The sequence below is a fragment of the Petromyzon marinus genome, chromosome 69 (assembly GCF_048934315.1).
Source record: "Petromyzon marinus isolate PM22_M1 ecotype Great Lakes invasive population chromosome 69, UKy_Petmar_22M1.pri1.0, whole genome shotgun sequence".
NCBI classification, from domain to species: Eukaryota; Metazoa; Chordata; class Hyperoartia; order Petromyzontiformes; family Petromyzontidae; genus Petromyzon; species Petromyzon marinus.
The window spans coordinates 6,976,392-7,037,931 of NC_133735.1; the positions used below are offsets into that span (position 1 = coordinate 6,976,392).

Genomic DNA, 61,540 nt, shown 5'->3' on the forward strand with positions numbered 1-61,540 from the left:
ACGTTGAAGGGAAACAATAAAATAATAATAAAATATATATAAAACAATTTAAAAAAATATCTCACAACGTTTCGACCTTAACACAAACGGTCGTCATCAGGTGTGGTGGTTCGCATTTATTTATTTATTTTTTGAACGGTGTATTTATTTTAAAAAACCGTCAGCGCCACGCGCAGCGATTTGGCAGTTTGTTTCGAAGGACGAGTCCATCTATGTTCTGAAAAGAGGAGGGGGGGAGACGAAACATTAATGCATGCTGTCTGAAAGCCACCGTAAGCGTGAACAATCATATTCTCAGCTTTTTCGGTAAAGTCACGTTGAAGGGAAACAATAAAATAATAAAATATATAAAACAATAAAAAATTCTCACGACGTTTCGACCATAACACAAACGGTCGTCATCAGGTGTGTCGGTTTGCATAAAGTTATTTATTTTTAAACGATGCATTTATTTATTTATTAAAAACCGTCAGCGCCACGCTCAGCGATTTGGCAATTTGTTTAGAAGGACTAGTCCATCTATGTTCTGAAAAGAGGAGGGGGGGAGACGAAAAATTAATGCATGCTGTCTGAAAGCCACCGTAAGCGTGAATAATCAATTAAGACCTGACATGGTTTATCAAATCCTTCCAATGATTACTAAGCCAGAATCCATCTTCTCGGTTGAAATTGTCTCTGTGCTTGTATACGTGGATCGCCTCATGAACGAATCTCTCATGGTAGCCAGATGGCTTACAAAGAACCTCTGTCTTGGAGAAGTCAATGTCATGTGAGCATACTGAATTATAACAGTGATCTGCCACGGCCGAGGTGTTGGTCCTACCCTGTTTAAGGTCTGCTTTGTGTTCACGAATGCGGTCCGAGACATGGCGTTTGGTTTCTCCAATGTAACTACTACCACAGAGGCAACTTAGTTTGTAGACGCCATTGGAGAAACCAAACGCCATGTCTCGGACCGCATTCGTGAACACAAAGCAGACCTTAAATACGGTAGGACCAACACCTCGGCCGTGGCAGATCATTGTTATAATTCAGTAGGCTCACATGACATTGACTTCTCCAAGACAGAGGTTCTTTGTAAGCCATCTGGCTACCATGAGAGATTCGTTCATGAGGCTATCCAAATATACAAGCACAGAGACAATTTCAACCGAGAAGATGGATTCTGGCTTAGCAATCATTGGAAGGATTTGATAAACCATTTCAGGTCTTAATTGATTGTTCACGCTTACGGTGGCTTTCAGACAGCATGCATTAATTTTTCGTCTCCCCCCCTCCTCTTTTCAGAACATAGATGGACTAGTCCTTCTAAACAAACTGCCAAATCGCTGCGCGTGGCGCTGACGTTTTAAAATAAATAACTAAATACACCGTTTAAAAATAAATAAATTAATGCAAACCGACACACCTGATGACGACCGTTTGTGTTATGGTCAAAACGTCGTGAGAATTTTTTTTATTGTTTTATATATTGTATTATTTTATTGTTTCCCTTCAACGTGGTGACTTTACCGAATGAGCTAAGAATATGAATTACTGCAGTCACGAAAGCTTTAAATCAAAATTTAAAAGTCCCCGTTTAGTTTGTTCCCATCGGCCAATCAGGCGCAGGGGGTGGGTATGTGGTGACGTCACGCGGCGAGTGCAGTGGGGGTGACGTCTGTGGACGCGAGGCCGCCATCTTACCTAGGGAGACTCACAGCCTATGGGCGTCTCTGTGTGTGAGCCTATGGGACTATGAGTCTCTGTGTGAGCCTATGAGTCTCTGTGTGAGCCTATGAGTCTCTGTGTGTGTATCTGTGGGACTATGGGTCTCTGTGTGAGCTTATGAGTCTCTGTGTGTGAGCCTGTGGGACTATGGGTCTTTGAGCCTGTTAGTCCCTGTGTGAGTCTATAGTCTCTGCGTGAGCCTATGAGTCTCTGTGTGAGTCTATAGGTCTCTGTGTGTGAGCCTGTGTGAGTCTAAAAGTCTCCGTGGGAGCCTGAGTCTGTGCGTGAGTCTGTAGGTCTCTGTGTGAGTCTATAGGTCTCTGTGTGAGTCTGTAGGTCTCTGTGTGAGTCTCTGTGTGAGTCTATATGTCTCTTTTTGAGTCTGTAGGTGTCTGTGTGAGTCTGTAGGTGTTTGTGTGAGTCTGTAGGTGTCTGTGTGAGTCTATGAGTCTCTGTGTGAGTCTACAGGTCTCTGTGTGAGCCTGTGTGAGTCTGTAGGTCTCTGTGTGAGTCTATGAGTCTCTGTGTGAGTCTATAGGTCTCTGTGAGACTCTGTGTGAGTCTGTAGGTCTCTGTGTGAGTCTACAGGTCTCTGTGTGAGTCTCTGTGTTAGGCTATAGGTCTCTGTGTGAGCCTGTTAGTCTTTGTGTGAGTCTATAGGTCTCTGTGTGAGTCTGAGTCTATAGGTCTCTGTGTGAGTCTATATGTCTCTGTGTGAGTCTATAGGTCTCTGTGTGTGCCAGTGAGTCTATGAGTATCTGAGTGAGTAGGCTATGAGTCTCTGTGTGAGTGAGTGGTCTATGAGTCTCTGTGTGAGTGAGTAGTCTATGAGTCTCTGTGTGAGTGAGTAGTCTATGAGTTTCTGAGTGAGTGATCACTCTATGAGTCTCTGAGTGAGTGAGTAGTCTATGAGTCTCTGAGTGAGTGAGTAGTCTATGAGTCTCTGTGTGAGTGAGTAGTCTGAGTCTCTGAGTGATTAGTCTATGAGTCTCTGAGTGAGTGAGTAGTCTATGAGTCTCTGAGTGAGTGAGTAGTTTATGAGTCTCTGTGTGAGTGAGTAGTCTGAGTCTCTGAGTGAGTAGTCTATGAATCTCTGAGTGAGTGAGTGGTCTATGAGTCTCTGAGTGAGTAGTCTATGAGTCTCTGAGTGAGTGAGTAGTCTATGAGTCTCTGTGTGAGTGAGTAGTCTATGAGTCTCTGAGTGAGTGAGTAGTCTGAGTCTCTGAGTGAGTAGTCTGAGTCTCTGAGTGAGTAGTATATAAGTCTCTGAGTGAGTAGTCTATGAGTCTCTGAGTGAGTGAGTAGTCTATGAGTCTCTGAGTGAGTAGTCTATGAGTCTCTGAGTGAGTGAGTGGTCTATGAGTCTCTGAGTGAGTAGTCTATGAGTCTCTGAGTGAGTGAGTAGTCTATGAGTCTCTGTGTGAGTGAGTAGACTATGAGACTCTGAGTGAGTGAGTAGTCTATGAGTCTCTGTGTGAGTGAGTAGTTTGAGTCTCTGAGTGAGTAGTATATAAGTCTCTGAGTGAGTAGTCTATGAGTCTCTGAGTGAGTGAGTAGTCTATGAGTCTCTGAGTGAGTAGTCTATGAGTCTCTGAGTGAGTTGTCTGAGTTTCTGAGTGAGTAGTCTATGAGTCTCTGAGTGAGTGAGTTGTCTATGAGTCTCTGAGTGAGTGAGTAGTCTATGAGTCTCTGAGTGAGTGAGTAGTCTATGAGTCTCTGAGTGAGTAGTCTATGAGTCTCTGAGTGAGTAGTCTATGAGTCTCTGAGTGAGTAGTCTGAGTCTCTGAGTGAATGAGTAGTCTTTGATTCTCTGAGTGAGTGAGTAGTCTATGATTCTCTGAGTGAGTGAGTAGTCTATGAGTCTCTGAGTGAGTACTCTATGAGTCTCTGAGTGAGTGAGTTGTCTATGAGTCTCTGAGTGAGTACTCTATGAGTCTCTGAGTGAGTGAGTTGTCTATGAGTCTCTGAGTGAGTAGTCTATGAGTCTCTGTGTGAGTGATCACTCTATGAGTCTCTGTGTGAGTGAGTGGTCTATGAGTCTCTGAGTGAGTGAGTAGTCTATGAGTCTCTGAGTGAGTAGTCTATGAGTCTCTGAGTGAATGAATAGTCTTTGATTCTCTGAGTGAGTAGTCTATGAGTCTCTGAGTGAGTGAGTAGTCTATGAGTCTCTGAGTAAGTAGTCTATGAGTCTCTGAGTGAGTGAGTTGTCTATGAGTCTCTGAGTGAGTGAGTAGTCTATGAGTCTCTGATTGAGTGAGTAGTCTATGAGTCTCTGAGTGAGTAGTCTATGAGTCTCTGAGTGAATGAGTAGTCTTTGATTCTCTGAGTGAGTGAGTAGTCTATGATTCTCTGAGTGAGTGAGTAGTCTATGAGTCTCTGAGTGAGTAGTCTATGAGTCTCCGAGTGAGTGAGTTGTCTATGAGTCTCTGAGTGAGTAATCTATGAGTCTCTGTGTGAGTGATCACTCTATGAGTCTCTGTGTGAGTGAGTAGTCTATGAGTCTCTGAGTGAGTAGTCTATGAGTCTCTGTGTGAGTGAGTAGTCTATGAGTCTCTGTGTGAGTGAGTAGTCTATGAGTCTCTGAGTGAGTGAGTGGTCTATGAGTCTCTGAGTGAGTAGTCTATGAGTCTCTGAGTGAGTGAGTAGTCTATGAGTCTCTGTGTGAGTGAGTAGTCTATGAGACTCTGAGTGAGTGAGTAGTCTATGAGTCTCTGTGTGAGTGAGTAGTCTGAGTCTCTGAGTGAGTAGTATATAAGTCTCTGAGTGAGTAGTCTATGAGTCTCTGAGTGAGTGAGTAGTCTATGAGTCTCTGAGTGAGTAGTCTATGAATCTCTGAGTGAGTTGTCTGAGTTTCTGAGTGAGTAGTCTATGAGTCTCTGAGTGAGTGAGTTGTCTATGAGTCTCTGAGTGAGTGAGTAGTCTATGAGTCTCTGAGTGAGTAGTCTATGGGTCTCTGAGTGAGTAGTCTATGAGTCTCTGAGTGAGTGAGTTCTCTATGAGTCTCTGAGTGAGTGAGTAGTCTATGAGTCTCTGAGTGAGTGAGTAGTCTATGAGTCTCTGAGTGAGTAGTCTGAGTCTCTGAGTGAATGAGTAGTCTTTGATTCTCTGAGTGAGTGAGTAGTCTATGATTCTCTGACTGAGTGAGTAGTCTATGAGTCTCTGAGTGAGTACTCTATGAGTCTCTGAGTGAGTGAGTTGTCTATGAGTCTCTGATTGAGTAGTCTATGAGTCTCTGTGTGAGTGATCACTCTATGAGTCTCTGTGTGAGTGAGTAGTCTATGAGTCTCTGAGTGAGTGAGTAGTCTATGAGTCTCTGAGTGAGTAGTCTATGAGTCTCTGAGTGAATGAATAGTCTTTGATTCTCTGAGTGAGTGAGTAGTCTATGAGTCTCTGAGTGAGTGAGTAGTCTATGAGTCTCTGAGTGAGTAGTCTATGAGTCTCTGAGTGAGTGAGTTGTCTATGAGTCTCTGAGTGAGTGAGTAGTCTATGAGTCTCTGATTGAGTGAGTAGTCTATGAGTCTCTGAGTGAGTAGTCTATGAGTCTCTGAGTGAATGAGTAGTCTTTGATTCTCTGAGTGAGTGAGTAGTCTATGATTCTCTGAGTGAGTGAGTAGTCTATGAGTCTCTGAGTGAGTAGTCTATGAGTCTCCGAGTGAGTGAGTTGTCTATGAGTCTCTGAGTGAGTAATGTATGAGTCTCTGTGTGAGTGATCACTCTATGAGTCTCTGTGTGAGTGAGTAGTCTATGAGTCTCTGAGTGAGTAGTCTATGAGTCTCTGTGTGAGTGAGTAGTCTATGAGTCTCTGTGTGAGTGAGTAGTCTATGAGTCTCTGAGTGAGTAGTCTATGAGTCTCTGAGTGAATGAATAGTCTTTGATTCTCTGAGTGAGTGAGTAGTCTATGAGTCTCTGAGTGAGTGAGTAGTCTATGAGTCTCTGAGTGAGTAGTCTATGAGTCTCTGAGTGAGTGAGTTGTCTATGAGTCTCTGAGTGAGTGAGTAGTCTATGAGTCTCTGATTGAGTGAGTAGTCTATGAGTCTCTGAGTGAGTAGTCTATGAGTCTCTGAGTGAATGAGTAGTCTTTGATTCTCTGAGTGAGTGAGTAGTCTATGATTCTCTGAGTGAGTAGTCTATGAGTCTCTGAGTGAGTAGTCTATGAGTCTCCGAGTGAGTGAGTTGTCTATGAGTCTCTGAGTGAGTAATCTATGAGTCTCTGTGTGAGTGATCACTCTATGAGTCTCTGTGTGAGTGAGTAGTCTATGAGTCTCTGAGTGAGTAGTCTATGAGTCTCTGTGTGAGTGAGTAGTCTATGAGTCTCTGTGTGAGTGAGTAGTCTATGAGTCTCTGAGTGAGTGATCACTCTATGAGTCTCTGAGTGAGTGAGTAGTCTATGAGTCTCTGTGTGAGTGAGTAGTCTATGAGTCTCCGTGTGAGTGATCACTCTATGAGTCTCTGTGTGAGTGAGTAGTCTATGAGTCTTTGAGTGAGTGAGTAGTCTATGAGTCTGTGTGGGTGAGTAGTCTATGAGTCTCTGTGTGAGTATTCTATGAGTCTCTGAGTGAGTGAGTAGTCTATGAGTCTCTGAGTGAGTGATCACTCTATGAGTCTCTGAGTGAGTGAGTAGTCTATGAGTAGGAATAGGTTTTACCCTTTTAACTGGCACAAAAACTGACACCTTTATTCAAGGCATCATGTTTGCAATAACCACAACACAAGCAATCCAAAAGCAAACAAAAAAGACAACTCTGATAATATTGGCACTGTCCTTGAATTTGATTGGTCCACACCCGAGACGGCTTTTCTTAGAGCCTAGTCTCCATTGGTGTTGGACCAAAAGACGCCAAAAGGCGTACAACTCAAAAACAGCGCACCATCAGAGTATTGAGGGCTCGGGTTGAGCATTTACATTATGAGACCTCCTTTGCCAGTAACAAGATCTTGTTACTTGATTAGGCTTGACTAGGCTCTAAGAAAAGCCGTCTCGGGTGTGGACCAATCAAATTCAAGGACAGTGCCAATATCATTATCAGAGTTGTCTTTTTTGTTTGCATTTTGACTGCTTGTGTTGTGGTTATTGCAAACATGATGCCTTGAATAAAGGTGTCAGTTTTTGTGCCAGTTAAAAGGGTAAAACCTATTCCTATATCTTGTTACTGCCAAAGGAGGTCTCATAATGTAAATAGTCTATGAGTCTCTGAGTGAGTGATCACTCTATGAGCCTCTGAGTGAGTGAGTAGTCTATGAGTCTCTGAGTGAGTGAGTAGTCTATGAGTCTCTGAGTGAGTGATCACTCTATGAGTCTCTGTGTGAGTGAGTAGTCTGAGTCTCTGAGTGAGTGAGTAGTCTATGAGGCTCTGAGTTAGTAGTCTATGAGTCTCTGAGTGATCACTCTATGAGTCTCTGTGTGAGTGAGTAGTCTATGAGTCTCTGTGTGAGTAGTCTATGCGTCTCTGAGTGAGTGAGTAGTCTATGAGTCTCTGTGTGAGTGAGTAGTCTATGAGTCTCTGAGTGAGTGATCACTCTATGAGTCTCTGAGTGAGTGAGTAGTCTATGAGTCTCTGAGTGAGTGAGTAGTCTATGAGACTCTGAGTGAGTGAGTAGTCTATGAGTCTCTGAGTGAGTGATCACTCTATGAGTCTCTGAGTGAGTGAGTAGTCTATGAGTCTCTGAGTGAGTGATCACTCTATGAGTCTCTGTGTGAGTGAGTAGTCTATGAGTCTCTGAGTGAGTAGTCTATGAGTCTGAGTGAGTGAGTAGTCTATGAGTCTCTGAGTGAGTGAGTAGTCTATGAGTCTGTGTGGGTGAGTAGTCTATGAGTCTCTGTGTGAGTATTCTATGAGTCTCTGAGTGAGTGAGTAGTCTATGAGTCTGTGTGAGTGAGTAGTCTATGAGTCTCTGAGTGAGTGAGTAGTCTATGAGTCTCTGATTGAGTGATCACTCTATGAGTCTCTGAGTGAGTGATCACTCTATGAGTCTCTGTGCCACGCAATGCAACTGAGACGTCAGACGCCACGGGACCGCTCCCTAGGGTTCTGTTTTTTTTCATTCCAGGCAAAGGCAAAGCACCCCCGTGTAGCCTGTTACACGCCATCGGGGAAGATGCCGCTGTCAGTAGCGAGTTAAGCACCAATCTACGTCTTTGTCTCCCCCACTGGCCTGCTTTATTATGCACCATGGCACCGGGTACTACTCATTTGAGGCTGAGTCGACCTAGGGGAGGCCCAGGACCGGTTCAAATAATCGTCACCGGTGGTGTTGGCCGTGAGCGGGAATCGAACTCGGATCGCCGGGTTCGTAGCGCGGCGTAGCGCCAACCACTACACCCACCGCTCCCTCTTAACACAACAGCCATTCGCCACTAAGTGGCGGTGACGTCACCACGACGCTTGTGCCAGGCTATGTGCACCCTGAGGCCACGTGAAGTGTCGAACGCCCGCTGGCAGGAGGTCACGGGGCAGACCCAGCAGGTGCTACGGGTCGACTGACTGAGATGACTGGCTGATGCACCACCTATGCCCCCTACTGTGCCAACCTGCTGTGCTTTAGCCACCCGGCGCTCCGCTCGTTGTTGTGAGCGTCGCTCCTCCGCCCTCCGTTGTTGTTGGGAGGGCGACTGCCTCCAACTGCCCAGTAGCGTCCTTCACGAGCCTCCTCCACAGAGGCCGTTCTTGACACCGCTGGTACCGGTCATCGGCAAGTCCACTCAGCTCCACGTCCTCCTGTAGTACCACGTCGCCCCATCTCTTCTCCAGCCCGTGCCGCGTGTTGTACAGGGGCCCCATTTCCCCACAATTAAACATCAACAATAATATTTGCCGATATAAATATTTTTAATAGTGCCCGAAATAAATAAGTAAAAGCCGCTGCGACAAGGGCCAACAAACAGCAGGTGGAGATCGTAAAAAGGCCTTTAAAAGATCAAATAATAAACTCAGGGCCAAAGGAAGGTTAGCGCGTATCGGCAGAATCTCCAGATTGCCAAAGGACGATTTCACAACCAAACTTCAAGGACCCCACCGCCCTCCATCAGCCCGCAGGCACAGTGACGCCGGTCATACAAGCGAATCCAAAACCGTTTGGCTCTTAAATTGCCACTAAAACAACGGCTCAAGTTCAAAATTCAACGACGAGAAATCCGCTAACGCTATCGATCCCCACACTCCGATTGAACACCAGGCCACAATCTACATCGGTGAATAATTGCCCATTTATTCATTCGATACTCAAATGCCGATTTCACCTTCGACGATATTCTCCACGGCCTGACCGACGGCGTCAAGAATAATCCTGGCAGCCCGAGTTATGTCCAAGCCAAGGCGAATTCTCTGACCTCAGGGACACCGGGGTAGAAAATAGATCGAACGATGACCCAGGCATGACAGCGCGGAAGCAAAAGTTCAAACAGCGTTAGCTCACAAACTCTTGGGGGAACATTAACGACAGTCAGTTTAACACGTAGGCTTTCGCGACCAATATTATTCATAATAAAGGGTTTTGGGTTAGATCGCGTTTATTTATAAATGTGTCGTAACCCTCCACCACCCGACACGGCCAATCAGCAAAAAAAAAAGTGTCACGTTGACAAAAGACAAATAATTCAACGTGACACTTTTTTTTGCTGATTGGCCGTGTCGGGTGGTGGAGGGTTACGACACATTCATAAATACACGCGATCTAACCGAAAAACCTTTATTATGAATTAACAACAGTAACGATGCAGTGTTCAGTCCAGGGTTATCCAGAAGGGATGTGGCGAATGGGACGGCCTTGCACAGCCAAGATAGACCGTGTTCAATAGCAAGGAGAGACCCCGGCCGCCTTTGTCTTCCCGCGGCAGGGAGAGCAAGGAGTTTAACACATTGAGGAGGGCACGGTGATCACAGGAAGGGGAAAAAAACGGATAGCTTAACAAACACAACAACAACAACAATCGCCATTCGCCACTAAAGTGGCGGTGACGTCGCCACGACGCTTGTGCCAGGCCACGTGCGCCTTGAGGCTACCACGTGGAGTGTCGAACGTTGTGGGTGCACCCGATTCAAGAGCCGGATGGCTCACAGGGGCTATACCCAAAATAAATAAATAAACTGGAAACGCGAAAAACTGAAATTCCGATTGATGATAACGACCCTCGTCAGCGAGGCGGGGCCTAATTATCATAACGGCTTGAATTAGCATAATCACACCCACTCGCATAAATTAATGCGATTATATCTCGAATTAGCATAATTTATGCGCATAATTTCAGATAATTACGCAATTTTCCAAAATTCATTTAATTTGTATTGTTTTCATCAAATTTTCATAACGGACATATACAACACGCGTCCGTTTAGCCCCCTCGATCCGGCCGAACAAAAGCTGTTTCGGCATGCGGTGGCTGGGCATGCGGGCTCAAAATTGCTCTAGAGCAGGGGTCGGGAACCTATGGCTCGCGAGCCAGATGTGGCTCTTTTGATGATTGCATATGGCTCGCAGATAAAACAAAATATTCTCACTTGTTTTAATCCATCCATCGATTTTTTTCACTGCGCATGTCCTGTTCAGGGCTGCAGGAGCAATTGTCCATTATTTTAATTGGATGATACTGGCCTACGTTTGCCGTTGCTGGGTAAAACAGGTAAACGCCCCCTTTTGAATCAGTCTGAGACTGCGTCTGCTCGGTCATTAGCTCAAAGCTAACCCTTCGACGAAGAAGATGGCGAAAAGAAAAAAAGACGACGAGTATCGTACATTTCAGGACGAATGGACCGAAGAATTCGCCTTTGTGGAGAGAGCGGGTTCTGCGGTGTGTCTAATTTGCAATGACAAAATTACATCGTTGAAACGGTCGAATGTAAAGCGGCACTTCGACACGCGCCACGCTACCTTTGCATCAAAATACCCTGCGGGAGACAGCAGAAAGAAAGCGTGCCAAGAGCTTCTGAGCAGGGTGCAAGCTAGCCAGCAGCAACTCCGCGTATGGACCCGGCAAGGTGACTATAATTCGGCTAGCTTTGCTGGTTCTTTAGCAATAGTGAGGAACGGAAAACCATTCACAGATGGCGAGTATGCTAAAACGTTCATGCTGGATGTAGCCAATGAACTTTTTGATGATCTTCCGAACAAAGACAAGATAATCAAACGGATACAAGACATGCCTCTGTCGGCAAGAACTGTTCATGATCGTACCATCGTGATGGCAAACAAAGTGGAGGAAACGCAAGTGAAGGACATAAATGCAGCGCCGTTCTTTTCTCTGGCTTTGAATGAGTCAACAGACGTGAGCCATTTGTCGCAGTTCAGCGTGATTGCAAGATATGCTGTTGGTGACACACTGCGCGAAGAAAGTCTTGCTGTTCTGCCATTAAAAGGGTCCACAAGAGGTGAGGATTTATTCAAGTCTTTCATGGAGTTTGCTCAAGAAAAAAGTCTACCTATGGATAAACTTCTCTCAGTGTGTACTGATGGTGCTCCGTGTATGGTGGGGAAAAACAAAGGATTTGTGGCGCTTCTCCGTGAACATGAAAATAGACCCATCCTAAGTTTCCATTGCATTATACACCAGGAGGCACTTTGTGCTCAGATGTGTGACAGGCAGTTTGGCGAAGTGATGTCGCTGGTCATTCGTGTGATCAACTTTATTGTTGCCCGAGCCTTAAATGATCGCCAGTTTAAAACACTGCTGGATGAAGTTGTAAATAACTATCCTGGTCTGCTTTTGCACAGCAATGTGCGTTGGTTGTCAAGAGGGAAGGTGCTTAGCCGTTTTGCGGCTTGCCTGAACGAAATCCGGACTTTCCTTGAAATGAAAGGCGTCGGGCATCCTGAGCTAGCCGACACCGAGTGGCTCCTCAAGTTTTACTATCTCGTAGATCTGACTGAACATCTGAACCAGCTCAACGTGAAAATGCAAGGCATTGGAAATACAGTGTTATCCCTTCAACAAGCTGTATTTGCTTTTGAAAACAAGCTGGAGCTTTTCATCACGGATCTTGAAACAGGTCGTTTACTACATTTTGAAAAACTGAGCCAATTTAAAGATGCATGCACAGCAAGTGAGCCCATTCAAAACCTTGATCTCCACCAGCTAGCTGGCTGCACATCCAGTCTCCTACAGTCCTTCAAAGCACGCTTTGGAGAATTTCGTGAGCACACTCGTCTTTTTAAGTTCATCACCCATCCAAACGAGTGTTCACTGAACACAGCCGACCTGAATTACATCCCTGGTGTCTCCGTCAGAGATTTTGAAGCAGAAGTGGCTGACCTGAAGGCCTCAGACATGTGGGTGAATAAGTTCAAGTCACTGAATGAAGATTTGGAAAGAATCACACGACAGAAAGCGGAGTTGGCGAGCAAGCACATGTGGACAGAAATGAAAAAACTCCAACCCGAAGACCAGCTGATTCTCAAAACTTGGAACGCGCTTCCTGTCACATACCACACACTGCAGCGTGTGAGTATTGCTGTATTGACCATGTTTGGATCTACGTATGCATGTGAGCAGTCATTCTCACATCTTAAAAACATCAAGTCCAACCTACGATCACGTTTAACGGATGAAAGCCTCAACGCTTGCATGAAGCTTAACCTCACCAAGTACCAACCCGACTACAAAGTACCAACCCGACTACAAAGACATCAGCAAATCCATGCAGCACCAGAAGTCGCATTAATGGTGAGTGTTATAACAACATTATTTAAAAGAATAAATTCAGAGGCTTATTATACTGACATTTAGTTGAATTCACTTTTAAAATATATTATATGGCTCTTACTGAAATAAATTTCCAAATTTTTTGCTTTCATGGCTCTCTTAGTCAAAAAGGTTCCCGACCCCTGCTCTAGAGGAGTTGTACAACCCTAGCTGCCACTGCTATTCAGTGGCCTAAAATATGGCTCTAGATTTTGGTGTAATAATTTATTTACGTAGTTTATTGTTAAAAATTCGGTCACAGTCCCTATGATCACTGTTACATTGGATTTATGGCTTTTATTTTGGTGATTTCGAAAAGTTTTTTGTTTTGTTTTGGCCATGTTTTTGTTTATTGTAGTACGGAGTTAGACTGATGGCCTTAATCTTAGTTGTCTTGTGGTTGTTGTTGTTATTTTGACTTGCATACCACTGGGATTTTTGCATACAGCGTTGGTGTACCGTGCTATTTCAGGAATATTTTGATATTTTTTTCCTGTATTTTCTGTTTGCACCCGATTCAAGAGCCGAATGGCTCACAGAGCTATACCAAATAAATGAACTATGAACTATGAACATGACCCAGCCATCGCAGCCTTCCCCGCCGGAGGAGCTCACCGATGGGACCTTGCCCAGATCTTTCAAGGATTTGTGAGCTCCTCACACAATCCAGTCTGTTGGTTAAACCCAGGATGGATCGTAGGCAGGCCAGCCTAAATGTTTCTAACCGGCGTAGATGTTCCATTAGGGGGGGTCCACGTTTCGCAAGCGTAGAGAAGGGAGGGAATGACCGTGGCCGAGAAGACCTGAAGCTTAGTGCGGAGCGACAGACCAGGTAGCTTCCACACAGCGTTACGCAACCGAAACACTCACACATAGACACATTCACACATAGACACACTCACACATAGACACACACATAGACACACACACATAGACACACTCACACATAGACACACACTCATAGACACACACACATAGTATCCACATCATCCTTCACTAGGCCCGGGTAAGACTGAAATGTGTTCCACACTCCCTGCTACAGCAAAGTGTGTGGATTAATCTCCATCTGTTCCTTCTCACTCCCTCCTACAGCAGAGTGTGTGGACTAATCTCCATCTGTTCCATCTAACTCCCTCCTACAGCAGAGTGTGTGGACTAATCTCCATCTGTTCCATCTCACTCCCTCCTACAGCAAAGAGTGTGGACTAATCTCCATCTGTTCCATCTCACTCCCTCCTACAGCAGAGTGTGTGGGATTAATCTCCATCTGTTCCATCTCACTCCCTCCTACAGCAGAGTGTGTGGACTAATCTCCATCTGTTCCATCTCACTCCCTCCTACAGCAGAGTGTGTGGACTAATCTCCATCTGTTCCATCTCACTCCCTCCTACAGCAGAGAGTGTGGACTAATCTCCATCTGTTCCATCTCACTCCCTCCTACAGCAGAGTGTGTGGACTAATCTCCATCTGTCGCATCACCGTCACTGCCATCATCATCACCACCATCACTAACCACCACCACCATCATCATCATCACCACCACCATCGTCACCATCACCACTGCTATCACCCACCACCACTATAATCACCACCGCGATTGTGGTGGTGGTTGTTGTGGTGGTTGTGGAGTGGGTGGGTGAGTGAGTGAATGGGTGGGTGAGTGAGTGAGTGGGTGAGTGAGTGAATGAGTGAGTGGGTGGGTGGGTGAATGGGTGTGTGAATGGGTGGGTGGGTGAGTGGGTGAATGAGTGGGTGGGTGAGTGAGTGAGTGGGTGAGTGTGTGGGTGAGTGGGTGGGTAGGTAGGTGAGTGAGTGGGTGGGTGAGTGAGTGAGTGGGTGAGTGGGTGAGTGAGTGAATGAGTGAGTAGGTGAGTGAGTGGGTGGGTGAGTGAGTGGGTGGGTGAGTGGGTGAGTGAGTGAGTGAATGAGTGAGTGGGTGAGTGAGTGGGTGGGTGAGTGGGTGAGTGGGTGAGTGAGTGAGTGGGTGAGTGAGTGAATGAGTGAGTGGGTGAGTGGGTGAGTGAATGAGTGAGTGAGAGGGTGGGTGAGTGAGTGGGTGAGTGGGTGAGTGGGTGGGCGAGTGAGTGAGTGAATGAGTGAGTGAATGAGTGAGTGAATGAGTGAGTGAGTGAGTGATGAGTGAGTGGGTGGGTGAGTGAATGAGTGAGTGAGTGAATGAGTGAGTGAGTGGATGAGTGAGTGAGTGAGTGAATGAGTGAGTGAGTGAATGAGTGAGTGAGTGAATGAGTGGGTGAACGTCTTCTCGTCTCCGTGTCTCCATTTCCCCCGGTTTCCGCTTCTCCGTGTCTCCACGTCTCAATGTCTCCGTGTCTCCTGCTCCCCGTGTCCCCGTTGTCCCGTTGTCCCCGTGTCTCCCGGGCTCTCCGTCTCTCCATGGGTGTCTCACTCGGGGAGACGCAGAGCCTCCTTGTCCCCGCAGCGTCCCCCATCGAAGTGTCTCGCGAGGGGGACACACGTGCTGGTGTCTCAGGGAGACACCAGCACGTCCGTCTCCCCGTGCACCTGGCTGAGCTGCGTGCAGTGCAGAGAGACGAGGAGCTTCCGCTGGCCGGGACGCTCAGGTAGCAGCGTCTCACGCAGGCGGACAACCCCCCCGCGGGACACGTTCCTGGGGACGCGGGGGTGAGACAAGGGGGGGTGAGACAAGGGGGGTGAGATGCGGGGGTGAGACACGGACGTGGGGGTGAGACGCGGGGGTGAGACGCGGGGGTGAGACACGGGGGTGAGACACGGGGTGAGATGCGGGGGTGAGACACGGACGTGGGGGTGAGACGCGGGGGTGAGACGCGGGGGTGAGACACGGGGGTGAGACACGGGGTGAGACGCGGGGAGAGACACGGGGTGAGACACGGGGTGAGACAAGGGGGTGAGACACGGGGAGAGACGCGGACACGGGGTGAGACACGGGGTGAGACACGGGGTGAGACACGGGGTGAGACACGGGGTGAGACACGGACACGGGGTGAGACACGGGGTGAGACACGGGGTGAGACAAGGGGTGAGACACGGGGTGAGACACGGGGTGAGACACGGGGTGAGACACGGGGAGAGACGCGGGGTGAGACACGGGGTGAGACACGGACACGGGGTGAGACACACGGGGTGAGACACGGGGTGAGATGCGGGGTGAGAAACGGGGTGAGACACGGACACGGGGTGAGACACACGGGGTGAGACACGGGGTGAGACACGGGGTGAGACACGGGGTGAGACACGGGGTGAGACACGGGGAGAGACACGGGGTGAGACGCGGGGTGAGACACGGGGAGAGACGCGGGGTGAGACACGGGGTGAGACACGGGGTGAGACACGGGGAGAGACGCGGACACGGGGTGAGACACGGGGTGAGACACGGGGTGAGACACGGGGTGAGACGCGGGGTGAGACAAGGGGGTGAGACAAGGGGGTGAGACACGGGGTGAGACACGGGGTGAGACACGGGGTGAGACAAGGGGGTGAGACAAGGGGGTGAGACGCGGGGTGAGACAAGGGGGTGAGACAAGGGGGTGAGACGCGGGGGTGAGACACGGGGTGAGACGCGGGGTGAGACACGGGGTGAGACACGGGGTGATATGCGGGGTGAGAAACGGGGTGAGACACGGACACGGGGTGAGACACACGGGGTGAGACACGGGGTGAGACACGGGGTGAGACACGGGGTGAGACACGGGGAGAGACGCGGGGTGAGACATGGGGTGAGACACGGGGTGAGACACGGACACGGGGTGAGACACACGGGGTGAGACACGGGGTGAGATGCGGGGTGAGAAACGGGGTGAGACACGGACACGGGGTGAGACACACGGGGTGAGACACGGGGTGAGACACGGGGTGAGACACGGGGAGAGACACGGGGTGAGACGCGGGGTGAGACAAGGGGGTGAGACGCGGGGTGAGACACGGGGTGAGACACGGGGTGAGACACGGGGTGAGACAAGGGGGTGAGACGCGGGGTGAGACGCGGGGTGAGACACGGGGTGAGACACGGGGTGAGACACGGGGTGAGACACGGACACGGGGTGAGACACACGGGGTGAGACACGGGGTGAGACGCGGGGTGAGACACGGGGTGAGACACACGGGGTGAGACACACAGGGTGAGACACGGGGTGAGACACACGGGGTGAGACACACGGGGTGAGACACGGGGTGAGACACGGGGTGAGACACGGACACGGGGTGAGACACACGGGGTGAGACACGGGGTGAGACACGGGGTGAGACGCGGGGTGAGACACGGGGTGAGACACACGGGGTGAGACACACAGGGTGAGACATACAGGGTGAGACACACAGGGTGAGACACGGGGTGAGACACACGGGGTGAGACACACAGGGTGAGACATACAGGGTGAGACACACAGGGTGAGACACGGGGTGAGACACACAGGGTGAGACACGGGGTGAGACACACAGGGTGAGACACACAGGGTGAGACACACAGGGTGAGACACGGGGTGAGACACACGGGGTGAGACACACAGGGTGAGACACACGGGGTGAGACAAGGGGGTGAGACAAGGGGGTGAGACGCGGGGTGAGACACGGGGTGAGACACGGGGTGAGACACGGGGTGAGACACACGGGGTGAGACAAGGGGGTGAGACGCGGGGTGAGACACGGGGTGAGACACGGGGTGAGACACGGGGTGAGACACGGACACGGGGTGAGACACACGGGGTGAGACACGGGGTGAGACACGGGGTGAGACGCGGGGTGAGACACGGGGTGAGGAACACGGGGTGAGACACGGGGTGAGACACGGGGAGAGACACGGGGAGAGACACACGGGGTGAGACACACGGGGTGAGACACACAGGGTGAGACACACAGGGTGAGACACACGGGGTGAGACACACGGGGTGAGACACACGGGGTGAGACACACAGGGTGAGACACACAGGGTGAGACACACGGGGTGAGACACACGGGGTGAGACACACGGGGTGAGACACGGGGAGAGACACACGGGGTGAGACACACAGGGTGAGACACACGGGGTGAGACACACGGGGTGAGACACACAGGGTGAGACACGGGGTGAGACACACGGGGTGAGACACACAGGGTGAGACACACAGGGTGAGACACACGGGGTGAGACACACGGGGTGAGACACACGGGGAGAGACACGGGGTGAGACACACGGGGTGAGACACGGGGAGAGACACGGGGTGAGACACGGGGTGAGACACACGGGGTGAGACACGGGGTGAGACACGGGGTGAGACACGGGGAGAGACACGGGATGAGACACGGGGTGAGACACGGGGTGAGACACACGGGGTGAGACGCGGGGTGAGACACGGGGTGAGACACACGGGGTGAGACACGGGGTGAGACACACGGGGTGAGACAAGGGGGTGAGACACGGGACAGACGGTGCTGTGCGCCAGTGGTGCGGTGCGGTAAGGTGCCGGTGGTGTGGTGGTGGTGGTGGTGTGGTGGTGTGATGTGGTGTGGTGGTGGTGTGTGGTGGTGGTGGTGTTGTTGTTGTTGTTGTGCTGGTGGTGTTGTTGTGGTGGTGTGGTGGTGGTGTGGTGGTGTTGTTGTGGTAGTGTGGTGTGGTGGTGTAGTGGTGTTGTTGTGGTGGTGTGGTGGTGGTGGTGGTGGTGTTGTTGTGGTGGTGTTGGTTGTGTTGGTGGTGTTAGTATCGATAATGGTTGTTGTTGGTGGTGGTTGTTGTGGTTCTTGGTGGTTGTTGGTGGTGGTTGTGGTGGTTCTTGATGGTGTGGTGTTGTGGTGGTGTGGTGGTGGTGTTGTGGTGGTGGTGGGTTTGTGGTGTTGTTGTGGTGTGGTTGTGTTGTGGTGGTGGTGTTGTTGTGCTGTTGTTGTGGTGTTGTTGTAGTGTTGTTGTTGTGGTGTTGTTGTTGTGTTGTTGTGGTGTTCTTGTTGTGGTGTTGTGTTGGTGTGGTGTTGTGTTGTTGTGGTGTTGTTGTTGTGGTGTTGTTGTTGTGGTGTTGTTGTGGTGTTGTTGTGTCGTTGTGGTGTTGTTGTTGTGGTGTTGTTGTGTTGTTGTGTTGGTGTTGTTGTTGTGTTGTTGTGTTGTTGTGTTGTGTTGTTGTGTTGGTGTTGTTGTTGTGTTGTTGTGTTGTGGTGTTGTTGTGTTGTTGTGTTGTGGTGTTGTGGTGTTGTTGTGTTGTTGTGGTGTTGTTGTGTTGTTGTGGTGTTGTTGTTGTTGTTGTGGTGTTGTTGTTGTTGTGGTGTTGTTGTTGTGGTGTTGTTGTGTTGTTGTGTTGGTGTTGGTGATGTGTTGTTGTGTTGTTGTGTTGTTGTTGTTGTGTTGTTGTTGTATTGGTGTTGTGTTGTGTTGGTGTGTTGTTGTGTTGTTGTGTTGTTGTTGTGTTGTTGTTGTGTTGTTGTTGTGTTGTTGTGTTGTTGTGTTGTTGTTGTGTTGTTGTGTTGTTGTGTTGTTGTTGTGTTGTTGTGTTGTTGTGTTGTTGGTGTTGTTGTGTTGTTGTGTTGTTGTGTTGTTGTGTTGTTGTTGTGTTGTGTTGTTGTGTTGTTGTTGTGTTGTTGTGTTGTTGTGGTGTTGTTGTTGTGTTGTTGTGTTGTTGTGTTGTTGTTGTGTTGTTGTGTTGTTGTGTTGTTGTGTTGTTGTTGTGTTGTTGTGTTGTTGTGTTGTTGTGTTGTTGTGTTGTTGTGTTGTTGTTGTGTTGTTGTGTTGTTGTTGTGTTGTTGTTGTGTTGTTGTGTTGTTGTGTTGTTGTTGTGTTGTTGTGTTGTGGTGTTGTTGTGTTGTTGTTGTGTTGTTGTGTTGTTGTTGTGTTGTGGTGTTGTGTGTTGTTGTTGTGTTGTTGTTGTTTTGTTGTTGTGTTGTTGTGTTAGTGTTGTTGTGTGTTGTTGTTGTGATGTTGTGTTGTTGTTGTTGTGTTGTTGTTGTGTTGTTGTTGTGTTGTTGTGTTGTTGTTTGTGTTGTTGTGTTGTTGTTGTTGTGGTGGGTACCCGTGCTTGATGACGCGAGGGCTCTGCAGGCCGGGCCCCTCCAAGCGGAATGAGACATCCCTTAGCAGGTGTGGGAGAGGGTTCTCAAAGAGCACCTCCACCGTCAGAGGCTCTCCCACACGGCACTCATCAGCACACTGAGTGTCAACAACAACAACATCATCACCACCTCCACCGTCAGAGGCTCTCCCACAAGGCACTCGTCAGCACACTGAGTGTCAACATCAACAACACCATCACCATCAACAACAACATCACCAACAACAACATCAACAACATAACCATCAACATCACCACCTCCACCGTCAGAGGCTCTCCCACACGGCACTCGTCAGCACACTGAGTGTCAACAACAACATCAACATCATCACCATCACCACCTCCACCATCAGAGGCTCTCCCACACGGCACTCATCAGCACACTGAGTGTCAACATCAACAACACCATCACCATCAACAACAACATCACCAACAACAACATCAACAACATAACCATCAACATCAACAACAACATCACCATCACCACCTCCACCGTCAGAGGCTCTCCCACACGGCACTCATCAGCACACTGAGTGTCAACATCAACAACAACATCAACATCACCATCAACATCAACATCACCATCAACATCACCATCAACATCAACATCACCAACAACAACAACATCAACATCATCATCAACATCATCACCATCACCATCAACAACAACATCACCACCTCCCCCGTCAGAGGCTCTCCCACACGGCACTCATCAGCACACTGAGTGTCAACAACAACAACATCAACAATATCACCATCATCATCACCATCAACAACAACAACATCACCACCTCCACCGTCAGAGGCTCTCCCACACGGCACTCATCAGCACACTGAGTGTCAACAACAACAACATCAACATCACCATCAACAACAACATCAACAACAACATCAACATCACCATCACCACCTCCACCGTCAGAGGCTCTCCCACACGGCACTCGTCAGCACACTGAGTGTCAACAACAACAACATCAACATCAACAACAACATCAACATCAACATCACCATCAACATCAACATCACCATCAACATCAACATCACCAACAACAACAACAAAATCATCATCACCATCAACATCACCAACAACAACAACAACATCAACAACCACATCAACATCACCATCACCACCTCCACCGTCAGAGGCTCTCCCACACGGCACTCATCAGCACACTGAGTGTCAACAACAACATCAACAACATCACCATCAACATCACCATCAACAACAACATCACCATCAACAACACCAACATCCACATCACCATCACCACCTCCACCGTCAGAGGCTCTCCCACACGGCACTCGTCAGCACACTGAGTGTCAACAACAACAACAACATCACCATCAACATCAACATCATCAACATCAACATCATCAACATCACCACCTCCACCGTCAGAGGCTCTCCCACACGGCACTCATCAGCACACTGAGTGTCAACAACAACAACAACATCACCATCACCACCTCCACCGTCAGAGGCTCTCCCACACGGCACTCGTCAGCACACTGAGTGTCAACAACATCAACACCATCACCATCACCACCTCCACCGTCAGAGGCTCTCCCACACGGCACTCATCAGCACACTGAGTGTCAACAACAACAACATCAACAATATCACCATCATCATCACCATCAACAACAACAACATCATCACCATCACCACCTCCACCGTCAGAGGCTCTCCCACACGGCACTCGTCAGCACACTGAGTGTCAACATCAACAACATCAACAACATCAACAACAACATCACCATCATCACCATCAACAACAACATCACCATCAACAACAACATCAACATCATCAACATCAACATCATCAACATCACCACCTCCACCGTCAGAGGCTCTCCCACACGGCACTCATCAGCACACTGAGTGTCAACAACAACAACAACATCAACAATATCACCATCATCATCACCATCAACAACAACAACAACAACATCACCACCTCCACCGTCAGAGGCCCTCCCACACGGCACTCGTCAGCACACTGAGTGTCAACAACAACAACAACATCATCAACAACAACAACATCACCATCAACAACACCAACATCAACATCACCATCACCACCTCCACCGTCAGAGGCTCTCCCACACGGCACTCGTCAGCACACTGAGTGTCAACAACAACAACATCATCAACAACAACATCAACAACACCATCACCATCAACATCACCTCCACGGTGAGAGGCTCGCCCACACGGCACTCGTCAGCACACTGCAGTGTCAACAACAATAACATCAACAACATCAACAACAACATCACCATCATCATCAACATCACCATCAACACCAACAACATCACCATCAACAGCATCAACATCAACAACAACATCACCATCAACAACAACATCACCATCAACATCACCATCAACAACAACAACAACATCATCACCACCTCCACCGTCAGAGGCTCGCCCACACGGCACTCGTCAGCACACTGAGTGTCAACAACAACAACATCAACAACATCACCATCATCATCACCATCAACAACATCACCATCAACATCACCATCAACAACAACAACAACATCACCATCAACATCACCATCAACAACAACAACAACATCACCACCTCCACCGTCAGAGGCTCTCCAACACGGCACTCGTCAGCACACTGCAGTGTCAACATCAACAACATCATCATCACCATCAACATCACCATCATCACCATCAACAACAACATCACCATCAACAACAACATCACCATCAACATCACCATCAACAACAACATCAACATCACCATCAACATCAACATCATCACCATCAACAACATCACCATCAACAACAACATCACCATCAACATCACCATCAACAACAACAACATCAACAACAACATCAACATCAACATCATCACCATCAACAACATCAACATCAACAACATCAACAACATCACCATCAACAACAACATCACCATCAACATCACCATCAACATCAACAACAACATCACCATCACCACCTCCACCGTCAGAGGCTCGCCCACACGGCACTCGTCAGCACACTGCAGTGTCAACAACAACATCAACAACAACAACATCAACAACAACATCACCATCACCACCTCCACTGTCAGAGGCTCTCCCACACGGCACTCATCAGCACACTGAGTGTCAACAACAACATCACCATCAACAACAACATCACCATCAACAACAACATCAACAATAACAACATCAACATCATCGTGGCAGCAACAGGCGATGGTAGCGGCGGTGGTGGTGGTGGTGGTTGTGTTGTGGTGGAGGAGGTGGTAGTGGTGGTGGCGGTGGTGGTGGCGTGGGCGGTGCTGGTGGTGGTTGCGATGGTGGAGGAGGTGGCGGTGACGGTGACGGTGGCGGTGGTTGTGGTGCTGGTGGCGGTGGTGGGGGCGGTGATGGTGGTGGTGATGGTGGTGGTGATGGTGGTGGCGGTGGTGGTGGTGGCGGTGGTGGTGGCGGTGGTGGTGGTGGTGGTGGTGGCGGTGGTGGTGGTGGTGATGGTGGTGGTGATGGTGGTGGCGGTGGTGGTGGTGGCGGTGGTGGTGGTGGTGGTGGTGGTGGAGGCGGTGCTGATGGTGGTGACGGTGACGATGGCGGTAGTGGTGGTGGTGGAGGCGGTGATGGTGGTGGAGGCGGTGGTGGTGGTGGTGATGGTGGTGGTGGCAGTGGTGGTGGTAGTGGTGATGGTGGTGGTGGTGATGGTGGTGGTGGTGATGGTGATGGTGGTAGTGGTGATGGTGGTGGTGGTAGTGGTGATGGTGGTGGTGATGGTGGTGGTGGTAGTGGTGATGGTGGTGGTGGTGATGGTGGTGGTGGTGATGGTGATGGTGGTAGTGGTGATGGTGGTGGTGGTAGTGGTGATGGTGGTGGTGGTAGTGGTGATGGTGGTAGTGGTGATGGTGGTGATGATGGTGGTGATGGTGATGGTGGTAGTGGTGATGGTGGTGGTGGTAGTGGTGATGGTGGTAGTGGTGATGGTGGTGGTGATGGTGGTGATGGTGATGGTGGTAGTGGTGATGGTGGTGGTGGTAGTGGTGATGGTGGTGGTGGTGATGGTGGTGGTGGTAGTGGTGATGGTGGTGGTGGTGATGGTGGTGGTGGTGGTGGTGATGGTGGTAGTGGTGATGGTGGTGGTGGAGGCGGTGGTGGTGGTGGCGTGGGCGGTGCTGGTGGTGGTTGTGGTGGTGGTAGTGGTGGAGGCGGTGGTGGCGGTGGTGCTGGTGGTGGTTGTGGTGGTGGTGGCGTGGGCGGTGGCGGTGGTGGCGGTGGTGGCAGTGGTGGCAGTGGTGGTGGAGGTGGTGGAGGTGGTGCTGGTGCTGGCGGCGGTGGTGGCGGTGACCCACGGTGACGAGCAGCTTGGGCGTGCACAAGCGGAAGCAGTGCTGCCGCGTGAGGATGGCGTTGCCGGGGTTGACGCGTGCCGACACCAGGAACATGACGGCGCTCTGGTCCACCAGGCGCTCCAGATACTCGCCCTGACGCACGGTCACCGTCAGCACACGCTCTGTGGGGACACGGGGGGGGGGGCACGGGGGGGGGCACGGGGGGGGGGCACGGGGGGGGCACGGGGGGGGGAGACGGGGGGGCACGGGGGGGGGGCACGGGGGATGAGACGTGAGAGGAGACACCCTGTCTTCACCCTGTCCCCCCCCCCCGTGTCTCCATCTCCCCCCCCCCGTGTCTCCATCTCCCCCTCCCGTGTCTCCATCTCCCCCTCCCCCCGTGTCTCCGTCTCCCCCTCCCCGTGTCTCCATCTCCCCCCCCCCCGTGTCTCCATCTCCCCCCCCTCCCGTGTCTCCATCTCCCCCCCCCGTGTCTCCATCTCCCCCTCCCGTGTCTCCATCTCCCCCCCCCGTGTCTCCATCTCCCCCTCCCGTGTCTCCATCTCCCCCCCCCCGTGTCTCCATCTCCCCCCCCCGTGTCTCCATCTCCCCCCCCCCGTGTCTCCATCTCCCCCCCTCCCGTGTCTCCATCTCCCCCCTCCCCGTGTCTCCATCTCCCCCCTCCCCGTGTCTCCATCTCCCCCCTCCCCGTGTCTCCATCTCCCCCCCCCCGTGTCTCCATCTCCCCCCTCCCCGTGTCTCCATCTCCCCCCCCCCGTGTCTCCATCTCCCCCCTCCCCGTGTCTCCATCTCCCCCCCCCCCCGTGTCTCCATCTCCCCCCTCCCCGTGTCTCCATCTCCCCCCTCCCCGTGTCTCCATCTCCCCCCCCCCCGTGTCTCCATCTCCCCCCTCCCCGTGTCTCCATCTCCCCCCCCCGTGTCTCCATCTCCCCCCTCCCCGTGTCTCCATCTCCCCCCCCCCGTGTCTCCATCTCCCCCCTCCCCGTGTCTCCATCTCCCCCCCCCGTGTCTCCATCTCCCCCCTCCCCGTGTCTCCATCTCCCCCTCCCCGTGTCTCCATCTCCCCCCTCCCGTGTCTCCATCTCCCCCCCCCCGTGTCTCCATCTCCCCCCTCCCCGTGTCTCCATCTCCCCCCTCCCCGTGTCTCCATCTCCCCCCTCCCCGTGTCTCCATCTCCCCCCCCCGTGTCTCCATCTCCCCACCCCGTGTCTCCATCTCCCCCCCCCGTGTCTCCATCTCCCCCCCCCGTGTCTCCATCTCCCCCCTCCCGTGTCTCCATCTCCCCCCCCCCGTGTCTCCATCTCCCCCCTCCCCGTGTCTCCATCTCCCCCCCCCCCGTGTCTCCATCTCCCCCCCCCGTGTCTCCATCTCCCCCCCCCCCGTGTCTCCATCTCCCCCCTCCCGTGTCTCCATCTCCCCCCCCCCCGTGTCTCCATCTCCCCCCCCCCCCGTGTCTCCATCTCCCCCCTCCCGTGTCTCCATCTCCCCCCCCCCGTGTCTCCATCTCCCCCCTCCCCGTGTCTCCATCTCCCCCTCCCCGTGTCTCCATCTCCCCCCCCCCGTGTCTCCATCTCCCCCCCCCGTGTCTCCATCTCCCCCCCCGTGTCTCCATCTCCCCCCCCCCCCGTGTCTCCATCTCCCCCCTCCCGTGTCTCCATCTCCCCCCCCCCCCGTGTCTCCATCTCCTCCCCCTCCCGTGTCTCCATCTCCCCCCCCCGTGTCTCCATCTCCCCCTCCCGTGTCTCCATCTCCCCCCCCCCGTGTCTCCATCCCCCCCTCCCGTGTCTCCATCTCCCCCCTCCCCGTGTCTCCATCTCCCCCCTCCCCGTGTCTCCATCTCCCCCCTCCCCGTGTCTCCATCTCCCCCCCCCGTGTCTCCATCTCCCCCCTCCCCGTGTCTCCATCTCCCCCCCCCCGTGTCTCCATCTCCCCCCTCCCCGTGTCTCCATCTCCCCCCCCCCCGTGTCTCCATCTCCCCCCTCCCCGTGTCTCCATCTCCCCCCCCCCGTGTCTCCATCTCCCCCCTCCCCGTGTCTCCATCTCCCCCCCCCCCGTGTCTCCATCTCCCCCCTCCCCGTGTCTCCATCTCCCCCCCCCGTGTCTCCATCTCCCCCCTCCCCGTGTCTCCATCTCCCCCCCCCCGTGTCTCCATCTCCCCCCTCCCCGTGTCTCCATCTCCCCCCCCCGTGTCTCCATCTCCCCCTCCCCGTGTCTCCATCTCCCCCCTCCCGTGTCTCCATCTCCCCCCCCCCGTGTCTCCATCTCCCCCCTCCCCGTGTCTCCATCTCCCCCCTCCCCGTGTCTCCATCTCCCCCCTCCCCGTGTCTCCATCTCCCCCCCCCGTGTCTCCATCTCCCCCCCCCGTGTCTCCATCTCCCCCCTCCCCGTGTCTCCATCTCCCCCCCCCCGTGTCTCCATCTCCCCCCTCCCCGTGTCTCCATCTCCCCCCCCGTGTCTCCATCTCCCCCCCCCCCGTGTCTCCATCTCCCCCTCCCCGTGTCTCCATCTCCCCCCTCCCGTGTCTCCATCTCCCCCCCCGTGTCTCCATCTCCCCCTCCCCGTGTCTCCATCTCCCCCCCCCCGTGTCTCCATCTCCCCCCTCCCGTGTCTCCATCTCCCCCCCCCCGTGTCTCCATCTCCCCCCCCCCGTGTCTCCATCTCCCCCTCCCCGTGTCTCCATCTCCTCTCCCCGTGTCTCCATCTCCCCCTCCCCGTGTCTCCATCTCCCCCCCCCCGTGTCTCCATCTCCCCCCTCCCCGTGTCTCCATCTCCCCCCTCCCCGTGTCTCCATCTCCCCCTCCCCGTGTCTCCATCTCCCCCCCCCGTGTCTCCATCTCCCCCCCTCCTTGTCTCTCTATCCTCCCCCATGCCCCTCCCCCATGCCCCCCATGCCCCTCCCCCATGCCCCCCATGCCCCTCCCCCATGCCCCCCATGCCCCTCCCCCGTGCCCCCCCCCCATGATCCCCCGCCCCCCGCGTTACCTTCCCCAGGCTGCAGTGTCACGTCCAGCTTGAGTTGCTTGATGGCCTCCCCACGTGTCACTCCGGTGTAGTGCATCACCGCCCCGCGCACAAACACGCTCACCTGGCGCTCACTCACCGCCGTGCTGCTCACCGTCACCGACACCTGCTCACCACCACCACCACAACACCACCATCACCATTACATCACCACCATTACATCACCACCACCACAACACCACAACACCATCACCATTACATCACCACCACTACAACATCATCACCACACCACCATCACCGCACCACCACCACCACACCACCACACCAGTACCATTACATCACCACCACCACAACATCACCACCACCACATTACATCACCATCACCACCACCATCACCACCACCACCATTACATCACCACCACCCCCATCACCACCACCACACCACCACCACCACCACACCACCACCATTACATCACCACCATTACATCACCACCACCACATTACATCACCATCACCACCACCATCACCACCACCATCACCACCACCCCCATCACCACCACTACACCACCACCACCACCACACCACCACCATTACATCACCACCATTACATCACCACCACGACATTACATCACCACCATTACATCACCACCATTACATCACCATCACCACACCATCATCACCACACCACCACCACCACCACCACCCCACCACCACCACACCACCACCGGCACGCACTGCAGACGCAACTCAATGCGTAGGGACCATGCTCCACACGGCCCCGTGTCCCCGTGTCTCCCCGTGTCTCCCGGTCTCTCCCCGTGTCTCCCCGTGTGTCTCCGTGTCTCTCCCCGTGTCTCCCCGCGTATCTCCCCCCGTGTCTCCCCGTAACCCCCACCCATGTCCCCCCCCTCCCCCCATGCTCCCCCATGCCCCGCTCGTGGCCCCCCATCTGCCCCCCCTCCCCCACCCATGCCCCCCACTCCCCAGCCACCCCGGCGTGTCCTCACGTCAAAGTCGTGGCCCATGACGACTCTCTCGTGGGTGCTGATGGCCAGGGTCACGTCGGGAGAACTGGGCGAGCCACGGTACGTGTCTGGGCGGGAGCCGTGCAGACACGCCGTCTCTACCGCCAGACGCTCCTCCTCGGTGTCTATGTGCAGAGAGGCACGCGCACGCGCGCGCGCATAGACACACACACACACACAGACACACGCACGCATAGACACACTCGCGCATAGACACACACACAGACACACACACACATAGACACACACACATAAACACACACATAGACACACACACACACACAGACACACGCACGCATAGACACACTCGCGCATAGACACACACACAGACACACACACACATAGACACACACACATAAACACACACATAGACACACACACACACATAGACACACGCACGCATAGACACACTCGCGCATAGACACACACACAGACACACACACACATAGACACACACACACACAGACACACACACATAAACACACACATAGACACACACACACACATACACACACACACACATAGACACACACACACATAGACACACACACACATAGACACACACATAAACACACACACACATAGACACACACACACAGACACACACACATAGACACACACACGCGCATAGACACACACACAGACACACATAAACACACACACACATAGACACACACACATAGACACACACACGCACATAGAAACACACACGCGCATAGACACACTCGCGCATAGACACACTCGCACAGACACACACAGACACACACACATAAACACACACACACATAGACACACACATAGACACACACGCGCACAGACACACACACATAGACACACACAGACACACATAGAAACACACTTGCGCATAGACACACACACATAGACACACACAGACACACACACATAAACACACACACAGACACACACACACATAGACACACACACAGACACACACACAGACACACTCACACACACATAAACACACACACACATAGACACACGCGCATAGACACACACACACACAGACATACACACACACACACACGCATAGACACACACACACACATAGACACACACACAGACACACACACATACATAAACACACACACACATAGACACAACAACAACCGCCATTCGCCACTAAGTGGTGGCGACGTCACCACGACGCTTGTGCCAGGCTAGGTGCACCTTGAGGCCACGTGAAGCGTCGAACGACCGCTGGCAGGAGGTCACGGGGCAGACCCAGGTGCCACGGGTCGACTGACTGAGATGACTGGCTGATGCACCACCTGTGCCCCCTACTGTGGCAACCTGCTGTGCTTTAGCCACCCGGCGCTCCGCTGGTTGTTGTGAGCGTCGCTCCTCCACCCTCCATTGTTGTTGGAGGTCGACTGCCTCCAACTGCCCAGCAGCGTCCTTCACGAGCCTCCTCCACAGAGGCCGACCTTGACACCGCTGGTACCAGTCATCGGCAAGTCCACTCAGCTCCACGTCCTCCTGTACCACATCACTCCATCTCTCCTCTAGCCCGTGCCGTACCTGTTTAGCCCTCTCTATCCGGCCGAACAAAAGATGTTTCGGCATGCGGTGGCTGGGCATGCGGACTACATGACCCAGCCAACGCAGCGTTGCCTGCTGGAGGAGCTCACCGATGGGACTTTATCCAGATCTTTCAAGGATTTGTGAACGTCTCACAAAATCCAGCCTGGTTAAACCCAGGATGGATCGTAGGCTGGCCAGCCTAAATGTTTCCAACTGGCGAAGATGTTCCATTAGGGGGGTCCACGTTTCGCAAGCGTAGAGAAGGGAGGGAATGACCGTGGCCGAGAAGACCTGAAGCTTCGTGCAGAGCGACAGACCAGGTAGGTTCCACACAGCGTTACGCAACCGATGAAAGATATTGCTGCTCGACTGATTCTGAGTGAGACCTCTGCTGTTAAACTGGAGCCGGTCATAAGCACACTGCCCAGGTACGGGAAACTCTCCACTCTCTCCACAACTGCCCCATCACCGATTTGGGTCGGTGGAGTGCCCGATGGTACCCAGGCAGGTGATTAGTTTTGGTGGGGCTGATGGTAAGGCCCCACCTCTTAGTGGCACGCTCCAGTTTCAGCAGCAGCGCTTCCAACTCCTCCTCTGAGTGAGTGGCAATTACCAAATCATCAGCATACATAACGTGGTTGAGCAATAGGGAGCCATCCCTTGACCGCACCCGGGCATCGATCTGCTCCCATTATATCTGTACCAGGTGGAAATTCCTCCGGTACAGCTATTGAAGGCTTCATGAACTACGTGGTCGAAAAAGATGTTAAATAATGTGGGAGTCAGAGGACATCCCTGTCACACCGCAAGGTGAATAGGGAATGGCTCCGACTCCTGGCCACGTAGTTTTACCTGGACCCGCTCACCATCATGAAGGTCCTTAATGATCGTGAGCAGAGGGTCAGGGACTCCAAAAGCACGAAGAACAACCCAGAGCCCAGGCCTACTGATTGTATCATAGGCCTTGACCAGGTCAATAAAGCAGAGATGTAGGCTTTGTTGGAATTCCCTACACCTCTGCTGTAGCAGACGGACAGAAAATATGGCATCTGTGCAGGACCGCCCTTTCCTGAAACCGCATTGGGGCTCCGCAAGCCTCTCCTCAGCGTGCCTGGCAAGGCGATATTGAATAATCCTTGCCAGGACCTTTCCCGGCACACTGAGGATAGAGATGCCCCTGTAGTTCTTACAGTCTGTGTAGTCCCCCTTCTGAAAGAGGGGGACCTCCAGGCATCCTTCCAATCCTGCGGAGATGCGTAGACTGCTCACCACAGACTACTCACACAATAGAGACCCATAGACTACTCACACACAGAGACCCACAGACTACTCTCACAGTAGAGGCCCACAGACTGCTCACACAGTAGCGACCCACAGACTACTCACACAGTAGAGACCCACAGACTACTCACACAGTAGAGACCCATAGACTACTCACACAGTAGAGACCCACAGACTACTCACACAGTAGAGACCCACAGACCGCTCACACAGTAGACACCCACAGACTACTCACACAGTAGAGACCCACAGACTACTCACACAGTAGAGACCCACAGACTATTCACAGAGTAGAGACCCACAGACTACTTACACAGAGACCCACAGACTACTCACAGAGTAGAGACCCACAGACTACTCACACAGTAGAGACCCACAGACTACTCACACAGTAGAGACCCACAGACTACTCACACAGTAGAGACCCACAGAGACTACTCACACAGTAGAGACCCACAGACTACTCACACAGTAGACACCCACAGACTACTCACACAGTAGAGACCCACAGACTACTCACACAGTAGAGACCCATAGACTACTCACACAGTAGAGACCCACAGACTACTCACACAGTAGAGACCCACAGACTACTCACACAGTAGAGACCCACAGACTACTCACACAGTAGAGACCCACAGACTACTCACACAGTAGAGACCCATAGACTACTCACACAGTAGAGACCCACAGACTACTCACGCAGTAGAGAGACCCACAGACTACTCACACAGTAGAGACCCACAGACTACTCACACAGTAGAGACCCACAGACTACTCACACACAGTAGAGACCCACAGACTACTCACACAGTAGAGACCCATAGACTACTCACACAGTAGAGACCCACAGACTGCTCACACAGTAGAGACCCACAGACTACTCACACAGTAGAGACCCACAGACTACTCACACAGTAGAGACCCACAGACTACTCACACAGTAGAGACCCACAGACTACTCACACAGTAGAGACCCACAGACTACTCACACAGTAGAGACCCACAGTCTACACACACAGTAGAGACCCATAGACTACTCACACAGTAGAGACCCACAGACTACTCACACAGTAGAGACCCACAGACTACTCACACAGTAGACACCCACAGACTACTCACACACAGTAGAGACCCACAGACTACTCACACAGTAGAGACCCACAGACTACTCACACAGTAGAGACCCACAGACTACTCACACAGAGACCCATAGACTACTCACACAGTAGAGACCCATAGACTACTCACACAGTAGAGACCCACAGACTACTCACACAGTAGAGACCCACAGACTACTCACACAGTAGAGACCCATAGTCTACTCACACAGTAGAGACCCACAGACTACTCACACAGTAGAGACCCACAGACTACTCACACAGTAGAGACCCACAGACTACTCACACAGTAGAGACCCACAGACTACTCACACAGTAGAGACCCATAGACTACTCACACAGTAGAGACCCACAGACTACTCACACAGTAGAGACCCACAGACTACTCACACAGTAGACACCCACAGACTACTCACACACAGTAGAGACCCACAGACTACTCACACAGTAGAGACCCACAGACTACTCACACAGTAGAGACCCACAGACTACTCACACAGAGACCCATAGACTACTCACACAGTAGAGACCCATAGACTACTCACACAGTAGAGACCCAAAGACTACTCACACAGTAGAGACCCACAGACTACTCACACAGTAGAGACCCATAGTCTACTCACACAGTAGAGACCCACAGACTACTCACACAGTAGAGACCCACAGACTACTCACACAGTAGAGACCCACAGACTACTCACACAGTAGAGACCCACAGACTACTCACACAGTAGAGACCCACAGACTACTCACACAGTAGAGACCCACAGACTACACACACAGTAGAGACCCACAGACTACTCACACAGTAGAGACCCACAGACTACTCACACAGTAGAAACCTTTAGACTACTCACACAGTAGAGACCCACAGACTACTCACACAGTAGACACCCACAGACTACTCACACAGTAGAGACCCACAGACTACTCACACAATAGAGACCCACAGACTACTCACACAGTAGAGACCCACAGACTACTCACACAGTAGAGACCCACAGACTACTCACACAGTAGAGACCTACTCACACAGTAGAGACCCACAGACTACTCACACAGCAGAGACCCACAGACTACTCACACAGTAGAGACCCATAGACTACTCACACAGTAGAGACCCACAGACTACTCACACAGTAGAGACCCATAGACTACTCACACAGTAGAGACCCATAGACTACTCACACAGTAGAGACCCACAGACTACTCACACAGTAGAGACCCACAGACTACTCACACAGTAGAGACCCACAGACTACTCACACAGTAGAGACCCACAGACTACTCACACAGTAGAGACCCACAGACTACTCACACACAGAGAGAGAGAGAGAAAGCTGTGTCGCTGTGTGTACCTTCGGGGAACTTGTACAGGTGAGTGATGTCTTCCCGCGTGTCACTGCCCACCGCCTTGGTGCTGATGCAGTGGCCGATGGCCCGGCGCTCCACATCTAGCCGCTTCACCGTGCCGTCCGCACTGCGCAGCCAGAAGATCCGGTCGCTGTTCACCTGGACGCCACCGCCACAATCACCGTAGCCACCATAAACCACCACCACCACCACAATCACCGCAGCCACCATAAACCACCACCGCCACAATCACCGTAGCCACCATACACCACCACCCCAATCACCGTAGTCACCATAAACCACCGCCACAATCACCACCGCGCTAGTCAGAAGATCCGGTCGCTGTTCACCTGGACGCCACCGCCACAATCACCGCAGCCACCATAAACCACCACCACCACCACAATCACCGTAGCCACCATACACCACCACCACCACAATCACCATAGCCACCATAAACCACCACCACCATCACCATAGCCACCATACACCACCACCGCCACAATCACCGTAGCCACCATAAACCACCACCGCCACAATCACTGTAGTCACCATACACCACCACCGCCACAATCACCGCAGCCACCATACACCACCACCACCGCCACAATCACCGTAGTCACCATACACCACCGCCACAATCACCACCGCGCTAGTCAGTAGGTCCGGTAGCTGTACACCCGGACACCACCGCCACAATCACCGTAGTCACCATACACCACCACCACCACCACAATCACCGCAGCCACCATAAACCACCACCGCCACAATCACCGCAGCCACCATACACCACCACCACAATCACCATAGCCACCATAAACCACCACCACCACAATCACCACCGCGCTAGTCAGAAGGTCCGGTAGCTGTACACCCGGACACGATCACAATCACCGTAACCACCACCACGATCACCATAAGCACCACCACCACAATCAACATAACCCACCACCACCACGATCACCATAACCACCACCACAACCATTGCCACAATGGTGTTGGTGATGGCGTTGTTGGTGATGTTAATGGTGGTAATGGTGATGTTGATGGTGTTGATGTTGGTGATGGTGATGTTGGTGATGTTGGTGATGTTGGTGATGGTGATGTTGGTGATGTTGGTGATGTTGGTGATGGTAATATTGGTGATGTTGGTGATGGTGATGTTGATGGTGGTGATGTTGGTGATGTTGGTGATGTTGATGATGGTGATGTTGGTGATGGTGATGTTGATGGTGGTGATGTTGGTGATGTTGATGTTGGTGATGATGATGATGTTGGTGATGGTGATGTTGGTGATGGTGATGTTGGTGATGTTGGTGATGTTGGTGATGTCTCTGACCTCCGCGAAGACGAAGGGAGTGTCGTGCGTCAGGTAGACGAGGCCATTCCGCACCGCTGCCACGGACGCGGGACCACAGCAAAACACGCCTGGCACAACCACAACAACAACAACAACTATTACAACCACAACCACAACAACCACCACAACTATTACAACCACCACAACAACTATTACAACAACCACCACCACAACAACTATTACAACAACCACCACCACAACAACTATTACAACCACCGCCATCACAACAACCACCACAACTATTACAACCACCGCCATCACAACAACAACAACCACAACAATTAGAACCACCGTCATCACAACAACAACCACAACAACCACCACCACCACAACTATTACAACCACCGCCATCACAACAACAACAACCACAACAATTAGAACCACCGTCATCACAACCACAACAACAATTACTACCACCGCCATCACCACAACAACCACCACAACTATTACAACCACCGCCATCACAACAACAACCACAACAATTAGAACCACCGTCATCACAACAACAACCACAACAACCACCACCACCACAACTATTACAACCACCGCCATCACAACAACAACAACCACAACAATTAGAACCACCGTCATCACAACCACAACAACAATTACTACCACCGCCATCACCACAACAACCACCACAACTATTACAACCACCGCCATCACAACAACAACCACAACAATTAGAACCACCGTCATCACAACAACAACCACAACAACCACCACCACAACTATTACAACCACCGCCATCACAACAACAACAACCACAACAATTAGAACCACCGTCATCACAACAACAACCACAACAACAATTACAACCACCGCCATCACCACAACAACCACCACAACTATTACAACCACCGCCATCACAACAACAACAACCACAACAATTAGAACCACCGTCATCACAACAACAACCACAACAACCACCACCACCACAACTATTACAACCACCGCCATCACAACAACAACCACAACAATTAGAACCACCGTCATCACAACCACAACAACAATTACTACCACCGCCATCACCACAACAACCACCACAACTATTACAACCACCGCCATCACAACAACAACCACAACAATTAGAACCACCGTCATCACAACAACAGCCACAACAACCACCACCACAACTATTACAACCACCGCCATCACAACAACAACAACCACAACAATTAGAACCACCGTCATCACAACAACAACCACAACAACAATTACAACCACCGCCATCACCACAACAACCACCACAACTATTACAACCACCGCCATCACAACAACAACCACAACAATTAGAACCACCGTCATCACAACAACAACCACAACAACAATTACAACCACCGCCATCACCACAACAACCACCACAACTATTACAACCACCGCCATCACAACAACAACCACAACAATTAGAACCACCGTCATCACCACAACATCCACAACAACAATTACAACCACCGCCATCACCACAACAACCACAACAACAATTAGAACCACCACCATTACAACCACAACAACATTTATAACCAAAGCTAGAACCATCACAACAACAACAACCACTGCCACAACGTGTTTTTGTTGTTGGTGGTGTTAATGGTGATGGTGGTTGTTGTCTTGTGGTTGTTGTTGGTGGTGGTGGTAGTGGTGATGTTGGTGGTAGTGGTGGTGTTGATAATAGTGGTGGTTGTTGTTGGTGGTATTGTTGGTGGTGTTGGTTGTTGGTGGTGGTGTTAGTATCGATAATGGTTGTTGGTGGTGGTTTCTGGTGGTGGTTGTTGTTGGTTGTTGTCATGTTGTTGTTGGTGGTGGTGGTAGGTGGTGGTGTTGGTAATGGTGGTGGTTGTTTTTGGTGGTATTGTTGGTGGTGGTGTTGGTTGTGTTGGTGGCGTTAGTATCGATAATGGTTGTTGTTGGTGGTGGTTGTTGATTGTGGTGGTTCTTGGTGGTTCTTGGTGGTTGTTGTTGGTGGTTGTGGTGGTTCTTGATGGTGTTGGTGGTTGTTGTTGTTGGTGGTGGTTTTTGGTGGTGGTGGTTGTTGTTGGTGGTGGTTTTTGGTGGCAGTTGTTGTAATTGTTGTTGGTTTTTGGTGGTGGTTGTTGTTGGTGGTGGTTTTTGGTGGTGGTGGTTGTTGTTGGTGGTTTTTGGTGGTGGTTGTGCTCTTGTTGTTGGTTTTTGGTGGTGGTTGTTGTTGTTGGTGGTGGTTTTTGGTGGTGGTTGTTGTTGTTGGTGGTTTTTGGTGGCGGTTGTTGTACTTGTTGTTGGTTTTTGGTGGTGGTTGTTGTTGTTGGTGGTGGTTTTTGGTGGTGGTTGTTGTTGGTGGTGGTCTTTGGTGGTGGTTGTTGTTGGTGGTGGTTTTTGGTTGTTGTTGGTTGTTGTTGTTGTGGGTTGGTGGTTGTTGTTGTTGGTGGTTGTTGTTGTTGTTTTTGGTGGTGGTATGTGGTTGTTGTTGTTTGTTGGTGGTGGTTGTTGTTGTTTGTTGGTGGTGGTTGTTGTTGGTTGGTGGTTGGTGTTGATTGTTGTTGTTTGTTGATTGTTGTTGTTGTTGATTGTTGTTGTTGGTTGTTGTTGTTGATTGTTGTTGTTTGTTGATTGTTGTTGTTGTTGATTGTTGTTGTTGTTGTTGGTTGTTGTCGTTGGTTGTTGTTGGTTGGTGGTTGGTGTTGATTGTTGTTGGTTGTTGTTGTTGTTGGTTGTTGTTGGTTGGTGGTTGGTGTTGATTGTTGTTGTTTGTTGGTTGTTGTTGTTGTTGGTTGTTGTTGGTTGGTGGTTGGTGTTGATTGTTGTTGATTGTTGTTGTTGTTATTGTTGTTGATTGTTGTTGTTGATTGTTGTTGTTGATTGTTGTTGTTGTTGTTGTTGTCCACACCGGAGCTCGTCTCCTGCGGCGTGGCGTCCACGGCCTGCCAGCCACCGAGGCCCTCAGGGAGGTCTGGCCTCGTCATCCAGCAGTCGTTCCACACGTGGAAGTTCCTACGGCAACAACGACAACAACAATGACATCGCTGTTGGAACGAGGGCACGGGAACGAGGTCGACGGAACGAGGTCACCGGAACGAGGTCACCGGAAAGAGGTTAACAGAACGAGGTCAACGGAACGAGGTCAATGGAACGAGGTTAACAGAACGAGGGCACGGGAACGAGGTCGACAGAACGAGGTCAACGGAACGAGGTTAACAGAACGAGGTCAACGGAACGAGGTCAACGGAACGAGGTTAACAGAACGAGGTCAACGGAACGAGGTTAACAGAACGAGGTCAATGGAACGAGGTTAACAGAACGAGGTCAACGGAACGAGGTTAACAGAACGAGGTCAACGGAACGAGGTTAACAGAACGAGGGCACGGGAACGAGGTCGACAGAACGAGGTCAACGGAACGAGGTTAACAGAACGAGGTCAACGGAACGAGGTTAACAGAACGAGGTCAACGGAACGAGGTCAACGGAACGAGGTTAACAGAACGAGGTCAACGGAACGAGGTTAACAGAACGAGGTCAATGGAACGAGGTCAACGGAACGAGGTCAACGGAACGAGGTTAACAGAACGAGGTCAACGGAACGAGGTTAACGGAACGAGGTTAACGGAACGAGGTTAACGGAACAAGGTTAACAGAACGAGGTCAACAGAACGAGGTCAACGGAACGAGGTTAACAGAACGAGGTCAACGGAACGAGGTTAACAGAACGAGGTCAATGGAACGAGGTTAACAGAACGAGGTCAACGGAACGAGGTTAACAGAACGAGGTCAACGGAACGAGGTCAACGGAACGAGGTTAACAGAACGAGGTCAACGGAACGAGGTTAACAGAACGAGGTCAACGGAACGAGGTTAACAGAACGAGGTCAACGGAACGAAGTCAACGGAACGAGGTCAACGGAACGAGGTCAACGGAACGAGGTTAACAGAACGAGGTCAACGGAACGAGGTTAACAGAACGAGGTCAACGGAACGAGGTCAACGGAACGAGGTTAACAGAACGAGGTTAACAGAACGAGGTCAACGGAACGAGGTTAACAGAACGAGGTCAACGGAACGAGGTTAACAGAACGAGGTTAACAGAACGAGGTCAACGGAACGAGGTTAACAGAACGAGGTCAACGGAACGAGGTTAACAGAACGAGGTCAACGGAACGAGGTTAACAGAACGAGGTTAACAGAACGAGGTCAACGGAACGAGGTTAACAGAACGAGGTCAACGGAACGAGGTTAACAGAACGAGGTTAACAGAACGAGGTCAACGGAACGAGGTTAACAGAACGAGGTTAACAGAACGAGGTCAACGGAACGAGGTCAACGGAACGAGGTCACCGGAACGAGGTTAACGGAACGAGGTCAACGCCTCCTCCCCCCCCTCCTCTCCCCCTCCCCCCTCCACCGCCCCCTCCCCCCTTCTCCCCCCTCCTCCGCCCCCACCCCCCTCCTCCCCACACTCCTCCCCCCCTCCTACCCCTTCCTCCCCCCCTCCCCCCTCTTCTGCACCCCCCCACCCCCCTCCTCCCCCCCACCCCCACCCCCCTCCCCCCCCACCCCCCTCCTCCCCCCCACCCCCCTCCTCCCCCCCACCCCCCTCCTCCCCCCACCCCCCTCCTCCCCCCCACCCCCACCCCCCTCCCCCCCACCCCCCTCCTCCTCCACAACTCCCCCCCCTCCCCCCCCACCCCCCTCCTCCCCCCCACCCCCCTCCTCCTCGCCAACTCCCCCCCCCCACCCCCCTCCTCCCCCCCTCCTCCCCCCCTCCCCCCACCCCCCTCCCCCCCACCCCCCACCCCCACCCCCCCCCACCCCCCACCCCCCCCCTCCCCCCCCCACCAGACAGAGTCGGTGTTGAGCTCTGCGATTGGCTGCAGGTCGTCGTCGAGGTAGACGTCAGTGGTGAGGCTGGTGTCGGTGTCGTGGGCAGACGCAAAGTTGGTGACGCTGCGCGTGGGGATGCCCACACTCCGCAGGACTGAGAGCCACAACAACAACAACAACAACAACAACAACCACAACAACAAAGTTGGTGACGCTGCGCGTGGGGATGCCCACACTCCGCAGGACTGAGAGCCACAACAACAACAACAACAACAACAACAACCACAACAACAAAGTTGGTGACGCTGCGCGTGGGGATGCCCACACTCCGCAGGACTGAGAGCCACAACAACCACAACAACCACAACAACAACAACAACAACAACAACAAAGTTGGTGACGCTGCGCGTGGGGATGCCCACACTCCGCAGGACTGAGAGCCACAACAACAACAACCACAACAACAACAACAACCACAACAACAACACTGTCACACTCACACACTTACACACACACAACAACAAAGTTGGTGACGCTGCGCGTGGGGATGCCCACACTCCGCAGGACTGAGAGCCACAACAACAACAACAACCACGACAACAACAACAACAACACTGTCACACTCACACACTGTCACACACACACACTTACACACACACACAACAACAACAAAGTTGGTGACGCTGCGCGTGGGGATGCCCACACTCCGCAGGACTGAGAGCCACAACAACAACAACCACAACAACAACAACAACACTGTCACACTTACACACACTTACACACACTCACACACACACAACAACAAAGTTGGTGACGCTGCGCGTGGGGATGCCCACACTCCGCAGGACTGAGAGCCACAACAACCACAACACTGTTACACTCACACACTGTCACACTTACACACACAACAACAACAAAGTTGGTGACGCTGCGCGTGGGGATGCCCACACTCCGCAGGACTGAGAGCCACAACAACAACAACAACCACGACAACAACAACAACAACACTGTCACACTCACACACTGTCACACACACACACTTACACACACACACAACAACAACAAAGTTGGTGACGCTGCGCGTGGGGATGCCCACACTCCGCAGGACTGAGAGCCACAACAACAACAACCACAACAACAACAACAACACTGTCACACTTACACACACTTACACACACTCACACACACACAACAACAAAGTTGGTGACGCTGCGCGTGGGGATGCCCACACTCCGCAGGACTGAGAGCCACAACAACCACAACACTGTTACACTCACACACTGTCACACTTACACACACAACAACAACAAAGTTGGTGACGCTGCGCGTGGGGATGCCCACACTCCGCAGGACTGAGAGCCACAACAACAACCACAACAACCACAACAACCACAACAACAACAACAACAAAGTTGGTGACGCTGCGCGTGGGGATGCCCACACTCCGCAGGACTGAGAGCCACAACAACAACAACCACAACAACCACAACAACAACAACAACAAAGTTGGTGACGCTGCGCGTGGGGATGCCCAAACTCCGCAGGACTGAGAGCCACAACAACAACAACAACAACACTGTCACACACACACTCTTACACACACTTACACACACACAACAACAAAGTTGGTGACGCTGCGCGTGGGGATGCCCACACTCCGCAGGACTGAGAGCCACAACAACAACAACCACAACCACAACACACTGTCACACTCACACACACACACACTTACACACACAACAACAACAAAGTTGGTGACGCTGCGCGTGGGGATGCCCACACTCCGCAGGACTGAGAGCCACAACAACAACAACAACACACTGTCACACTCACACACACAACAACAACAACACTGTCACACTCACACACTGTCACACTTACACACACACAACAACAAAGTTGGTGACGCTGCGCGTGGGGATGCCCACACTCCGCAGGACTGAGAGCCACAACAACCACAACAACAACCACAACAACAACACTGTCACACACACACACTTACACACACTTACACACACACAACAACAAAGTTGGTGACGCTGCGCGTGGGGATGCCCACACTCCGCAGGACTGAGAGCCACAACAACAACCACAACAACAACAACACTGTCACACTCACACACTCTTACACACACTTACACACACTTACACACACACACACAAACACACACTTACACACACACAACAACAACACACTGTCACACTCACACACACACAAACACACACACACTGTCACACACTGTCACACAAACACACAAACACACACAACAACAACAACCACGACAACAACAACAACACTGTCACACTCACACACAAACACACACACTGTCACTTACACACACACAACAACAAAGTTGGTGACGCTGCGCGTGGGGATGCCCAAACTCCGCAGGACTGAGAGCCACAACAACAACCACGACAACAACCACAACAACAACAACACACTGTCACACACACACACACTGTCACACAAACACACAAACACACACAACAACAACAACCACGACAACAACAACAACAACACTGTCACACTCACACACAAACACACACACTGTCACTTACACACACAACAACAACAAAGTTGGTGACGCTGCGCGTGGGGATGCCCACACTCCGCAGGACTGAGAGCCACAACAACAACAACAACCACAACCACGACAACAACACACTGTCACACACACACTTACACACACACACTGTCACACTCACACACTGTCACACACACACACAACAACAACAAAGTTGGTGACGCTGCGCGTGGGGATGCCCACACTCCGCAGGACTGAGAGCCACAACAACAACCACAACAACAACAACACTGTCACACTCACACACTCTTACACACACTTACACACACTTACACACACACACACAAACACACACTTACACACACACAACAACAACACACTGTCACACTCACACACACACAAACACACACACACTGTCACACTCACACACTGTCACACAAACACACAAACACACACAACAACAACAACCACGACAACAACAACAACAACACTGTCACACTCACACACAAACACACACACTGTCACACACACACACACAACAACAACAAAGTTGGTGACGCTGCGCGTGGGGATGCCCACACTCCGCAGGACTGAGAGCCACAACAACAACCACGACAACAACCACAACGACAACAACAACAACACTGTCACACTCACACACACACAACAACAACAACCACGACAACAACAACAACCACAACAACAACAACCACGACAACAACAACACTGTCACACTCACACACTTACACACACACACACAACAACAACAACACACTGTCACACTCACACACACACACAACAACAACAACCACAACAACCACAACAACCACAACAACAACAACACACTGTCACACTCACACACACACAAACACACACACACAACAACAACAACAACACACTGTCACACTCACACACACACAACAACAACACACTGTCACACTCACACACACACAAACACACACACAAACACACACACAAACACACACAACAACAACACACTGTCACACTCACACACTTACACACACACACACACAACAACAACACACTGTCACACTCACACACTTACACACACACACAACAACAACAACACACTGTCACACTCACACACTTACACACACTTACACACACACTCACACACAACAACAACCACAACAACAACGACAACAACAACAACACACTGTCACACTCACACACTTACACACACACACAACAACAACGACAACCACGACAACAACAACCACACACTGTCACACTCACACACTTACACACACACACAACAACAACAACCACGACAACAACAACCACACACTGTCACACTCACACACACACAACAACAACAACCACGACAACAACACACTGTCACACTCACACACTTACACACACACACAACAACAACGACAACCACGACAACAACAACCACACACTGTCACACTCACACACTTACACACACACACACAACAACAACAACCACGACAACAACAACCACACACTGTCACACTCACACACACACAACAACAACAACCACGACAACAACAACAACACACTGTCACACTCACACACTTACACACACACACAACAACAACAACAACCACGACAACAACAACCACACACTGTCACACTCACACACACACAACAACAACAACCACGACAACAACAACCACACACTGTCACACTCACACACACACAACAACAACAACCACGACAACAACAACCACACACTGTCACACTCACACACACACAACAACAACAACCACGACAACAACAACAACACACTGTCACACTCACACACTTACACACACACACAACAACAACAACAACCACGACAACAACAACCACACACTGTCACACTCACACACACACAACAACAACAACCACGACAACAACAACAACACACTGTCACACTCACACACTTACACACACACACAACAACAACAACAACCACGACAACAACAACCACACACTGTCACACTCACACACACACAACAACAACAACCACGACAACAACAACACACTGTCACACTCACACACTTACACACACACACAACAACAACAACCACGACAACAACACACTGTCACACTCACACACTTACACACAAACACACACACAAACACACACAACAACAACAACCACGACAAGCCACGTGGCGTCAACACACTTACACACTCACACACACTCACTTACACACACTTACACACACACTTACACTTACACACACACAGTTACACACTTACACTTACACAATCACATTCACACACACTTACACACACTCACACACACGACAACAACAACAACACACTGTCACACTCACACACTTACACACACTTACACATACACACTGTCACACTTACACACACTGTCACACTCACACACAAACACACACACACAAACACACACAACAACAACAACAACCACGACAACCACAACACACTGTCACACTCACACACACACACAAACACACACACACAACAACAACAACACACTGTCACACTCACACACACAAACACAAACACACACACAAACACACACACACAACAACAACAACCGCCATTCACCACTAAGTGGCGGTGACGTCACCACGACGCTTGTGCCAGGCTATGTGCACCCTGAGGCCACGTGAAGTGTCGAACGCTCGCTGGCAGGAGGTCACGGGGCAGACCCAGGTGCCACGGGTCGACTGACTGAGATGACTGGCTGATGCACCACCTGTGCCCGCTACTGTGCCAACCTGCTGTGCTTTAGCCACCCGGCGCTCCGCTCGTTGTTGTGAGCGTCGCTCCTCCGCCCTCCGTTGTTGTTGGAGGGCGACTGCCTCCAACTGCCCAGTAGCGTCCTTCACGAGCCTCCTCCACAGAGGCCGATCTTGACACCGCTGGTACCAGTCATCGGCTAGTCCACTCAGCTCCACGTCCTCCTGTACCACATCACTCCATCTCTTCTCTAGCCCGTGCCGCGCCCGCTTAGCCCCCTCGATCCGGCCGAACAAAAGCTGTTTCGGCATGCGGTGGCTGGGCATGCGGGCTACATGACCCAGCCATCGCAGCCTTGCCCGCCGGAGGAGCTCACCGATGGGACCCTGCCCAGATCTTTCAAGGATTTGTGAGCTCCTCACACAATCCAGCCTGGTTAAACCCAGGATGGATCGTAGGCAGGCCAGCCTAAATGTTTCGAACTGGCGAAGATGTTCCATTAGGGGGGTCCACGTTTCGCAAGCGTAGAGAAGGGAGGGAATGACCGTGGCCGAGAAGACCTGAAGCTTAGTGCGGAGCGACAGACCAGGTAGCTTCCACACAGCGTTACGCAACCGATGAAAATATATTGTCGCTCGACTGATTCGGAGTGAGACCTCTGCTGTTAAACTGGAGCCGGTCATAAGCACACTGCCCAGGTATGGGAAACTCTCCACTCTCTCCACAACTGCCCCATCACCAATTAATAGTTGTTGGGGTGGAGTGCCCGATGGTACAAAATACCCAGGCAGGTGCTTAGTTTTGGTGGGGCTGATGGTAAGGCCCCACCTCTTGGTGGCACGCTCCAGTCTCAGCAGCAGCGTCTCCAACTCCTCCTCTGAGTGAGCAGCAATTACCAGATCATCGGCATACATAACGTGGTTGAGCAAGAGAGAGCCGTCCCTTGACCGCACCCGGGCATCGATCGTCCTCCCATTGTGTCTGTACCAGATGGAGATTCCTCCGGTACAGCTATTGAAGGCTTCCTGAACTACGTGGTCAAAATAGATGTTAAATAATGTGGGAGCCAGAGGGAATGGCTCCGACTCCCGGCCACGTAGTTTCACCCGGGCCCGCTCACCATCATGAAGGTCCTTAATGATCGTGAGCAGAGGATCAGGGACTCCGAAAGCACAAAGAACAACCCAGAGCCCAGGGCCTACTGATGGTATCATAGGCCTTGACCAGGTCAATAAAGCAGAGATGTAGGTCTTGTTGGAATTCCCTACACCTCTGCTGTAGCAAACGGACAGAAAATATGGCATCTGTGCAGGACCGCCATTTCCTGAAACCACATTGGGGCTCCGCAAGCCTCTCCTCAGCGTGCCTGGCAAGGTGATGTTGAATAATCCTTGCCAGGACCTTTCCCGGCACACTGAGGAGTGAGATGCCCCTGTAGTTGTTACAGTCTGTGCGGTCCCCCTTCTTGAAGAGGGGGACCACCAGGGCATCCTTCCAATCCTGCGGAACCCGTCCAGTGGTCCAGACTGTTGTTATGATGTCATGTAGGGCAGTCTGTGCACAAACGCCACCCTCCCTCAGCATTTCGCTTGGGAGATCATCTCTGCCCGGTGCCACATAATTACACACTCACATACACGCGCTTACACACATTCACATACACACACACTCACATACACACACACTCACATACTCACATACACACACTCACATACACACACTCACATACACACACTCACATACAAAGACAAAGATCCCCCGTGTAGCCTTAACAGACTGTAGGGGCAAGTGCTGTTAGCGAGCACAAAGACAAAGACAAAGATCCCCCGTGTAGCCTTAACAGACTGTAGGGGCAAGTGCCTTTAGCAAGCACCTATGAACGCTGCTAACGGCACACGAGGGGGTGGGTGGCCAGCACCACGCCCGGCCGCCTTTGTCTCCCTAGTGGCGATGTTTACTACACACCGCACCAGGTATTCATTTGAGGCCGAGTCGACCTAGGGGACGCCAAGAACCGGTTCAGAAAATCGTCACTGGTGGTGTTGGCCGTGAGCGGGAATCGAACCCGTGTCGCCGGGTTCGTAGCGCAGCGTGGCGCTAACCGCTGCACCACCGCTCCCCACTTGCCCCTCCAGCCCCCACGCACGCGCGAGGCTACCTGGGGCGGCTTTGTCTCAGCGGTGGCCCCCACCCCTGCCCCGACTGACCGCTGGTGGTGACCCCGCTGAAGACCCAGCACGTGCCCCAGCACTGGCCCCAGCACTTGCCCCAGCACTTGCCCCAGCACTGGCCCCAGCACGTGCCCCCTAGACTGACCGCTGGTGGTGACCCCGCTGAAGACCCAGCACGTGCCCCAGCACTTGCCCCAGCACGTGCCCCCTAGACTGACCGCTGGTGGTGACCCCGCTGAAGACCCAGCACGTGCCCCAGCACTTGCCCCAGCACTTGCCCCAGACTGACCGCTCGTGGTGACCCCGCTAAAGACCCAGCACGTGCCCCAGCACTTGCCCCAGCACGTGCCCCAGCCCCCCAGACTGACCGCTGGTGGTGACCCCGCTGAAGACCCAGCACGTGCCCCAGCACTTGCCCCAGCACTTGCCCCAGCACTTGCCCCAGACTGACCGCTCGTGGTGACCCCGCTAAAGACCCAGCACTTGCCCCAGCACTTGCCCCAGCCCCAGACTGACCGCTGGTGGTGACCCCGCTGAAGACCCAGCACTTGCCCCAGCACTTGCCCCAGCACGTGCCCCTGCCCTGACTGACCGGTGGTGGTGACCCCGCTAAAGACCCAGCACGTGCCCCAGCAGTTGCCCCAGCACTTGCCCCAGCACTTGCCCCAGCACTTGCCCCAGCACTTGCCCCAGCACGTGCCCCCCTAGACTGACCGGTGGTGGTGACCCCGCTGAAGACCCAGCACTTGCCCCAGCACGTGCCCCTGCCCTGACTGACCCGTGGTGGTGACCCCGCTGAAGACCCAGCACGTGCCCCCTGCCCCCCAGACTGACCGGTGGTGGTGACCCCGCTAAAGACCCAGCACGTGCCCCAGCACGTGCCCCAGCACTTGCCCCAGCACGTGCCCCCTAGACTGACCGCTCGTGGTGACCCCGCTGAAGACCAAGCACGTGCCCCTGCCCAGACTGACCCGTGGTGGTGACCCCGCTGAAGACCCAGCACGTGCCCCCCAGCACTTGCCCCAGCACGTGCCCCTGCCCCCCTGACTGACCCGTGGTGGTGACCCCGCTGAAGACCCAGCACTGCCCCCTAGACTGACCGGTGGTGGTGACCCCGCTGAAGACCAAGCACGTGCCCCTGCCCAGACTGACCCGTGGTGGTGACCCCGCTGAAGACCCAGCACGTGCCCCCCAGCACTTGCCCCAGCACGTGCCCCTGCCCCCCTGACTGACCCGTGGTGGTGACCCCGCTGAAGACCCAGCACTGCCCCCTAGACTGACCGGTGGTGGTGACCTCGCTGAAGACCCAGCACGTGCCCCAGCACTTGCCCCAGCACGTGCCCCCCAGACTGACCCGTGGTGGTGACCCCGCTGAAGACCCAGCACTTGCCCCCTGCCCCCTAGACTGACCCGTGGTGGTGACCCCGCTGAAGACCCAGCACTTGCCCCAGCACTTGCCCCAGCACGTGCCCCCCTGACTGACCCGTGGTGGTGACCCCGCTGAAGACCCAGGACGTGCCCCAGCACTTGCCCCAGCACCTGCCCCCTGCCCCCCAGACTGACCCGTGGTGGTGACCCCGCTGAAGACCCAGCACTTGCCCCCTAGACTGACCGGTGGTGGTGACCCCGCTGAAGACCCAGCACGTGCCCCAGCACGTGCCCCAGCACTTGCCCCCCAGACTGACCGCTGGTGGTGACCCCGCTGAAGACCCAGCACGTGCCCCAGCACTTGCCCCAGCACGTGCCCCAGCACTTGCCCCCTAGACTGACCCGTGGTGGTGACCCCGCTAAAGACCCAGCACCTGCCCCAGCACTTGCCCCAGCACTTGCCCCAGTACTTGCCCCCCCCTAGACTGACCGGTGGTGGTGACCCCGCTGAAGACCCAGCACTTGCCCCAGCACTTGCCCCAGCACGTGCCCCCTAGACTGACCCGTGGTGGTGACCCCGCTGAAGACCCAGCACTGCCCGTAGCGAACGGGCGATCGCGAGCGTGCAAACTGCTGTAGGATGTCCACGCTGAAGACCCAGCACGTGCCCCAGCACTTGCCCCAGCACGTGCCCCCTGCCCTCTAGACTGACCGGTGGTGGTGACCCCGCTGAAGACCCAGCACGTGCCCAGCACTTGCCCCAGCACTTGCCCCAGCACTTGCCCCAGCACGTGCCCCCTAGACTGACCCGTGGTGGTGACCCCGCTGAAGACCCAGCACGTGCCCCAGCACTTGCCCCAGCACGTGCCCCCAGACTGACCCGTGGTGGTGACCCCGCTGAAGACCCAGCACTGCCCGTAGCGAACGGGCGATCGCGAGCGTGCAAACTGCTGCAGGATGTCCACGCTGAAGACCCAGCACTTGCCCCAGCACTTGCCCCAGCACGTGCCCCCCTAGACTGACCCGTGGTGGTGACCCCGCTGAAGACCCAGCACTGCCCGTAGCGAACGGGCGATCGCGAGCGTGCAAACTGCTGCAGGATGTCCACGCTGAAGACCCAGCACTTGCCCCAGCACTTGCCCCAGCACGTGCCCCCCTAGACTGACCCGTGGTGGTGACCCCGCTGAAGACCCAGCACTGCCCGTAGCGAACGGGCGATCGCGAGCGTGCAAACTGCTGCAGGATGTCCACGCTGAAGACCCAGCACGTGCCCCAGCACTTGCCCCAGCACTTGCCCCCCTAGACTGACCCGTGGTGGTGACCCCGCTGAAGACCCAGCACTGCCCGTAGCGAACGGGCGATCGCGAGCGTGCAAACTGCTGCAGGATGTCCACGCTGAAGACCCAGCACGTGCCCCAGCACTTGCCCCAGCACTTGCCCCCCTAGACTGACCCGTGGTGGTGACCCCGCTGAAGACCCAGCACGTGCCCCAGCACGTGCCCCCTGCCCCCCTAGACTGACCCGTGGTGGTGACCCCGCTGAAGACCCAGCACTGCCCGTAGCGAACGGGCGATCGCGAGCGTGCAAACTGCTGCAGGATGTCCACGCTGAAGACCCAGCACGTGCCCCAGCACTTGCCCCAGCACGTGCCCCCCTGACTGACCCGTGGTGGTGACCCCGCTGAAGACCCAGCACTGCCCGTAGCGAACGGGCGATCGCGAGCGTGCAAACTGCTGCAGGATGTCCACGCTGAAGACCCAGCACGTGCCCCAGCACTTGCCCCAGCACGTGCCCCCCTAGACTGACCCGTGGTGGTGACCCCGCTGAAGACCCAGCACTGCCCGTAGCGAACGGGCGATCGCGAGCGTGCAAACTGCTGCAGGATGTCCACGCTGCCGTTCCACGCCGTAGGAGCGGTGCCCCCGCCATAGTCGCCAGACCAGTTGCCCTCCAGCACGCCGTCGTCATCCAGAGAGTTCACCTGGGGGGCGGGGGGGGGTGGGGGTGGTGGGGGAGGGAGGGAAGGAGGAGGGGGGGAGGAGGGTGGAGGGTGGAGGAGGGAGGGGGAGGGTGGAGGGAGGGAGGGTGGAGGGAGGGAGGGGGTGGGAGGGGGAGGAGGAGGGAGGGAGAGGGAGGGGTGGGAGGGGGAGGGATGGAGGAGGGGGAGGGAGGGAGGGGGTGGGAGGGAGGGGGAGGGAGGGGGAGGGAGGAGAGGGAGGGGGAGGGTGGGAGGGGGAGGTAGAGGGAGGAGAGGGAGGAGTGGGAGGGGGAGGGATGGAGGGAGGAGGAGGTGGGAGGGAGGGAGGGAGGGAGGAGGGGGAGGGAGGGAGGAGGGGGAGGAGGGGGAGGGAGGGGGAGGAGGAGGGGGAGGGAGGGGGTGGGAGGGAGGGAGGGGGAGGGAGGGGGAGGGAGGGGGTGGGAGGGAGGGTGGGAGGGGGTGGGAGGGAGGGGGTGGGAGGGGGTGGGAGGAGAGGGAGGAGGGGGAGGAGGAGGGAGGGAGAGGGAGGGGTAGGAGGGGGAGGGATGGAGGAGGGGGTGGGAGGGGTGGGAGGGGTGGGAGGGGGTGGGAGGGGATGGGAGGAGGTGGGAGGGAGGGAGGGGGAGGGAGGGGGAGGGAGGTGGAGGGAGGAGAGGGAGGGGGAGGGTGGGAGGGGGAGGTAGAGGGAGGAGAGGGAGGAGGGGGAGGGAGAGGGAGGGGTGGGAGGGGGAGGGATGGAGGGAGGAGGAGGTGGGAGGGAGGGAGGGAGGGAGGAGGGGGGAGGGAGGGAGGAGGGGGAGGAGGGGGAGGGAGGGGGAGGAGGAGGGGGAGGGAGGGGGTGGGAGGGAGGGAGGGGGAGGGAGGGGGAGGGAGGGGGTGGGAGGGAGGGTGGGAGGGGGTGGGAGGGAGGGGGTGGGAGGGGGTGGGAGGAGAGGGAGGAGGGGGAGGAGGAGGGAGGGAGAGGGAGGGGTAGGAGGGGGAGGGATGGAGGAGGGGGTGGGAGGGGTGGGAGGGGTGGAGGGGGTGGGAGGGGATGGGAGGAGGTGGGAGGGAGGGAGGGAGGAGGGGAGGAGGGGGAGGGAGGGGGAGGGAGGGAGGGGGTGGGAGGGGGTGGGAGGGAGGGGAGCTTTCGTGAGGCGAGTTTTGGGGGTAGATGGAAGGGCTACCGAGTCTGACAGGGGAGGTGGGCGTCAGTGTAGTGTGGTTGTAGTGTGGTGTGGTGTAGTGTGGTGTGGTGTAGTGTGGTGTAGTGTGGTGTAGTGTGGTGTAGTGTAGTGTGGTGTAGTGTGGTGTAGTGTGGTGTGGTGTGGTGTAGTGTGGTGTGGTGTAGTGTGGTGTGGTGTAGTGTGGTGTGGTGTAGTGTGGTGTAGTGTGGTGTGGTGTAGTGTGGTGTGGTGTAGTGTGGTGTTGTGTGGTGTAGTGTGGTGTAGTGTGGTGGTATAGTGTGGTGTAGTGTGGTGTAGTGTGGTGTAGTGTGGTGTGGTGTAGTGTGGTGTGGTGTAGTGTGGTGTGGTGTAGTGTGGTGTAGTGTGGTGTGGTGTAGTGTGGTGTTGTGTGGTGTACTCACCATGGCGGAGACAATCCGCACGACTTTAACGGGGCAGCCCCTCCCAGCCAGGGGCAGAGACGCGCGGTCCATGATCATCACACTCGCCTCTAACACGTCCTTCTCAAACTGAGACACAGAGACAGAGACACAGAGACACGGTCCATGATCATCACACTCGCCTCTAACACGTCCTTCTCAAACTGAGACACAGAGACACAGAGACACAGAGACACAGAGACACGGAGACACAGAGACACAGAGACACGGAGACACGGTCCATGATCATCACACTCGCCTCTAACACGTCCTTCTCAAACTGAGACACAGAGACACAGAGACACGGAGACACAGAGACACAGAGACACGGAGACACGGTCCATGATCATCACACTCGCCTCTAACACGTCCTTCTCAAACTGAGACACAGAGACACAGAGACACAGAGACACGGAGACACAGAGACACAGAGACACGGAGACACGGTCCATGATCATCACAATCGCCTCTAACACGTCCTTCTCAAACTGAGACACGGAGACACAGAGACACACAGACACGGAGACACAGAGATACAGAGACACGGAGACACAGAGACACGGTCCATGATCATCACACTCGCCTCTAACACGTCCTTCTCAAACTGAGACACGGAGACACAGAGACACGGTCCATGATCATCACACTCGCCTCTAACACGTCCTTCTAAAACTGAGACACAGAGACACGGAGACACAGAGACACAGAGACACGGTCCATGATCATCACACTCGCCTCTAACACGTCCTTCTCAAACTGAGACACAGAGACACAGAGACACGGAGACACAGAGACACAGAGACACGGAGACACGGTCCATGATCATCACACTCGCCTCTAACACGTCCTTCTCAAACTGAGACACAGAGACACAGAGACACGGAGACACAGAGACACAGAGACACGGAGACACGGTCCATGATCATCACACTCGCCTCTAACACGTCCTTCTCAAACTGAGACACAGAGACACAGAGACACAGAGACACGGAGACACAGAGACACAGAGACACGGAGACACTGTCCATGATCATCACAATCGCCTCTAACACGTCCTTCTCAAACTGAGACACGGAGACACAGAGACACACAGACACGGAGACACAGAGATACAGAGACACGGAGACACAGAGACACGGTCCATGATCATCACACTCGCCTCTAACACGTCCTTCTCAAACTGAGACACGGAGACACAGAGACACGGTCCATGATCATCACACTCGCCTCTAACACGTCCTTCTAAAACTGAGACACAGAGACACGGAGACACAGAGACACAGAGACACGGTCCATGATCATCACACTCGCCTCTAACACGTCCTTCTCAAACTGAGACACGGAGACACGGAGACACAGAGACACGGAGACACGGTCCATGATCATCACACTCGCCTCTAACATGTCCTTCTCAAACTGAGACACGGAGACACGGAGACACGGAGACACAGAGACACAGAGACACAGAGACACGGTCCATGATCATAACACTCGCCTCTAACACGTCCTTCTCAAACTGAGACACGGAGACACGGAGACACGGAGACACGGAGACACAGAGACACGGTCCATGATCATCACACTCGCCTCTAACACGTCCTTCTCAAACTGAGACACGGAGACACGGAGACACAGAGACACAGAGACACGGTCCATGATCATCACACTCGCCTCTAATACGTCCTTCTCAAACTGAGACACAGAGACACGGAGACACGGAGACACAGAGACACGGAGACACGGTCCATGATCATCACACTCGCCTCTAACACGTCCTTCTCAAACTGAGACACGGAGACACGGAGACACAGAGACACGGAGACACGGCCTATGATCATCACACTCGCCTCTAACACGTCCTTCTCAAACTGAGACACAGAGACACAGAGACACAGAGACACGGTCCATGATCATCACACTCGCCTCTAACACGTCCTTCTCAAACTGAGACACGGAGACACAGAGACAGAGACACAGAGACACGGTCCATGATCATCACACTCGCCTCTAACACGTCCTTCTCAAACTGAGACACAGAGACACAGAGACAGAGACACAGAGACACGGTCCATGATCATCACACTCGCCTCTAACACGTCCTTCTCAAACTGAGACACAGAGACACAGAGACACAGAGACACGGAGACACAGAGACACAGAGACACAGAGACACAGAGACACGGAGACACGGTCCATGATCATCACACTCGCCTCTAACACGTCCTTCTCAAACTGAGACACAGAGACACAGAGACACGGAGACACAGAGACACAGAGACACGGTACATGATCATCACACTCGCCTCTAACACGTCCTTCTCAAACTGAGACACAGAGACACGGAGACACAGAGACACAGAGACACGGAGACACGGTACATGATCATCACACTCGCCTCTATCACGTCCTTCTCAAACTGAGACACGGAGACACAGAGACACGGAGACACAGAGACACAGAGACACGGTCCATGATCATCACACTCGCCTCTAACACGTCCTTCTAAAACTGAGACACGGAGACACGGAGACACAGAGACACAGAGACACGGTCCATGATCATCACACTCGCCTCTAACACGTCCTTCTCAAACTGAGACACAGAGACACAGAGACACGGAGACACGGAGACACAGAGACACAGAGACACGGAGAGACAGAGACACAGAGACACAGAGACACAGAGACACGATCCATGATCATCACACTCGCCTCTAACACGTCCTTCTCAAACTGAGACACAGAGACACAGAGACACAGAGACACGGAGACACAGAGACACAGAGACACAGAGACACAGAGACACGGAGACACGGTCCATGATCATCACACTCGCCTCTAACACGTCCTTCTCAAACTGAGACACAGAGACACAGAGACACGGAGACACAGAGACACAGAGACACGGTACATGATCATCACACTCGCCTCTAACACGTCCTTCTCAAACTGAGACACGGAGACACAGAGACACGGAGACACAGAGACACAGAGACACGGTCCATGATCATCACACTCGCCTCTATCACGTCCTTCTCAAACTGAGACACGGAGACACAGAGACACGGAGACACAGAGACACAGAGACACGGTCCATGATCATCACACTCGCCTCTAACACGTCCTTCTAAAACTGAGACACGGAGACACGGAGACACAGAGACACAGAGACACGGTCCATGATCATCACACTCGCCTCTAACACGTCCTTCTCAAACTGAGACACAGAGACACAGAGACACGGAGACACGGAGACACAGAGACACGGAGACACGGTCCATGATCATCACACTCGCCTCTAACACGTCCTTCTCAAACTGAGACACGGAGACACGGAGACACAGAGACACAGAGACACAGAGACACAGAGACACGGAGACACAGAGACACGGTTCATGATCATCACACTCGCCTCTAACACGTCCTTCTCAAACTGAGACACAGAGACACAGAGACACGGTCCATGATCATCACACTCGCCTCTAACACGTCCTTCTCAAACTGAGACACGGAGACACGGAGATACGGAGACACAGAGACACAGAGACACGGAGACACAGAGACACGGTCCATGATCATCACACTCGCCTCTAACACGTCCTTCTCAAACTGAGACACGGAGACACAGAGACACAGAGACACGGAGACACGGAGACACGGTTCATGATCATCACACTCGCCTCTAACACGTCCTTCTCAAACTGAGACACAGAGACACAGAGACACGGGGACACAGAGACACAGAGACACGGAGACACGGTCCATGATCATCACACTCGCCTCTAACACGTCCTTCTCAAACTGAGACACAGAGACACAAAGACACGGAGACACGGAGATACAGAGACACGGAGACACGGGGACACTGAGCCCATGATCATCATACACACGCAGGTGGAGACAGATGGAGAGAGTCAGGTGTGGATTGCCAGCTGTAGATTGCCAGGTGTGGATGGACAGGTGTAGATGGACAGGTGTAGATGCACAGGTGCGGATGTACAGGTGTGGATGGACAGGTGTGGATGGACAGGTGTATATGGACAGGTGTAGATGGACAGGTGTGGATGGACAGGTGTAGATAGACAGGTGTGCATGGACAGGTGTAGATTGCCAGGTGTAGATTTACAGCTGTAGATGGACAGGTGTAGATGGACAGGTGTAGATGGACAGGTGTCGATGGACAGGTGTGGATGGACAGGTGTAGATTGCCAGATGTAAATGGACAGGTGTAGATGTACAGCTGTAGATGGACAGGTGTAGATGGACAGGTGTAGATGGACAGGTGTAGATGGACAGGTGTAGATTGCCAGGTGTGGATTGCCAGGTGTAGATAGACAGGTGTAGATGGACAGGTGTAGATGGAGATGTGTAGATGGACAGGTGTAGATGGACAGATGTAGATGGACAGGTGTGGATGGACAGGTGTAGATGGACAGGTGTAGATGGAGATGTGTAGATGGACAGGTGTAAATGGACAGGTGTAGATGGACAGGTGTGGATGGACCGGTGTAGATGGACAGGTGTAGATGTACAGCTGTAGATGGACAGGTGTAGATTGCCAGGTGTAGATGGACAGGTGTAGATGGACAGGTGTAGATGGACAGGTGTAGATTGCAAGGTGTGGATTGCCAGGTGTAGATGGAGAGGTGTAGATGGACAGGTGTAGATGTACAGATGTAGATGGACAGGTGTAGATGGACAGGTGTAGATTGCAAGGTGTGGATTGCCAGGTGTAGATGGAGAGGTGTGGATTGCCAGGTGTAGATTGCCAGGTGTGGATGGACAGGTGTAGATGGACAGGTGTAGATGGACAGGTGTGGGGTGGGGGCCCCACCTGTCCGTAGTTCCAGGGACGTGATCCAATCTGCTGCTCCGTGCCGTAGTAGATCCGCCCGGTGTCGGCCAGCACATACTCCCTCCGCCACGCCTCCACCTCCATGAACACCGCGTCCTCTAGTGGGGGTGGGGCAGGGGGGCACGGGGGGCACGGGGGGGCACGGGGGGGCGACGGGGGGGGCACGGGAGGAGGTAGAGGGGGGAAGGGGGGAGGGGACGGGGGCATGGGGGTGGGAGGGGACTCTCTCTGAGTTTGACCAGGACACCAGGCTTTGAAGATGATGGAGATGTCTCTGTGTGTCTCTGTGTGTCTCTGTGTGTCTCTGTGGGTCTTTGTGTATCTCTGTGTGTCTCTGTGTGTCTCTGTGGGTCTCTGTGGGTCTCTGTGGGTCTCTGTGGGTCTCTGTGGGTCTCTGTGGGTCTCTGCGTGTCTCTGTGTGTTTCTGTGGGTCTTTGTGTATCTCTGTGTGTCTCTGTGTGTCTCTGTGGGTCTCTGTGGGTCTCTGTGGGTCTCTGTGGGTCTCTGTGGGTCTCTGTGGGTCTCTGTGGGTCTCTGTGTGTCTCTTTGTGTCTCTGTGTGTCTCTGTGGGTCTCTGTGTGTCTCACCGGGACGCCACGCGTTCAAGATGATGTAGATGTCTCTTTTGTCTCTGTGTATCTCTGTGTGTCTCTGTGTGTCTCTGTGGGTCTGTGTGGGTCTGTGTGTCTCTGTGTGTCTCTGTGGGTCTTTGTGGATCTCCATGTGTCTCTGTGGTTCTCTGTGGGTCTCTGTGGGTCTCTATGGGTCTCTATGGGTCTCTGTGGGTCTCTGTGGGTCTCTGTGGGTTTCTGTGGGTCTCTGTGGGTCTCTGTGGGGTCTCTGTGGGTCTCTGTGGGTCTCTGTGGGTCTCTGTGAGTCTGACCGGGAAATCAGGCGTTGAAGATGATGTAGGTGTCTCTGTGTGTCTCTGTGTGTCTCTGTGTGTCTCTGTGTGTCTCCCTGGGTCTCTGTGTGTCTCTGTGGGTCTTTGTGTATCTGTGTGTCTCTGTGTGTCTCTGTGGGTCTATGTGGGTCTCTGTGGGTCTCTGTGTGTCTCTGTGTGTCTCTGTGGGTCTCTGTGAGTCTCTTGTGCGTCTCTGTGGGTCTTTGTGTATCTCTGTGTGTCTCTGTGGGTCTCTGTGGGTCTCTGTGGGTCTCTGTGTGTCTCTGTGTGTCTCCGTGGGTCTCTGTGGGTCTCTGTGGGTCTCTGTGGGTCTCTGTGTGTCTCTGTGGGTCTCTGTGAGTCTCTGTGAGTCTCTGTGAGTCTCTGTGCGTCTTTGTGCATCTCTGTGTATCTCTGTGTGTCTCTGTGGGTCTTTGTGTATCTCTGTGTGTCTCTGTGTGTCTCTGTGGGTCTCTGTGGGTCTCTGTGGGTCTCTGTGTGTCTCTGTGGGTCTCTGTGGGTCTCTGTGAGTCTCTGTGCGTCTCTGTGGGTCTTTGTGTATCTCTGTGTGTCTCTGTGTGTCTCTGTGGGTCTCTGTGGGTCTCTGTGGGTCTCCGTGGGTCTCCGTGGGTCTCTGTGTGTCTCTGTGGGTCTCTGTGGGTCTCTATGGGTCTCTATGGGTCTCTATAAGTCTCTATGCGTCTCTGTGGGTCTCTGTGGGTCTCTGTAGGTCTCTGTGAGTCTGACCGGGAAACCAGGCGTTGAAGATGATGTAGGTGTCTCTGTGTGTCTCTGTGTGTCTCTGTGGGTCTCTGTGGGTCTCTGTGTGTCTCTGTGTGTCACTGTGGGTCTCTGTGGGTCTCTGTGTGTCTCCGTGGGTCTCTGTGTGTCTCTATGTGTCTCTGTGGGTCTTTGTGTATCTCTGTGTGTCTCTGTGTGTCTCTGTAGGTCTCTGTGGGTCTCTGTGGGTCTCTGTGGGTCTCTGTGTGTCTCTGTGGGTCTCCGTGGGTCTCACCGGGACACCTGGCATTGAAGATGATGTAGATGTCTCTGTGTGTCTCTGTGTGTCTCTGTGGGTCTGTGTGGGTCTTCGTGGATCTCCATGTGTCTCTGTGGTTCTCTGTGGGTCTCTGTGGGTCTCTATGCGTCTCTGTGGGTCTCTGTGGGTCTCTGTGGTTCTCTGTGGGTCTCTGTGAGTCTGACTGGGAAACCAGGCGTTGAAGATGATGTAGGTGTCTCTGTGTGTCTCTGTGTGTCTCTGTGTGTTTCTATGTGTCTCTGTGGTTCTCTGTGGGTCTCTGTGTGTCTCTGTGTGTCTTTGTGTGTCTCTGTGTGTCTCTGTGTGTCTCTGTGTGTCACTGTGGGTCTCTGTGTGTCTCTGTGTGTCTTTGTGTGTCTCAGTGTGTCTCTGTGTGTCTCTGTGTGTCTCTTTATGTCTCTGTGTGTCTCTGTGTGTCTCTGTGTGTCTCAGTGTGTCTCTGTGTGTCTCCGTGTGTCTCCGTGTGCCTCACCGGGACACCAGGTGTTGAAGATGATGTAGATGTCTCTGTGTGTCTCTATGTGTCTCTGTGTGTCTCTCTGTGTCTCTGTGTGTCTCTGTGTGTCTCTGTGTGTCTCTGTGGGTCTCTGTGTGTCTCCGTGTGCCTCACCGGGACACCAGGTGTTGAAGATGATGTAGATGTCTCTGTGTGTCTCTATGTGTCTCTGTGTGTCTCTCTGTGTCTCTGTGTGTCTCTGTGTGTCTCTGTGTGTCTCTGTGGGTCTCTGTGTGTCTCCGTGTGCCTCACCGGGACACCAGGCGTTGAAGATGATGTAGATGTCTCTGTGTGTCTCTGTGTGTCTCTGCGTGTCTCCGTATGCCACTGTGGGTCTCTTTGTGTCTCTGTGTGTCTCTGTGTGTCTCCGTATGTCTCTGTGTGTCTCTGTCTCCGCGTGTCTCCGCGTGTCTCCGTGCGTCTCCGTGTGCCTCACCGGGACACCATGCGTTGAAGATTATGTAGATGTCTCTGTGTGTCTCTGTGTGTCTCTGTGTGTCTCTTTGTGTCTCCGTGTGTCTCCGTGTGTCTCCGTGTGCCTCCGTGTGCCTCACCGGGACACCATGCGTTGAAGATGATGTAGATGTCTCTGTGGGTCTCTGTGGGTCTCTGTGTGTCACTGTGGGTCTCTGTGTGTCACTGTGTGTCTCTGTGTGTCTCTGTGTGTCTCCGCGTGTCTCCGCGCGCCTCCGTGCGCCTCACCGGGACACCAGGCGTTGAAGATGATGTAGATGTCTCTGTGTGTCTCTCTGTGTCTCCGTGTGTCTCTGTGTGTCTCTATGGGTGTCTCTGTGGGTCTCTGTGGGTCTCCGCGTGTCTCCGTGTGTCTCCGTGTGCCTCCGTACACCTCACTGGGACACCAGGTGTTGAAGATGATGTAGATGTCACTGTGTGTCTCTATGTGTCTCTGTGTGTCTCTCTGTGTCTCCGTGTGTCTCTGTGTGTCTCTATGGGTGTCTCTGTGGGTCTCTGTGGGTCTCCGCGTGTCTCCGTGTGTCTCCGTGTGCCTCCGTACACCTCACTGGGACACCAGGTGTTGAAGATGATGTAGATGTCACTGTGTGTCTCTATGTGTCTCTGTGTGTCTCTCTGTGTCTCCGCGTGTCTCCGTGTGTCTCCGCGTGCCTCCGTGCGCCTCACCGGGACACCATGCGTTGAAGATGATGTAGATGTCTCTGTGTGTCTCTGTGTGTCTCTGTGTGTCTCTCTGTGTCTCTGCGTGTCTCTGTGTGTCTCTGTGTGTCTCTGTGTGTCTCTGTGTGTCTCCGCGTGTCTCCGTGTGCCTCCGTGTGTCTCTGTGTGTCTCCGTGTGCCTCACCAGGACACCATGCGTTGAAGATGATGTAGATGTCTCTGTGTGTCTCTCTGTGTCTCTGTGTGTCTCTGTGGGTCTCTGTGTCTCTGTGTGTCTCTGCGTGTCTCCGTGTGCCTCACCAGGACACCATGCGTTGAAGATGATGTAGATGTCTCTGTGTGTCTCTGTGTGTCTCTGTGTGTCTCTCTGTGTCTCTGCGTGTCTCTGTGTGTCTCTGTGTGTCTCTGTGTGTCTCTGTGTGTCTCTGTGTGTCTCCGCGTGTCTCCGCGTGTCTCTGTGTGTCTCTGTGTGTCTCTGTATATCTCTGTGTGTCTCCGCGTGTCTCTGCGTGTCTCTGTGTGTCTCTCTGTGTCTCCGTGTGTCTCTGTGTGTCTCTATGGGTGTCTCTGTGGGTCTCTGTGGGTCTCCGCGTGTCTCCGTGTGTCTCCGTGTGCCTCCGTACACCTCACTGGGACACCAGGTGTTGAAGATGATGTAGATGTCACTGTGTGTCTCTGTGGGTCTCTGTGTGTCTCTGTGTGTCTCCGCGTGTCTCCGTGCGTCTCTGTGTGCCTCACCGGGACACCATGCGTTGAAGATGATGTAGATGTCTCTGTGTGTCTCTCTGTGTCTCCGTGTGTCTCCGCGTGTCTCCGCGCGTCTCCGCGCGCCTCCGCGCGCCTCACCGGGACACCAGGCGTTGAAGATGATGTAGATGTCTCTGTGTGTCTCTGTGGGTCTCTGTGTGTCTCTGTGGGTCTCTGTGGGTCTCTGTGTGTCTCTGTGTGTCTCTGTGGGTCTCTGTGGGTCTCTGTGGGTCTCTGTGGGTCTCTGTGTGTCTCTGTGTGTCTCCGTGTGTCTCTGTGGGTCTCTGTGGGTCTCTGTGTGTCTCTGTGTGTCTCCGTGTGTCTCTCTGTGTGTCTCTGTGTGTCTCTCTGTGTCTCTGTGTGTCTCTGTGGGTCTCTGTGTGTCTCTGTGTGTCTCTGCGTGTCTCTGTGTGTCTCTGTGGGTCTCTGTGTGTCTCTGTGTGTCTCTGCGTGTCTCCGTGTGCCTCACCAGGACACCATGCGTTGAAGATGATGTAGATGTCTCTGTGTGTCTCTGTGGGTCTCTGTGGGTCTCTGTGGGTCTCTGTGGGTCTCTGTGGGTCTCTGTGTGTCTCCGTGTGTCTCTCTCCGTGTCTCCGCGTGCCTCCGCGTGTCTCCGCGTGTCTCCGCGCGCCTCCGCGCGCCTCACCGGGACACCATGCGTTGAAGATGATGTAGATGTCTCTGTGTGTCTCTGCGTGTCTCTGTGTGTCTCCGCGTGTCTCCGCGCGCCTCCGCGCGCCTCACCGGGACACCATGCGTTGAAGATGATGTAGATGTCTCTGTGTGTCTCTGTGGGTCTCTGTGTGTCTCTGTGGGTCTCTGTGGGTCTCCGTGCGCCTCACCGGGACACCATGCGTTGAAGATGATTTAGATGTCTCTGTGTGTCTCTGTGTGTCTCTGTGTGTCTCC

The 61,540-nt window shown here is 53.3% G+C and overlaps 1 protein-coding gene and 1 long non-coding RNA gene across 2 annotated transcripts; both read right to left on the bottom strand.

Moving 5' to 3' along the window:
- Window positions 1–14,151: 14,151 nt before the first annotated feature.
- Window positions 14,152–59,338, bottom strand: LOC116957006 (protein-glutamine gamma-glutamyltransferase K-like). The gene is made up of 16 exons (XM_076055092.1): window positions 59,302–59,338; window positions 56,309–56,427; window positions 51,458–51,565; window positions 49,719–49,893; window positions 39,173–39,311; window positions 37,230–37,333; window positions 34,346–34,434; window positions 33,012–33,165; window positions 27,692–27,834; window positions 26,706–26,850; window positions 23,724–23,884; window positions 21,810–22,505; window positions 21,047–21,097; window positions 20,288–20,338; window positions 19,348–19,484; window positions 14,152–15,011 (listed from the first exon to the last, which is right to left on the bottom strand). The coding sequence occupies exons 2-16, from the start codon at window positions 56,411–56,413 to the stop codon at window positions 14,870–14,872; spliced, it is 2,400 nt and encodes a 799-aa protein (XP_075911207.1). The 5' UTR covers window positions 56,414–56,427; window positions 59,302–59,338; the 3' UTR covers window positions 14,152–14,869.
- Window positions 40,966–49,072, bottom strand: LOC142906700 (uncharacterized). Its single transcript, XR_012930461.1, has 3 exons — window positions 48,793–49,072; window positions 42,221–42,275; window positions 40,966–41,975 (listed from the first exon to the last, which is right to left on the bottom strand). It is a non-coding gene; the product is annotated as an uncharacterized LOC142906700 (long non-coding RNA).
- Window positions 59,339–61,540: the final 2,202 nt, after the last annotated feature.

Coding starts and splice junctions, on each gene's coding strand:
- LOC116957006 (XM_076055092.1), bottom strand. CDS start 56,413: ATGGAGGTGGAGGCGTGGCGGAGGGAGTATGTGCTGGCCGACACCGGG. Junction 49,894..51,457: donor TGCGGATTGTCTCCGCCATG/GTGAGTACACCA, acceptor CCCGCCCCCCAG/GTGAACTCTCTGGATGACGA. Junction 34,435..37,229: donor GCCGCAGGAGACGAGCTCCG/GTGTGGACAACA, acceptor TGGTTGTGCCAG/GCGTGTTTTGCTGTGGTCCC.